Source organism: Ipomoea nil, unplaced genomic scaffold (assembly GCF_001879475.1).
Source record: "Ipomoea nil cultivar Tokyo-kokei standard unplaced genomic scaffold, Asagao_1.1 scaffold2565, whole genome shotgun sequence".
Taxonomy (NCBI): domain Eukaryota; kingdom Viridiplantae; phylum Streptophyta; class Magnoliopsida; order Solanales; family Convolvulaceae; genus Ipomoea; species Ipomoea nil.
Genome location: NW_017618993.1, coordinates 591,683 through 657,500, shown reverse-complemented (window position 1 = coordinate 657,500; position 65,818 = coordinate 591,683). Strand labels below are relative to the sequence as shown.

At 38.0% G+C, this 65,818-nt stretch overlaps 2 protein-coding genes across 2 annotated transcripts; one reads left to right on the top strand and one right to left on the bottom strand.

Annotated features, from left to right (window-relative positions):
• Positions 1-5,287: 5,287 nt before the first annotated feature.
• LOC109153906 (GDSL esterase/lipase At1g28600-like) lies at positions 5,288-7,523 on the bottom strand. Its single transcript, XM_019301799.1, has 5 exons — positions 7,219-7,523; positions 6,518-6,727; positions 6,299-6,444; positions 5,888-6,164; positions 5,288-5,565 (listed from the first exon to the last, which is right to left on the bottom strand). Exons 1-5 carry the CDS (start codon positions 7,514-7,516, stop codon positions 5,321-5,323), a joined length of 1,176 nt encoding a protein of 391 aa, XP_019157344.1. The 5' UTR covers positions 7,517-7,523; the 3' UTR covers positions 5,288-5,320.
• A 16,083-nt stretch (positions 7,524-23,606) lies between these two features.
• LOC109153930 (trigger factor-like) lies at positions 23,607-25,111 on the top strand. The gene is made up of 2 exons (XM_019301822.1): positions 23,607-24,633; positions 24,726-25,111. The coding sequence occupies exons 1-2, from the start codon at positions 23,607-23,609 to the stop codon at positions 25,109-25,111; spliced, it is 1,413 nt and encodes a 470-aa protein (XP_019157367.1).
• The last annotated feature ends 40,707 nt before the right edge of the window (positions 25,112-65,818 follow it).

Genomic DNA, 65,818 nt, shown 5'->3' with positions numbered 1-65,818 from the left:
TGAAGAATACTAGTTCTAAGAAGAATTGTTATTGAAGATCTTCTAGTTCTAGTTTGATTAGGAATAGCATTATTATTCACAAATCTGTTAGAAGTAGCTACTATAAATAGGGGTTGTCCTTTATCACAGAGATCAGGCATTCAACATTAATCTTGTTAGGTATGAGAGTCTTTGAGAATATGATACTAAATTCCCCTAGAAAGTAGTACATGTGTTTATGTTTCAATAGTTTGGTAGGAAAGATCATTCTATTGTGTAATTTCTAGTTCCAAACAGTGTACTTTAAATATTGAGCTTTTAGTGGATTTAGGCGAATTCTCAAATTGAGAAGTGCCTCACAGATTAGGGTTGTTTGCCCGAACTGCGTTACAGATTGTTTGTGTTACAATTCAACTTCAGTTTCGGCATCACTGTGTACTACGCTTTACAAATTTCAATTGGTATCGGAGCCAAATTGCTTAAGTTACTAGCAGGATCCTAATGGAGTTTCCAAGAGAAGGACTATCAAACACAGAAGGGATACAGTGCTATGAGTGCAAAGGGTTTGGACACATCCAGTCAGAATGTCCAACATACTTTAAAAGGAAGAACAAAACATATGTGACAACACTAAGCGATGACTCAGACAGTGAAGAAGATACCAACACTAATTTCGTAGCATTCACCACAAATCATGATAATTAAAATGGAAACGAAAATGATATACAAGAACTGCTAGAGTCATATACACAGCTGCATGCTAAATGGGAACAAATCATCAAAGTAAATCTTGAACTCATACATGAAAATCAGTTTCTAAAAGATGAAAAAGAGAGTAATGAAAAACGCCTTAAAGATACTCAAAATGAATTAATGGAGTCGAAAGGTAGAGAGGCCAAACTGTTACAAGAGATCAAGGCACTAACTGAGAGGCCTAGATATCCAAATCTAATGAAAGTCATTCTTCTGAAATTCCTGAAGTGTTGCAACATCACTTCCAACACCGAAGGAGGATCAGATGCTATTACTGTCATAGACTGGGGCACATAAAAGCATATTGCTTCAAAAGACAAAATGATCTGTATTACAGACAAATCAACAGAGATTGGTCAGTACAAAGCAAGAAAATCTGGGTAAGAAAAGATCAGAATGTTGCCTACACCTCAAAAACTAGCAAAGAACAAAACGTATGCTATTTTGACAGCGGGTGTTTAAGACATATGACTGGAAATCCAGAAAATCTGGAAAACATTCAGTATAAGAATGAAGGACATATTACCTTTGGAGATGGAGGAAAAGGCCAGATCATTGCAAGCGGCATCTTGAATGTCCATGGGCTGCCTAGGTTGCCAAAAGTCGTCCTAGTACAAAGTCTAAAAACAAATCTAATTAGCATAAGTCGGCTTTGTTAAGATGAACTCAAAGTAGAATTCTCTAAAGACAATTGCACTGTGTTTAATCAGAATCGGGATGCACTCAGGTGCGAATAAGTGCCCAGGAAGGAATATGCGAACGAATCAGCGCGCGACACGTGTCCAGATCTAATAGCTTAAAAAAACGCAGTGGCATTTTTGTAAATAATTGAATATCGAAGTGCAAGTCAAATCACTTACAAGTGCACCTACTTTCACCTATAAGTGCATGTAATTTTATCTTGTTAGCATTCACTTCTCGCAAACATTCATGCACTTGGGTGTGTTTATAACTATAGGTGTAACTATTTATAACTATAGGTGCAACTACTTATAACTATAGGTGCACCTACTTTCACCTATAAGTGCATGTAATTTTTTCTTGTAAACATTCATTGATCTGAGTTTAGTGGGTAGTAATGCCCCTGAAAACCACCCGCAAACATTCATGCACCTAGGTGCAACTACTTATAACTATGTGTGCAACTACTTAGAACTATAGGTGCAACTACTTAGAACTATAGGTGCACTTAGTATTAATGCTCAGGGTAAATTTTTACTTGCACCTATAATACATTTTACATGCACTTGTAATACATTTTACTTGCACTTCGATGTTCAATTATTTACGAAAATGCCACCGCTCTTTTTTTAAAAATCAGTGTTACTCATCCATTAGATCTGGACACGTGGACGGATAGAATCCATTCCTATTTCGCTCCTGAGCGAAGCATTCGCACCTAAGTGCAATTATATATATATATATATATATATATATATATATATATATATATATATATATATATATATATATATATACATATACATGTATATATATATATATGTATATATATATATATGTATATATACATATATGTATATATACATACATATATATATATATATATATATATATATATATATATATATATATATATATATATATAGTGGCGCGATATGGTTAGATTAGCTGCCCAGGAGAGAAATAAGAATGCATGCCAATCATTCACGTGTCTAGATCGACGAATCAGATGTAATTTTAAAAAAACGTCACGGTGTTATTTTTGTAAATAACTCGAACTTTGATGCATGTAAATGTGTTATATGATTAAGTAGTCGGTGCATCTTTGCAAGTAAAAAATGCAAGTAAAATCACTTACAAGTGCACCTACTTTCACCTACAAGTGCATGTAATTTTGCCTTGTTAATATTTATTGATCTGAGTTTGTGTTATTTGACATCGCTTTTGTTCTTGTGGGGGGTTCAACGGGTAGTTAGTACCCGTGAAAACCACCCGCAAACATCCATGCACCTAGGTGCAACTACATATAAGTATTGGTGCCCCTAGTTATAATGTCAGATGCACTTAGTATTGATGCTCAGTGCAAATTTTACTTGCACCTATAATACATTTTACATGTACTTGTAATATATTTTACTTGCACTTAGGTGCACTATATGAAACTGCTACTTGCACTTGTAATACATTTTACTTGCACTTCGATGTTCAATTATTTACGAAAATGTCACTGTTTTATTTATTTATTTATTTTTTTAAATCAGTATTTCTCATCCATTAGATCTGGACACGTGGACGGATGACAGGCATTCTCATTTCTTTCCTGGACAAGCCATTCGCACCTGAACGCTCTCCTATATATATATATATATATATATATATATATATATATATATATATATATATATATACACACATAGACTTGAGTTCAAATGAGGACAAGTATATTATAGAGGACTGTGAGGACAAATGTAGTGTGTGCCATTAGCCTGCATGTCGTGTGCATAACCGGATGTAGTTTTGTGTCACAGTTTGTATGTCGCGTGCATAGATTTGTTAATTAATAGAGCCTGAGTTCGAAACCTGATGTTTACATGTATTCTTGTGTGCCTGTTATTATTTTGTTGTGTGCCCATTATTTGTCCTCACAGTCCTCTATATATTGTTGTCCTCATTTGAACTCAAACCTATACACACACACACAGATATATATATATATATATATATATATATATATATATATATATATATATATATATATATATATATATATATATATATATATATATATATATATATATATATATATATATATATAGGGACGCGATCTGGTGAGAATAGCCGTCCAGGAGAAAAATAAGAATGCATGCAGCCATCCACGTGTCTTGATCAACGAATCAGATGTAATTTTAAAAAAAAATGACGTGGTGGCATTTTTCTAAATAACTTAGTGCAAGTAAATGTGTTATAAGTGCAAGTAGCTGGTGCATCTTTGCAAGAAAAAAGTACAAGTAAAATCACTTACAAGTGCAAGTAATTTCACCTATTTTCACTTACAAGTGCAAGTAATTTTACCTTGTTAACATTCGTGCACCTAGGTTCAACTTTTTATAACTACAGATGCACCAAGTTATAACGTCAGGTGCACTTAGTATTGATGCTCAGTGTAAGTTTTACTTGCAAATATAGATGTCCGTTTTTTATTACGTGTTTTTATACATTATGTTATGAAAGTTGTACTATACAATATTTTGGACAAACATACATCTATCGTTATAACTTCCTTTATCTTTTTCACTATTGTTACCATGTACATGCATCCACTATATATTTTCTTATAATAATAATAATAATAATAATAATAATAATAATAATAATAATAATAATAATATACACGTTATATATTGGAGTTATACATTAGTTATTTCCTAAAATATAAATATCTAATTTGTAAAAATGTTTTATATTATTATTATTATTATTATTATTATTATTATTATTATTATTTACAATAATTTAGATATCTAATGTATAAATAAATCTAAAATTTTAATATAAAGTACTAATATTTGGTACCTATTTTTGCGCATCGCGCATAGAAAATAGTAGTATTAAAATTCTCTAGACTCATGATCATATTAGTCCACCCATCCTCATGAGTTCGTGTGGACAAATCTTATCATTAAATTGTAAAGATCAAATGCTTAAAATAGAAGTTTTTTTTTTTTTTTTTTTTTTTTTTTTTTTTTTTTTTTTTTTTTTTTTTTAAAGAGACTTTTTCTTGATTTTGTGTGCTATTTTGGCTGAATTATCAAGGGTTAGGGATATTTTAGGGATGCTAATTATTGAACACTATTTCCTAATTTTATGGGTTTTAAATTAATTCCAGTGCATTTTTCATTATTTTTGTCCTTTAGTCTAGAAGAGTAGGAGCGGTGGCCTCTTCTTCAATTCTCCGCTTTTCTCCCTTCCACTTTGTCTTGTCATCATCGCCTCTGTGCAACTGTAGCCCGGATCGTTACGAGGTTGTAGTGCATTAGCTGTTTACTGTGGTGTAAGTGGGGTTGTATGTGTGCAATAATTCGTAACTAAACGTGCAATTCGTTTAACTCTACGTGTATCTAAGTGTTGTCGTGTACAATTGTACAAACACGTTTTCCCAGTGTGCACCAGGGTGTGGTGTAATACATGTTTGCTTGCATTTCTCCCTTCAATTTGGTCGTGTGCATCTTTGTTGTCTAGTATCTTAAACTATGCAAAGAAACATAAACAATTGTGCAACAACATTTAAAAATTGAATTCGTAAGAACTATATGTAAGTGGGCAACTGTGCACTTCACTTCTTTCCAATGTGTAACTACTCGTGCCCTGAACAAAGGAAACGAAGGTCTGTAACCATTAAAAAGAAACATCTACGTAACCATAAAAACCAATCTCTAAAATCATGACAAATATTTTAAAATTAAATTAATAACATTTTAAATGCACAAAAAAATTATCAAACAAACCCTGCAGAAATCAATACCAAACAAAATTCTTTTTCCCACGACAAACATATCATAAAAAATAAAAAAATAAATAAAAAAACCTTACAATATCAATCATTAAAAATATATATATCTATCGATTTCTAAAGACTATTTACTGTTGCAGAATCACATGAGGCAGTAATATTAGGGTTAGTATATAACCCATTTAGCAATCCCTTTGCAATCCATCTATTGGCTGCTTCTGTAAAGTGTGGACCGTCCCAATCAATATAAGAGGAAGGATCTGCACACACATTTGAAGAGGGATAACCGCAATCTATACTGTTGTCCACATTGTATGGACCTTCACTCCCACAACAAGCATCAAGTGTTCTTCCATGAAACCCTATTAATGAAATTAAAGATAATTTATTTCTTCATGGATTTTAAGCAATGAGAAAAATGTTATAACATCCTTTTTCTTAATTAATCAAAATCCTAATAACTTAATTTTTTATTTTATGTCTTTCTACACTTATCAGCTAATTTAACAATTAATTTTACCAAATATTTTAATTTCAATTAGTTAGTTTAGTTTATTCTTGCTAGCTTTTAAGCTTGCGTGTCAAACAAAGCCTTAAGGTAGAAGGATTAGGGGTTTAGTATAATGCAAATAAAATATATTCCATAGTTTAAGGAGTGAAGGGTTATTAGAAAGTGATACTAACCATATGTTGCAGGAAAACGAAAAAGTTGTAATGCGGCATTGTAATAATCAGCATAAGTAATAAAAACATTAGGGTGACGATCACGAATACGGTTCAACTCATTTTGAAGCAATTTGTTATGATTTTGTGCAAATTCATTGAGCCAACTGAGACAACCAGTTGTTGGGTCATAAGCGTTCTCGTTTGAACCATAGAAAAGTGTTAATGTAACTGATAAACACCCGTCTGGCATCATCCCAGGTACCATGATGTTTGCAGCACCTAGCTCAATTAGTTCCTGCATGTATCACCATTCGTACACTCTATAAATAACTCCTTTAATTTTAGGAAACAACAAACATGCATTTTTCTTAAAGTGGAACCTTAGCCTTAGCCAAAACATATTTTAATTCCTAGTATTAAAATGCTGACCTCAATGGCTGATGCAATTGCATTAACAATTCGAGGCTGGAGGAGTTGTGCTTCTTTAATATCTTTCTTTGACATGGCAGAAGAGTAGTCATCACCTCCAAAAGGTCCGAATACAATCAACGACCTACCAAATATTTCTTCACAATCTGCAAGAAATATTAGTCATTAAATTTATTGTGTTATAGTTAATTAATAGAGTTATAATATAAGATTAATTACTTGAGGTTTTGCAGATAGATGGGAGAAAGTCTTTGAACCGATCGAGTTGAGCCTTCATGGAGATATCTTTACGAGTAAGAGTTCCTTGTTCATCACGGAAAGTATCGTCCAGCGCCGGAGCTCCGACAACGGCAAAGTTCACACTTCCTCCGAGTTTTACATTTTCGCCGCCGGTATACGGTGGTACAAGTGGAAGCCCATAATGCTCAGCTGCAAGTGGGAAGATAAAAGATCATCAAATCTAAGGTATACATACTAACATAAATGTAGGGCTGAAGTCGGTAAAAGGTCAAGTCCAACAATTGATTGGTTAGGAGAATTGTTGGCCAGCTTACCTTTAGATATGATGGCAGTTTATAAGGAAATAAAGTTAAGTCTTTGCAATTAACGATAAATTTTTGGGTAAGATTGATCCTAACAAGTGATATTAGAGTCAAGTCATCGAGCCAGTGCTGGATGGGGTAATTGTAGTACGAAGGCTGGTAAATGGTCAAGTTCAATAGTTGGTGGTTAGAGATTGTTGAGCAGAGGCGGGGTAAAGGACCAAGTCCAATACCCTGTCTATGGAAAGTGTGATGACGGTTTATAAAGAAATAATTATAGCCTCTTGGCCTAGGAGTAAGCAGTTGATCCAAACAATAAATAAACTTAACTAAAAAACAATAATGTCAACTAAGCATTGTGAAAATTAACAAACAAACCAATAAAATCTATGATTAGACGGCCATCGGAGCAGCGGCCGGTAGGACGGTGGAAGAATGTTTTTCCGTAGGGTGGAATGCCACATTTGAGAAACTCATCGTCACATTGCACAACTCCCTTCAAGCATGAAGCCATATAGTTTCCCGTGTCCGTTAGGGAATCCCCAAACCCAAATATAGAAGTGTAGCAGCCCACAACGGGCGGCGACGAAGACAACGCCACCGCCACCGCCACCACTACCGCCACTAGAAGAGCATTGGTCGAACTGGTTTTTGTAAGAAGATATATACAGGCCATTTTAGAAGCTAGACTAAGGAGGTTTGGAGTAGAATTGAAGAAAGTGCTTCGATTCACGTGTTTGGAATATATTAATAGTTCCTATATATAGTTTTTGTGCCATAACTTGAAGCGATTGGATTGTATCATATTATATACAAGTTGGAAGGTTGAAATGAGATAATTAAATATACTTCTTGATTATATGATAGAGATTGATATGCATACACTTGCAATTGAAATATTTCAAATTATTAATTGATTGGGTTGATTTTAGAAAATTATTTGATAAATTAACTAATAACTTATTATATGCAAGATGATTTTCTCAACAAGCTGATTAAAAAAAATATTTTGAGCTACTTTTTGAATTTTAACATTTGCGAACAATAAGTTGTTGTAAAAAAACTATCATATTAATTATTTAACTAAGTCAAACAACTAATAGTGATAAAATAAATCAAAATGTGCTAATAATCTAACTATGTTATCAAATCGGATCATAAGGTACTTCCCAATAATTTATTAATAAAGCCTCATGTGAGAAGCATGAATTTTAAACAAATCAATATCAATTTTATAATCGATCCTAAATCACTCAAAACAATATAATATCAATTTCTATCATTCCACACAAATTCTTTTCCCACATCGAACATATCATATACTATAATTAAAAGAAAACTTTTACTGTTGTCGACATTGTATGGACCTTCACTCCCACAACAAGCGTCAAGTTCTTCCATGAAAGCCTATTAACGAAATTAAAGAACATTTATTGCTTCATGGATTTTAAGTAATGAGAAAAATGAATTTAAATAAGTACATACTACGTCGAGTTTTAGCCAAAATCAACATCGTAAATATATACTAAATAAGAAAAGAGAGATACCACGTTGGTTATTAGATAAACTTATGTAGCATCTTATTTTAATAATAATAATAATAATATATAACGTCGGTTTTTAGACAAACTGGCATCCTATACATTTTATTTTTAAAAAGATTACATACCACGTCGGGTTTTTTTTAATTAAAAACCAACGTGATAAAATTTAATTTATTAATTTCTACCCAAAAAGTCAAAACAAATATGCAGATCACAACAGCATCCTAAACCTGCGCAATTTTATATTCATAATAATTAATATCACAATTAATTAAGCTAATAAATCTCATAACTCGTACTAATAATAAAATTAAAATTATCAACATCAATTATTTCATGTACTAATTAATTAATTATTCTATTAACTCATTCATTAATAAGATACTTGCACCATGCACCATGTGTCTTTAACTAAATCAATCTCTTATTGGTTGTAGCTCAATGTACCAAATCTTTCCAACCTCTACAAATTTGAAAAGAAATAAATAATCAATAAGCTAGTATGATGAGAACTGTATGAATTGTATTGAATGAACTTTATTACAACTATACAAACATGTGGAATATATATACAAGAGAAATCATAGGAAGACTAGAATAAGGAGTCATACTATGACTCAAATACAAGAATCCTAATACTTTCCCTCAAGCGCAAGATACACTTGTAACTTGTAGCTTGTCTCTGAGAAAAGAAAATCTAGGACCAGTCAAGGTTTTGGTGAATATATCTGCAAGTTGATCTTTTGTTGAGATGAAATTTACTTGAATTTCTCCAATAGCAACTTTATCTCGCACAAATTAATAATCTATCTCTACATGTTTGGTGCGGGCATGGAAGATGTGATTGACACACATATATGTAGCTCCAAGATTAATATCACACCATAATTTGAGAACCGAGATCCCTGTAACACGGATTTCACGCAGAAGAGACATGATCCAAATCACTTCAGCACAAACATCTGCTTGAGCTTTATATTCAGCCTCAGTAGAAGATCTAACAACTGTTCGATCTTTGTTTCTTGCAGACCCATGATACTAGATTAGACCCAAGAAAAACAGCAAAGCCACTTGTGGATTTTCTATCCTTCGGACAGCCAGCCTAGTCAGAATCAGAGAAGGCATGAATTTCCCTTGAGGATGACTTCCTGACTCGTAGGCCGAAATTAACAATTCCTTTAACATACCGTAATACTCTCTTGTTCCCAGTGGGTGGCTGTAGGTGTATGCATGTGTTGACATAACTGATTGACTGTAAAGGATAGATCAGGACAAGTGATGGTTAAATACTGTAATGCACCCGCTAATTAAACTCCTGTATTGTGTAGGATCATCATGTGGATTTACGTCAACGGGGATGGATTTTGACGTGGGAATTGGGGTAGACAAGGACTTGCGCTCTGTCATTCCAACACGTTTTAGAATATCCTACATGTATCTCTGTTGGCAAAGTAAAATCCCATCATTGTATTTAATTGCCTCAATTCCAAGAAAAAAAAAACCTGGTTCACCAAGATCCCTGATTTTAAAGGCAGTAGAGGGTTTTGAATCTAATTGAAGAACTAGATTCGTATCGCTTCCCATCATAAGAATGTCATCCACATAAACAAGTAGATATACACAATTAATAAGATCCCTGTGAGTAATAAAAAAGAGACACATTTGTTTTGGATGCTTGAAACACAATAGATAGTAAAAAGGTGTGCAAACGATTAAACCAAGCCCGGGGAGCCTGTTTTAATCCATAAAGAGACCTTTTTTGCAGACATACATGATTTGGATAGGAAGCATCAATATATCCAGGCGGTTGCTTCATATACACAGTTTCAGAGAGATTACTGTTCAAGAAAGCATTATGAACATCCAATTGCTTAATAGTCCACCCAGAAGATAAAGCAATAGAAAGAAGCAACCTGACAGTGGTTGGTTTAACCACTGGGGTAAAAGTATCAAAGAAGTCCTGACCTGACACTTGATTAAACCATTTTGCTGCAAGTCTTGCCTTATGCCTTTTAATGTAACCATAAGTTTTTCGTTTGGTACGAAAAACCCATTTACACCCAATGATGTTCATGTCTGACTGAGATGACACAAGTTGCCAAGTCTGATTTTGTAGTAGGGCATTAAATTCCTGATCCATAGCCTCTCGCCATTCTGAATGTTTAACAGCCTGCGTGTAACAAGTGGGATCCGAAGGACAAACCTGAACCGTTAAAATAGATGGTGGAGCCCGAAACCGACTCTGAGTGTGCATCTCATGGGTCTGAACTGTGGATTTGATTGTTTTCCCACGAGGGACGCCCACGTGGGCGTTTGACAGGCTGGATGGCCTCAACAAGCAGCTCTCAGTCCAGTGAGGCAGATGGTCCGGCGGCAGCAATGGGCGGTGGTGGAGAAGAGTCTGAATCACTGCCGGCGGTGCTGGGTGGTACGGCAATAGGACCAATCAGCGACGAAATTGCAGTGGGATGAAGAACTGACTCAGCCCACGAACAGAATTTCTCAAGTGGAGATGGCTGCACAGTATTTTTAGTACCAAAAGGATAAACTGTTTCATCAAACCTTACATGCCTGCACATATAAATTTTGTTAGTCTGTAAGTCCATGTATCTATACCCCCGAAACGACTCAGGATAACCTAGGAAAACACATGGGGTGGACCGGAACGAGATTTTATGACGATTATATTGTATGAGTTATGGGTAACACAAACACCCAAAGACACGAAGAAAAGAATAGGAGGGATTGGAATTATGCACTTTAAAGTGTGGACTGAGATTATTTAATGCAACAGAAGGCATTTTGTTAATTAAATAAACTACAGTTTCAAATGCAAAATCCCAGAATTTATATGGGACAGAGGCACGGGCTAAAAGAGTCAGACCTGTTTTAACAATGTGTTTGTGTTTTCGTTCGACACGACCATTTTGTTCATGAGTGTAGGCACATGATTGTCTATGGAGGATACCTAACTGAGTAACGGAATGATGCAATTTTTTTGTATTCAGCTCCAAGATCTGATTGAACGACTTTAATTTTTGTGTTAAAAAATCGTTCAACCATAGTACGAAGTTTATCAAAGATGGCCTACAGATCATATTTTAATTTCATGGGAAAATACCAAGTGTAACGAGTATAATCATCCACAAAAATAACAAAATAATTATAGCCGTCAATTGACAAAAGCGGAGCTAGACCCCAAATATCTGTGTATATCAAATCAAGGACACTAGAACTAGATGTCTCAACACGTGCCAATGAGAATCGAGAGGATTTACCCATTTGACATGCATTACACAAACTAGAATTACATCGAATAGAATTATTTGACCCACTAACCGGACACGACTGAAGAATACGAAGTAAAACACGATGATGTGGATGTCCTAAATGATCATGCCACACTGACGGAGATGTGCGAGCTGTAAGAAAAACTGAGGGAGATGGCGTTGCAATTGGGAGCTTGTAGAGGCCCCCATGACTATTGCCTCTAAGTAGAATTTCCTTGGTGTTGATATCACAATTGCAACACAAGTATTAAACCCAAATAATAATATATTAAAGAATCTAAGAGCTCAGGCACATAGGTTCATAAACACTTTACCCAAGAATCTCTAAGGAATTTAGCCAAGCATGGCTAAATTATACATAGAAAATATGTTTAAGAATTACAAATCATCAAAAGAGTACAAGAATGAACCAGACGATTCTCTCGAATCTCCCTAGTCTTCTTCTTTCTTCCCAAGATAACTTGTGGCTCTTGATTTCTCCCTGTCTTGTCTCCAAAGATTCCTGAATGAATTTTAGGGTTGGAGAAGGGGAGATTTTATAGTATGTGCAGATCTAGAACCAATCCTGGTCTGAATATGGAAATTCCGCGCGAAAACGAGCTGAAACGCATCTGGGCCGCGCCTCTTGCTCGACACGTCGAGCCATGTCTTCAATTCTTTGGAGGCGTACTGGAATAGTTCGACACGTTGAATATGCTGTGTATGCATTTTTCGATCCGTTTTGATTCCAAATTTGTCGTCGAACTTCCTTTGCTCATAACTTTGACCTACAATGGTCCAAGAACACAAACAAACACCGTAAAACATTCAAAACAAGTGTGAACCATAACTAAATAGTAAAATGAAGGATTATGCAATTAAATCACCAAAATCATGACCCTAAGCCTAACAATTATAGATAAACCAATGAGTTAATACCCAAAATCGTCCTCGACTATAGTGGTTGTTAGGAACCTTGTATTAGGATTTTGACGATACCAATGTAACGTAGAAAAGTAGACCCCTAACTATTAGCTTTTTTATTTGCTGTTCTCGTCCTAGACGAGAGTTGCCATAACTCCTTTGTAATTCGTGTTAAGCTAGACAAACACACGAAAATGAGTTATGATTAGTTGATAGGGTCTCCAAGACGAAAGAAGACACAAGGCATGATGAACAACAACGAAAGATAAAGCAGGAGTTGTCAACTATCACGAAATGATAGTTTTGTTAAAGACGAATCTTACCAAGCATTGCTTCTCTTCAACAACGAGAAGAATGTTCTACCTGTCTGATTTGACAACATCCTAGGACAATAAGGATCTCATCTTATGGGACACACTAATCAAGAAGCATTAAATAAAGATGTACCATCTCCTGGAGCTAAAGGACAAAACCCTAATGCTTTCCATACCTTCAACGGCTACATGGTACAACCTCATTAATGGAGCATTTAATGCATGAAGCTCCCCGGTCCTTGTCCACTGGTTAAAAGGTTCGAAAATTTCATCTCCCTCCAACGGATGAATTTTCATCACCTATATAAACCCACCTTCATCAACTAAGAAGGTGCTGGTTCATTCTCACTCGACTTATTTACTTGCAAAAGCTCTTGAACGCTCTTAAAATTTCAAAAAGCTTTTGTGAACCAGTATTGAGGTGTTAAGTTACTTGAAGAAGGTCTTTGATCATTTTCTTACACCTCAAAAGAAGTCTTGCAAGTTGTTTGAAGCAATCATCTCTCAGCCAAGACTTCATCGTTGGAGAAATCAAGAAATCATTTTCTACCAACCTCAACTCAGAAGAAGAAGTTGATAGAGGCGGAGTAAACTTGAGAAGTTGAAAAACCTACGAAGGCTGTCCGGCTTAGTGATCAAGGAAATCTTTGTGTAATTGTACTAAGAAGTGATAGTGCAATCCTTCCATAAGTTGTGGAAGAAGAGTGGAGTAGGCAACGTTGGCCGAACCACTATAAAATCTTGTGTCCCTTCTATCTCTTTACTTACGCTTTTTACTTCTGCATTCATATCATCCTGTATCACCCTTACCGAAAGCTTTCCTAATTTCACAAACTCGTGCAAAGTATTTAAAACGAATCTAACTTTTCCGCTGCGCCAAAACATCGAAAGGTGACGTTTAGGGCATTTCACGAAAAGAGTCTATTCACCCCCCCCCCCCCCTAGACTCTCGTTACATTCTATCGGGACCAACAAGTGGTATCAGAGCCAATACCTTGTTCGGTAAAGGCTTTGCATTTACTGCCTGGTAGATCTCCTATCAAAAATCTCTTGAAAATCTTGCATATTTTCTTTGCACGTTTTTTTTTTTAAAAATGGAAAAGGAACATGCACATCGCTCTAAGCAACTTGCCTTTAGTCTTGCTAAATTTGATGACTGGAAGTTAAGAATACAGGCTCTCCTATGCTCTATTCATGATGAAATGTGGGACGTCATAACAACCGGACCAATCACGGTCATGATGGCGAATACACAAGCAGCCGCACAGGGAGCAGGAGCTGCATAGATGATACCAAAGCCGAAAGACCAGTATACCACAGACGAAAGAACAAGGGCGAATCTGGATAATGTAGCAAGAAATATTCTCTACAACTCTCTGGATGATTCCTTGTTTCCAGAGTCCGAAAGTGCCAAAATGCCATGGAAGTGTGGAAAGTCCTAATGAGTTTGGGAGAAAGAGATGAGCAAGAAAAGGACAACAAACTGACAATGGCCATGAAGAAATTTGAAGATTTCAAAATGCTGCCAAATGAAACAATCATGGAGATGGAACTCAGATTCACCAGACTTATGGGCGACCTTTCAGATCTCGGGAAAGAGCTAACTGAAAAGGAAATGAATCTGAAGATTCTTCGTGGATTACCAAAATCATGGGAAATGAAGGTTATTGCGATGAGGGATAGTCGAGACATGAAAACAACAAGCACGGCCAAGATTTTTAGTGATCTCAAAGCATATGAGTTTGAACATGAACCGAAAGATGCCGAAGAATCAGAAACGAGAAACATTGCTCTCGTGGCAAATCAATCAGCATCAACATCCAACAGGTCGAAATCTAACTCTTGTGATTTTTTATCTGATGAACAATATGCACTATTTGTCAGGAAAATGAAGAGGTTCATGAGAAAGAACAACTTTCAAGACCCACAACGATCGGGCCACCGAAAGAAGCCGGAGAATTCCTCTCAAACCTCAAAATCCGAAAACATGGACTCGCAACTATTGTGCTATAACTGCCGAAAGCCAGGACACTTCAAGGCAAACTGTCCTCATCCTATTGTGAGCAAGCATCAAGATAACAACACTACCACAAGTCCCTCAAAAGAAACTGGAGAAAGATATAAGAGGAGCAACAAGCCCGAATCATCAAACTCCAAAAATGAAGGAAGAAGGAAGGCAATGGTAGTGAACGAAACTTCTGACACAGTTGCAACCGAAAGTAGCTCCTCAAGTTCAAGCTCAGAAGACGAAAACACTAATGAGGAGAAAGGACTGCTGTGCCTATTTAGTCAAGAATCAGACGAACTGTGCCTCATGGCAGGCGAAGATGAGGTAAACTCTCATTCATCTTCTTGTTATTCAGCTGAGTCAAGTTCTGTGGGAAGTCAAACCTCCAATGAATCCATTACCGAAATGATGAGGAGGTTCAAGGTGATAAATAACACTTACTCCAAACTTAAAGAGGAGAACTCTCGGCTCATGCTTAGCTATAATGAACTAAAGCAAGTTCGTATTGAGAACAATATGCTAGTCATTGCTAAGGAGCAACTTGAGAAAAATGTTCTCGCTCTAAAGGAGCAATGCACAACAAAAGAGAAGAGAGAGCAAGAACTGCTTGAAGTCTTGGATAAATTCAATAATTCATCCAATCTAATGGATAGAATGATGAATGAATCCAGACTGTCCGGGGAAAGAACCGGAATTGGTATTAACCCCAGCTCATCTTCACAAGTTGAATTGAATAAATCCAAGAATGCATATTCACACGAAAGCTTCGAGGCTGCATTTGTTCAAGGACCCACCCAGGTGTCTGAGCCTATGATGGTAATTAACAATGTCGAAACACCACAAACAACAAGCCAACCGAAAGGAACGACTGTACAACGTGTTGTGGAATCTGGAAAAGAGAAAACTGTTAAAGGCAACCCTAGACAAATTTATGTCAGAAGGAATGGACCAAATGGAAATAGACAAGATCTAAACCATAAAAGAGGTCAGCCTAACAGGAATACTCGATCCAAGAAAAAGACGAATGTTAACCAGAGGCAATACCGTCCGAAAGTCACACGAAAGAATCCCATTCCAGGAAAGTCAAAGAACGGACAGATCAGACAACCCGAAAGATCCTTCAAAAGATCTGGGTATGGCAATGGAGGACTGGGCCATCAGAAGAAGATTGGTTTGATTACCCAGAGCCTCTTCCTAGAGCAGTATTTGAAAAGGTTCATCTGCGTAAACAAACTAATCATCTCAAGCATTATGAGAATCCTCCTCAGGAATATCTTCGCAAAAGATATAATGCTAAAGTCTTTGCCGGCATTCATTATAATTATCGTACATCTAATGGATATAAAGGACCAAGGATGAGTCGTGGATACTCTAGGTTGATGTGGGTTCCAAAATTAACTGCTAACCCTCAAGGACCCGAAACTAAATGGGTACCTAAAAGCACATAATCTTTGACGCAGGAAAAATAGGTCATATGGTATGTTGATAGTGGATGCTCAAGACATATGACTGGTGATAAAACAATGTTGAGCAACTTTATAGAAGTAGATGGACCCAAAGTTATCTTTGGAGGAGAAAACAGTGGCAAGACTCGTGGAAAAGGGGACATCATCAAAAAGGGAATAACAATACAAGATGTCTCTTATGTTGAAGGACTGAAGTTCAATCTCTTAAGCACAAGTCAATTCTGTGACAAAGGATACCATGTAAATTTCTCCAAAGACGAATGCAAAATCGTGAACACGAAGGATGGCAAGACAGCCTTGACGGGTCAACGAAAGAAGAATATGTATGTAATATCCTTAAATTCTTCTAATGCTAATGTTTGTCTTGTGGCTAAAAGCAATGCAGATCTCAATCAAGAATGGCATAACAAACTAAGCCATCTGAACTTGAAGACGATAAACAAGCTTGCCAAAAGAAATCTCGTGAGAGGGCTACCCGAAGTATCTTACTCAAAAGATAAAATATGTGAGGCATGTCAAAAAGGGAAGCAATTCAAGTCATCTTTCAAGTCAAAAGATGTAGATGCTAATTCTCGCTCTCTAAGTCTTTTACATATGGATCTCTTTGGACCAGTAGATCCAGCAAGTTTAAGTGGAAGAAAGTATACTCTTGTTATAGTATACGACTACACAAGATATACATGGGTGCTTTTCTTGAAGAAGAAAAATGAAACAGAAACAGCTCTTCCAAATCTTTTGAGACAACTTCAAACAGAAAAGGAGACCAAAATAATTCGTATAAGATCTGATCAGGGCACGGAATTTTTCAATAAGGTCATAAAGGAATTCTGTGCGCAAAATGGTATCTTCCATCAACTTTCGGCAGCACGAACTCCTCAACAAAACGGAGTGGCCGAAAGGAGAAACAGAACCTTGAAAGAAGCTGCACGAACGATGATCTCGCACTCAGGTTTACCAAAGAGATTTTGGGCCGAAGCCATAAACACGGCATGCTATACACAAAATAGATCCTTGATCAACAAATCTCACAACAAGACACCGTATGAGCTATGGAAAGGTAAAACTCCTAGTATCGGTTATTTTCATGTCTTTGGTTGCTGGTGCTTCATACACAACAATGGAAAGAATCATCTAAGAGCTTTTGACGAAAGAGCTGATGAAGGACTATTCATGGGATATTCCTCAGTAAGCAAAGCATTCAGAGTTCTAAACAAACGAACAATGGTAATTGAAGAATCCATTCATGTCAACTTTGATGAACAATCTGAGAAGAATCCATCTGGATGTAAACCATCAATCAATTCAAGTCAAAGCCCTCAGCAACCTATTGATGAAGACATCTCAGTTCGTCTTACACGAAATATTAGCTAAAGAATTCAGAACCCGAACCTGCGTCTCAAGAGAAGGTTGCATCTCAACAGATTGATCCTACAAATACCACAATATCTGAACCAATGATATACATTGATCTACCATATATTCCTGAAATGGATGCTCAAAATCAACAAGATGCATTTGAACCAAACCTTCGATGCTTAAAAGATCATCCATCAAATCAGGTTATTGGTAATGTCCAAGAAGGTGTGAGAACAAGAGCCTCTTTGCAAGAAAGTATGATGGCATGCTTCTTGTCACAAATGGAACCAAAAACCATAGAAGAAGCTCTAAGTGACCCTGACTGGGTAATAGCCATGCAAGAAGAGCTTCATCAGTTTGAACGAAATGAGGTTTGGGAACTCGTACCTAGACCATCTCATCAGAACGTCATTGGAACTAAATGGGTATTTAGAAACAAGATGATTGAAGATGGGCTCATTGTTAGGAACAAAGCTCGTCTTGTTACTAAGGGGTATTGCCAAGAAGAGGGAATTGATTTTGATGAAACCTTCGCCCCTGTAGCTAGACTGGAGGCTATACGCATATTCCTAGCTTTTGCAGCCTATAAGAATTTCAAAGTTTATCAAATGGATGTCAAGAGTGCTTTCTTAAATCGACTTCTTGAAGAAGAAGTGCATGTTGAACAACCACCTGGTTTTGCAATTGATAATGAGCTTGAAAAAGTCTATCATCTCAAAAAGGCTCTTTATGGCTTAAAGCAAGCCCCACGAGCCTGGTATGACACTCTTTCATACTCTCTTATCAACTGTGGCTTCACGAAAGGAGTGGTTGATAAAACACTCTTTCGTATAAAAGATAATGATCATATTCTACTAGTCCAAATCTACGCTGATGACATTATTTTCGAGAGCACGAATCCAAATTTGTGTGAAAAGTTCTCCAATCTTATGAAGGGTAAATTTGAGATGAGTATGATGGGAGAACTAAACTATTTTCTGGGATTGCAAGTCAAACAATGCCCAGATGGAATATTCATTAATCAAGCCAAATATACCAAGGATCTAATCCGGAAATTTGGCATTGATGGAAAAAGTTCGGTCAAAATTCCTATGAGCACATCCCTTAGAATGGATGTTGATAATGAAGGAAAAGATGTTGATCAGAAAAACTTTCGAGGCATTATTGGTTTTCTTTTATACCTAACAGCAAGCAGACCTGACATTTCGTTTGCTGTTGGTGTATGTGCTCGATTTCAAGCCAAGTCGAAAGAAAGTCACCTAAGTGCAACTAAGAAGATATTAAGATATCTTAAGGGAACACAAAGTGTTGGTCTCTGGTATCCGAAAGAAGGATCATTTGATCTTATTGGATACTCAGATGCAGACTTCGCAGGATGTCGTATTGATCGAAAGAGTACCTCAGGAACCTGCCAGTTCCTAGGAGGAAGAATTATGTCTTGGTTTGGCAAGAAGCAACACTCTATTGCTACAAGTACGGCTGAAGCCGAATACATAGCAGCCGGAAGCTGTTGTGCTCAAATCCTATGGATGAGACATCAATTGAGGGATTATGGCATAAATGCACGAGAAGTGAGCATTAAATGTGACAACACGAGTGCAATTGCCATTACACATAATCCTGTCTTACATTCTCGGACTAAGCACATTGACATCAAATATCACTTCATTCGTGATCATGTCGAGAAGAAAGACATATCTCTTGAATATGTTAATACTGATGATCAATTTGCGGATATACTCACAAAACCCTTGAGTGAAGCAAGATTATCCTCTCTAAGGCATGAACTCGGAATGATTGAAATGACATAAAGCCAAGAGAATCAAATCTGCAAAGATTCTTGCTCTCGATATTCAAAAAGATTTGATCCATCTTCACACGCAAGGATTTTTATAAATGAGGTACACGACATGCTTAAAATTTCATATCTAACAAAATTTCTAGTGTTTGTCTTTTCTTGTGCAGATATGAGTACAGGAAGCGAAAGAACAATCACTGAGGCACAAGGAGGGAAAAGCGAAATTCTCAATAAACCACTTGTAACCAAGCAAGAGATTAATCAATTTCTTGAACATTCTCAACACATACAAAGTCTTCTCCGCGACACAACCGAAAATGAGTCAAGAGAATCATTCGACTCTGTTGGCAACCCTATAGGGTATGTCAAGGAAGACAGTGTGTTGGAACAAAGTGGAAGTTTTAACTCCTCACTCTCAAGCACTCCAACTAAGATGGAATCTCCTCTCAAGTCCACCGCAAGCAGCAAGAAAAAGAAGGCCTAAATAACCTTGTTAGGCCACGGTGATAAGTTGTGATGTTATCATGATTGTGATCTTTTAATATATGACTCTATCTTTCGTTATCTTTTTAATATGGTGTCAGTATCTAAAAGATTTTATTAAGATTCTCACGACAACTTTTTGCCTATAAATTGTTTTCCTATTTCATGAAGCTTTACTCATTCTCAAACCCTTAGAAAAGGAAAGAGATTGCAGGAATGGACAAAGGGAAAGGAAAGATCGATGAAGCTGAGAAAAGAGCTAATCGTCTAAAACATCATCTGCGAGAAGCCAGCAAGCTACCAAATGCCACCATCATTAGGCTGGAAGAAGATGGGGAAAGGGTCATCGTGACTTACTCCATGACTAACACAGCAACACGAAAGGATAAGGAAACTCTTGACAATTTGGTCAATGAGTCCAGGGCTAAGAAAGCATACTGCATGGAACAAGCCACACGGCTTGCTAAAGAGAGAATTATGATGATGAAAAGCTCTAACAAGCACCCACCATCTTTTCCTACTTCTCACTGGCATCCTTTTCCTGAAGTTCCCCAACCTAGTGATCACTCTTATGAAGATTTCACTATGGTTCACTCTCGGTCTTCCACTCTTTCACCCGAACCCACTCTCTCACTTGAGGAGCTGGATGAATATGCAAAGAAGACAAATCTGTCTGATGTGACCGAAGAGATGACTCGTCTGGAACTTCACGTGCCTTATCGCTTTCTCTAATTTGTTGTGTGTTGTATTCTCGTGTCTTGGAACTTTCTTTCTCTCTGCCTTATGATCTAATAAAAATGTTATCCTTTCGTACTAAGAATGAATGCAATTCATGACTATGTTTAACTTTGTCTGTTTCTTGTCTAAGGTCACAGGAAAACTCATCACTCAAACTTAATCTGGTCAAAAGGGGCCATAAGTTATTATGAGTTATCTGACTATTAAGTTCATTGAAGTTGGAACAATGCTTAATAAAGAATCGCTTTAAATAGTCAAAGTCTTGCCTGGAATTGATAACTCCTTGAATATATTTATGAGCATTAATTACTACGTTGAAAAATATGTGTAACAGACACATGAACTTTATGGATCTCTTGCTATAAAAGGAGGTGAATTCTTCACATCATCTCCATCTCTTTTCCTCACCATGGCTCCAAAGAAACCTTTCACTAGAGGTGACTCTCACAAACTAAGAGAGGGTGCTAGACGTCTCTGGGAGGAACAGGGTGACCTTTATCCTGGTAACAGTCCACAAGCACCAGTGGAAATTCTCTCTGATTCCGACTCATCTCTTCAATATGATGAGATGGCTGGTTTTATTGTTGAAAGTGAAGAAAGGATTTCAAAAGATCCTACTCAAGTCATCCATGAGGATCCTAGCAAGTTCCGTGATCGAGACTATATGGAGTTTCTGAAACAAGAGCGTGAGAAAGAGGCATATGACAAGGAGGAAGAACTTGAGTCCTCATCTAGATCCAACAACCCACGTACCGAAAAATGGTACAAGCAGATGTGGGGAAATCTGAAAAAGGCGAAAGATGAGTCGTCTGGGGTCAAGAAGAATGAGAGAAAGAAGAATTGATCCCTTGGACTCTGTATCTTATCTTATGTATCATCTTCTCTCGGCTTTATGAATAATAAAACTTTGTTGGCTCTGTTTTTCGTTAAAGTTATTAAACGAGACTTTACTTGTCTCAGTTGTCCTATGCTTAAAATCTCGAATCAAGGACAGCCTTCTTGGAAATGAATATATTCCTAAGGCGTGCCTTGGTCAAGTCATTCGGACACATCTTTTGAGAGATCCAAATCTCTATTTAATGGACCTTCTCACGTAACAATGAAATCACTCTACACATTCTTCAAGCTCAAGGAAAAAGGGAAGGAAATAGCCCTCACATCCGAGAGCTTATCTGTGCCTGAAAAAATGTCTCACCCTGATCTCGGACACTTAGTTGAGAAAGGTTCAGCCTCTGGGAAGGAACCAGACATCTCAGAGTTCTACTCTCTTGTTCAACTCACACCACTTCTGAAGCACGAAGAAAGGTATCGTGCATTGTATGCTTTTGCTAAAGCCAAAGTCTTGGCTGAACTGGATGACATGGAGAGACGAGGTCTCTCTAGAGAAACATTGGGAGCAGATCACGAGACACTCATCGCTGAAGTGTTTGCTCATGAGATCCGAAAGAAGGAGTACTTTGAGTATGCACGAAAGAAGAAGGGTAACAATGAGTAAAAGGCAATCTTGCCTTCTAATGCACGAGAGATCGTAATCGTTTATGTCACGTTTTGTTCTGTGTAATAATTCTCTCGGGAAGAGCATCTTTGTGATTGTAAAAAGGATTTGTTTGACTTTATTTGTCTCACAAATCTTATGTTATGAAAATCTTATCTATCTTCGGGTTTGGAATCGTGCCTAAAATGATTCATTTTTCAGCTTTTAATCCCAACCGCTTAGATGGATCTTAATGGGATCATGTGGCCGAGAAAAATGGTCCACTATCCCACTCTGTCTGACACAGGATGTGACGTGCATTTAATGCACCCATAAGCACTCAAGTGTTTTTCTCTCTCCTCATTAAATGGTGGAATGATCGTTTTTGATCTGCACACGATCTTATCACTCCCCCACGATGATCAGTTACCTTATTGGAGAAGAGGAACCGGTAGTACTTTTGAAATTCAAATAATCCATCTCTAAATGGGTTACCCATAACCGGTTACCCGGAGTCCTATAAAACCCTACTTAAACCTTTCTCTCATTTTACCTTACCCTTTTCACACAGTCTCTACCCTCATCCTCCATACTTCTCTATCTCTCAAATCCTTAACAATGGCGGAACATTCGCAAGCTTCACCCACTGATAAAGAACCAGAAACACCATCCATCTTGGAGATCCCAAGCTTTCCAACTGAAAACTTGAGGTTCATCGAATCCAGAGTACCGTTTATCGTAGGAGGTAGCATGTGGGATGCGCATGGCTTTCTTGAATACATATTGGACAGAAGATTTGGCGAAAACATCATTCGACTCCTCACAGAAACAGGGTTGTATAATTTCATCACACATCTTTACACTATTTGGCACCCTATTGACGTAACTCAGTTCTATATGAATGCTTCCATATCTTCTGATTATCTGACCAGTACTTCCAGAGTCAATAATCATCACGTGGTCCTTACCTCGAAAGACATTCGATCTACATACGGGTTTCCACAGAGAGATGAAACCTACAAGTTTGATATTATCTATTATCATATCGATCCAGAGGAGTTCTATGATTCTATCAAGAACAATCAAGCCCCCTCCAAGGCAGAAATCACATGGCCATTAAAGAAGAAGTGGTTCCGGCTAGATTATGAGTTCACTATTGACATTTTCAACAAAATTGTTGATCACAAGACCTCGGGCACTGATGACGTGACGAAGGAGAAATTAAAAATGCTGCATGCATTTCTGAATGAACTCAAGGTTGACTGGTCCAAGATCATCTTCAATAATCTCGTCCACACCATCACCTATCACAGGAAGAGTCCAGGAGATATTGCAAAGAAGTTAGGGTATGGTTTTGTAATAAGTCATCTTCTTGTCACCAAATGAGTCTTAATGTGCCCAGGAATCCAGCCAGGACCGAAAGCGTGCCATATGAAGCAGAAACCATTAGGGTATGACAAGCATAAGGCATTGGAGTTAGGGATTCCTATTGAGCAGGTTAAAACCAAAAGGAAGTCGAGAACTCCTAGGGTTTCAGAGGATGATCAACCCAAGTCGAAAAGACAAAAGCGAGAAAAACACTCCTCTCGGAGTAAGGCAAAGAAGGAAGAAGCCACTCCACCTGTTCCAATTCCTCCTAAATCTCCTCAAGAGAAGAAAGATCCTACTCCACCGCCAGAAACAATCGTTGTAAAGAATTCATTCGAAGAAGACAATCTGGTTCTCTCTAGAATCATCAAAAAGGGTCACTTTCGGTCTCCTGTCAAGCCTAAACCTTCCCCGAAGGAACTCTCTACACCGAAAGTAGCAGACACGAGAGAAGCACCTCCACAGGGGGAAGAAGTTCTAAACGAAGCTCTTTCTGAGGGGGAAGCTCAACCGAAAGCTGTTCTTTCTGAAACTCTCTATGCTGATCAAGATCCAAAAACATATCTCGCTTCGTCTCAAGTCCTACATCCACAAGAACCTACTTTGGCAGAGCAACTTCTTCGTGAGTTGACACAAGAACCTGCTGATGTAGAAATGGAGGCCAGTCGCTTAAGTCTTCCACAAGAACCTGGTTCGCCAGAAAAGACGAGAGGAGCAACTGCTGAATTGGTTGATGAGATATCTCTGCCACAAGAACCTACCAATGCAGAGCAGGTTAATCTGACACAAGAACCTGCGTTGGTAGAAGAGACAGCTGTTGTACCGGTCGTAACTCCCGTTATCCCGAATCTCTCTGTTCCAGCTACCAAAGCACCAACACCAGATCAGATTCTCCGAGCATCCATTGAAAGCGATTATCAACGAGTTCTGCAGTGGCAAAAGTGGCGCACTGCTCCTCTAAGAACTTTTCTTGAAACCTTTGAAGCTATGCAAGACGAGGAAGACTTTGCACTAAAATGGGTTGGCACGGAAGATGTTTACAAAGCTCTGCGTCTTGAAGAAATCAATCGAGTATTCTCCTACAAGATGACAAATCGCACTCTCGGGAGAGACAAAGCTCCAATCTGCATTGAACTTAACAAGCCACCATTGGATCCAACCGTGGAAGAAGAAATGAAGCAACTTCGAAAGAAGACGAAAGTGATGAGAATGAAGAAGAAGATGATGATGATGTTGACGATGCCGATGACGAGCATGATGACAACGATGATGATGATGATGACAATGATGATCAGCTGGGTAATGCAGATGTTCAGGAAGCCGATCCCGAAGACAGTGATCCAATTTTGATCGGTCCTGATTATGATACTTTTCCACAAAGATCTCCCTTAAGGAAACTACCTTCTGACAGTGATGACCCGAAAGAAGCTTCAAATGAACATCCCGAAGATTTGTCTCGTGCCATAGTTCCACATGTCCAACTCATGGACGAGACTTCGATCAACAAAAGAGAAAGAAATTGTGCGTGAGGGAAAACTGGAAGCCTCACCAATTCTTCTCAGCTCGGCAAGTGGTGGCAAAAGGGAAGCACCACATCAAGATGAACAAATGGACACAACACCAAAAAACGTTGAAGAAGAGTCTACTGCAGAGTCCCCACGGACTATCATGAACATCATGAGAGAAACTGTTCATTCAGCCGAAACCATTCATTTGCAATATCTTGCTTTACGGCAAAAAGACACGAAAGTTTTGGAGGATTTATGCAAAAAGGTAGATCTTTTGATGGCTGCCCAATCTCAACCTCAACCTCCACCTCAGGAACAACCTCAACCGTCTCAACAAGCTCAATCTGATCACAAATTTCTTGAGCGAATAGCTAAGCGACTTCATGAACTGGACACCACCATGAACAAAGTTGCATGGCAACAACACGAGCTCAAACACTCTCATTTTGGCCTTAAAGAGCGCGTCGACCTAGCATGTACCAAGATTGATACTTATCAAGACAATGCATACCAACTGGGAGAATATGCTCTTCAAATTCTCGGGTATGCCCAGGATATCTTGGTTGCAATCAATAAGGTTTCCTCTGTTCCTCCTACCACCTGTGCTGATGATGCCAAAAAGGGGGAAAAGAGAAATGACGACAAGGATAAGGATGATGATCATCCAAGAGATCCGAGAGATATCACGAAAGATCAGTCTCCACAAGCAAGACACTCGCCTTCTCGGACACCAAGAGACTCTGGCCGAAGGAACACAAATCCATCCCATCCTCCTTCAAGGTCTCGTGGTCACCATTCCTCGAAGCCAAGATACCATGGTCGATACCAATCCAAATCAATTAAGCCTCGCCAATCTTTTGGTTCTGAAGCCAAGTACATCTTCACGGGTTTGTCCACGAGAGAACAGACGAAACTAAGGCAGAAACTTATGAAGGACAACAAAGTAACTATGGATGGCATAGGAAACTTTGTGGACTTTGTTCCATACGAAGAAGGCAATGGTAAACGTTTTGAGGGTTGTAATGTTTCTACCTGGCTTAAAACAAGGGATAACCATACAAGGTAAGATCACATTAACACCCAAAACGAAAGGATCAAAAGAGAAAACAGAGAGCTGTGGAAGAAACATGATGAAGAAATTAAAAGAAGAGAGGATGAGGCAATGGAAAGAGAAAGGATCAGGAATCTCATTGAAGATCTTTCTAGTGTAACCAAAGACTCTCCACAGAATGTTATTCACAATGCAGCTTTCAAAGTGCACAAAGAGTCAGAAAAGAGCTATCAAGAAGGGATGAATTCGTTTGAGCTAATTTCATGGTGGAAGGCTGGAATAGTTGAAGGAAGAAACATTCGTGAAGCCTATAACAATTACACAAGCCTGAACATCAAAGGAGAACATGAAGAGCTTGTCAGGACAAATCCAATTAAGGTCTTCAGGAAAAAGATCAATGAGGGAATAGATCTTAAAAGGATGCTCAAGCAACAAAAAGAAAAGGACGACAAAGAACTCAAGGAAGCTGCTCAACAGAAGTCAAAGCTCTTAGAAATGTAAGATATCTTTTATTCTGTTGTTTTCATCATAAAATTTTTGTAATCTTCACTATCTTATATATGAAACTCTCATTGTTACACATCTCATGTCACTTGTCTGAGTCATTTGTCTTTGTCTTAATGGTTAAATGCTTTTACCCTAGAAAGGACTTGTACACTCTCAAGTAAGACTGCTTTTATAATAGAAAAATTCTTTATGGAATCTTTTTCAGTCTTACAAGAAGGGTATAGGTTTTGGCATCATCAAAAAGGGGGAAATTGTTAGGAACCTTGTATTAGGATTTTGATGATACCAATGTAACGTAGAAAAGTAGACCCCTAACTATTAGCTTTTTTATTCGCTGCTCTCATCCTAGACGAGAGTTGCCATAACTCCTTTGTAATTCGTGTTAAGCTAGACAAACACACGAAAATGAGTTATGATTAGTTGATAGGGTCTCCAAGACGGAAGAAGACACAAGGCATGATGAACAACAACGAAATATAAAGCAGGAGTTGTCAACTATCAAGAAATGACAGTTTTGTTAAAGACGAATCTTACCAAGCATTGCTTCTCTTCAACAACAAGAAGAATGTTCTACCTGTCTGATTTGACAACATCCTAGGACAATAAGGACCTCAACTTATGGGACACACTTACCAAGGAGCATTAAATAAAGATGTACCATCTCCTGGAGCTAAAGGACAAAACCCTAATGCTTTCCATACCTTCAACGGCTACATGGTACAACCTCATTAATGGAGCATTTAATGCATGAAGCTCCCCGGTCCTTGTCCACTGGTTAAAAGGTTCGAAAATTTCATCTCCCTCCAACGGATGAATTTTCATCACCTATATAAACCCACCTTCATCAACTAAGAAGGTGCTGGTTCATTCTCACTCGACTTATTTACTTGCAAAAGCTCTTGAACGCTCTTAAAATTTCAAAAAGCTTTTGTGAACCAGTATTGAGGTGTTAAGTTACTTGAAGAAGGTCTTTGATCATTTTCTTACACCTCAAAAGAAGTCTTGCAAGTTGTTTGAAGCAATCATCTCTCAGCCAAGACTTCATCGTTGGAGAAATCAAGAAATCATTTTCTACCAACCTCAACTCAGAAGAAGAAGTTGATAGAGGCGGAGTAAACTTGAGAAGTTGAAAAACCTACGAAGGCTGTCCGGCTTAGTGATCGAGGAAGTCTTTGTGTAATTGTACTAAGAAGTGATAGTGCAATCCTTCCATAAGTTGTTGAAGAAGAGTGGAGTACGAAACGTTGGCCAAACCACTATAAAATCTTGTGTCCCTTCTATCTCTTTACTTACGCTTTTTACTTCTGCATTCATATCATCCTGTATCACCCTTACCGAAAGCTTTCCTAATTTCACAAACTCGTGCAAAGTATTTAAAACGAATCTAACTTTTCCGCTGCGCCAAAACACCGAAAGGTGACGTTTAGGGCATTTCACGAAAAGAGTCTATTCACCCCTCCCCCCCCCCCCCCTCTAGACTCTCGTTACATTCTATCGGGACCAACAGTGGTTTTTCTCAATTTTGTCCTAAATGACTTTAGTGACCTAATATTGTCCCAGACTTTTGTGTTTCGCTCAATTTAGTCCTCCATTTGTTATTCCGTTAAATTGGTGTTAAATAAAGGGACAATTTAGTAATGTCAATATTGATCTCTCTTTACTTTCAACTTGTGAAGTGCGAAATTCCTCTTTCTTGTACGAATTACACCCAGAATTACTCCCGGACCTGCAAATCAAATTTTATATTTGCAATTTTAGGAGTAATTCTGGGAGTAATTCGTAAAAAAAAAAAGGGATTTCGCAGTTCACATGTCTATGAGTAAAGAGATGCCAATATTAAAATTACTGAATTGTCTATTTATTTAACACCAAATGGACAGAATAACAAATGAGGGACTAAATTGAGCAAAAATACAAAAGTCTGGGACTAAATTGAGCCAAACACAAAATTTTGGGACGATATTAGGTCACCAAAGTCGTTTGGGACGAAATTGAGAAAAACCACTATAGTCGAGGACGATTTTGAGTATTAACTCATAAATCAATACTAAAAATGTGTACAATTAGGCTCACATCAACTCCCCCACACTTAAGCCTTTGTTTGTTCTCGAGCAAAACCAAGGAATAAATCACAAATCAAAACATACAAATTACTCCTACTCTCTCTTGCACAACCTTTCAAACCACCAACCAACTCAGAGCAAAACAACAAGCTTCAAGAATCAAATTAGCTTGGCACATAAGACCCATTCTCAAGCCAATAACCAAGCACCAAGAATTTAAAGTACGTGAGGATCAAGTGTGCACAAGTACTCAGTTGAGATTATGCAAAACACGGCTCATGAATGAGATCGCATAGGCTTTCCCTTCATACTCCCCTAGATCAAATAGGACATTATTTAGCTTGTAATGGGGCTACGGGTGATGGCTAACAAAGAAGTGGTATGAAAAAATTAACAAAAAGAGAGAATGTCACAATTATCAATACTTTCAAAATTGGAAGAGATGAAATAAATCACAATTTCAATGAGCAAATTTCTTTTAAGAACTCAGCAACTCTTTGGAAAGTGGGGTCCAAACTCAAAAACTTTCAATCTTTCTTTCATTCTTTTCTTCTTTTTTTTTTTTCTTTCTTTTCTTTGATTCTTTTGTTTGGATCTCTTTTGAATACAACAAGACAATTTTAATCCAATCATTCATGACTCCCATACTTGAACATTTGTAATATCAGCTGATTTTTGGCACAACTCCATAAAACTCTTCTTACTGAAATAATAAAGATAAAAGTTTCATTCTCCCAAAGGGTGGAAGGGGAATATTTGGCCAAGGGCTAAGGGTTTAATAATAGGGGTAAATCAAAGAAAAAAAATCACGATGAGGGATAAGTGTAAGTATTTTCCCTAATATAATATATTATAATATATTGTATTATTGGGGGGTTGTGGTGCAAGTGGAAGATTAAGTCAGTTAGTGGCTTAATCTGTTAGGCAACTCGGGATATTCAGTTAAGCTTTAACTGAATATCTGCCTACGTTGATGGGATGTAGGCATCTAAGCAAAATAGTCCTCCCACAGCTCCCGTGTTCAGCATACACGCACCATCGAGTATTCGGGAGAGAAGTGGTAGACAAAACACTTTCTACAGTTTTACCATTCCAGAGGCAATTTCCACAACTATGGCTAGGGATGTTCAAAGGTCCTAAAGCTTCCACTGTAACGAGTCAGGTTACTCGTTTATTTCAGTTTATGTTAGCTTTATTATTATCTAACATTTGGTATCAAAGCCTTAATAATCCCTGTCTGGTTATTTGTACTGCTGAAAAATTATTAATTCTTCGTAGTATGCATTCTTGGTTTTTTGGCATTAAGCACAATTTAATTCTTTTTTTGGGAATTATTTGTTCTGTTTTGCTGAGTACGGGAAGTCAGAGACGGTGACTGCAACCAATAGGGCGACGACAAAAAGGATGTGGTTGTTCCGTTTTTCTTTTTTCTCGTTGCCGTGTGGTTTCTGGACGATGGAGATGCCATTGAGCCAAGCTTAAACGACAGCGGCGGTGGCATCGCGATTCGGAGAGGACGGCGGCGACTAGACTGGGCATCGCACCGTGGTGGTCCGGCGAAGGCAGGCATGGATTTCGGTTCGTTGATGCTGTCTCCCATCCTTAAGGGAGCGCTGACTCCGGCGACATCGCTGCCCCTCCCCTCCTTCAGGCGGTGCTGGACGACGCGGCTTGGGGTCGCTATGAATACGACGGAGGTGGCACGCTTCCTTCTTCAGTCCGTGCCGCATTAGGCCATGACGGCGGTCGTTTGCGCTGCGCAGAGAACATACGGCGACAGAGAAATACGCGGAACAGAGAGATGGTTGCGTCCTGTTTGTCGTCGAGAACCTATTACCGCTGCTTCATCTCCGCTTCGCTGGTTTTTTTTCGGCGATTCGTTGGAAGAAGACGCAAGACTGGTACATATCTTAAATTGAAGATGATGGATGCGTGTCTGCGTCTTCTGGTACGTTTCTTTTTATTTTTTACAATGCAATTATCTATCATATTTACCATATATATTAATATTTGTCTTATATTTAATAATTTATGTTTATATGTATTAATTTTGGTAAATGGTGATTATTTGGTCTAATATTACCATATTAATATTACCTTAATTAATATAGTAAATTATTTTGGCAAATGGTAAATATTAGTAATTGCTTGTTTTTAGAATATTAATGCCATTTAGTTTTCTCTTAATTTTGGCATTATATTCACAATTAAATTATCATTCAATTTTGAGCAAATATTAAGTATTGACTTTGCTACCTGAATTTTAATTTAATATGTTGGTCCCGATAGAATGTAAAGAGAGTCTAGAGGGGGAGGGGGAGGGGGGGGGGTGAATGGACTCTTTTCGTGAAAAGCCCTAAACGACACCTTTCGGTGTTATGGCGCAGCGGATAAGATAGATTAGTTTTAAATACTTTGCACGAGATTGTGTGATTAGAAAAACTTTCGGTAACGGTGATGGAAGGGATGATATGAATGCAGAAAAGAAAAGCGTAAGTAAAGAGATAGAAAGGACACGAGATTTTATAGTGGTTCGGCTAACGTTGCCTACTCCACTCTTCTTCCACAACTGATGGAAGGATTGCACTATCACTCTTAGTACAATTACACAAAGACTTCCTTAATCACTAAGCCGGACAGCCTTCGTAGGTTTTTCAACTCCTCGAGTTTACTCCGCCTCTATCAACTTCTTCTCCTGAGTTGAGGTTGGTAGAAAGTGATTTCTTGAATTCTCCAACGATGAAGTCTTGGCTCTGAGATATGATTGCTTCAAACAAAAGGCAAGACTTCCTTTGAGGTGTGAAAAGATCAATAATCTTCTTCAAGTAACTTAGCATGTAACACCCCAGATTTTCAAGACATTTAAAACTTATAATAAAGGTAGAATCTTATTAAATCCCAAGATATAAATACAAGTGTTCGGGGTGCTATGCCACACCTGGGCTAGAGAACCCAAGTGCACAGGCTAACTAACTAATATCCTCAAAGCGTAAATACGTAAACGTGGCACGCAGGCCAAAAGGGAAACTATCTACTTCTAAGTTCTAGCGCACTCCAGTGACTTAATCTTCTGTGCCTGAAAGCCAAAATATATCTGTTCAGCGAGAGATGCTGGTAACCCACTCCAACGCGTTGAAATACAATACATATAGCAATATATATATATATAGGTATACAAAAACCATTTTGAGCATGAGAATATATCCTACGAACTCTAGCTTTAAAACCGGGAATGACTCGACAGATAAGGTCAGACACAGGCAACAGTTACAACGAGCATATGTAGTTCACCACAAATAAGGCAGATAAGGCAGAGCATAAACAATGATCATAACCCAACATGAACAATCCCCAATATAAATCCCATAGTCACATCCCAAGGCCTTCACAGTCACAATTCGTCCATATCACAACATATAACGCACATTGTTGGCGCCACAGGACCACTCGCATGCCCATACATGCAGGTCAGCGCATATAGCTCTGACACGGCCCCACAGCACCATGCCCCGTATCGCAACACGGGGAGGTCGATCGCAACCGACCGATGAACCGCAGCTCATCATAATGTTTGATCGCAACCAAACAGTGGACCGCAGCCCAAGAGAGTGTGTCATCTGACTGTAGCCAGGAATTCCCATCTGACTACAGCCAGCCTCTGAACCGCAGCTCAGGAAAGATGTCACCTGATTGCAGCCAGGAATTCCCATCTGACTACAACCAGCTTCTGGACCGCAGCCCAGGATACCGTCATCCGACTGCAGCCAGGAATTCCCATCTGACTGTAGCCGACTTCTGAACCGCAGCTCAGGATAACCAATCCGATCGCAACCGAATTGGGGCAACACGCACACATAACACATAGCAAGCACATACAACCCACATTACACGTTAGGAAGGGGAATAGAACGTATAACGAAACCTAAGCGTGATCCATCACATACTAAGAATAGTCCTAAGGGGTTCATGCTTCTTCCACCTAGGTCAACGGGATACCAATTCAACTAGCATGCAATATAATAGACTCATAAACCTACGAACGGTACCCGAAATATCAAACTAGACATAGGCACGACAAACGGGGTCCGTTGGGACACCACAGGGATCGGGGAAACATCAAACAGGGAAGCTGGGGTCCCGAGGGGGGAAGATTCCAGCGGGTAGCCGGTGGGTGGGGGTCCACCCGCCGGCTGCCCGCCGGCCATCACTGTTCCGGGCAGCGGGTGCCCGGCGGGCAGCTGCCCGCCCGCCGGCTGCCCGCTGCCGGAACTGCCCGGAGTTGCCACGGGTAGGTGGCGGGTCCCCTACCCCCACCTACCCCCACTGACTCTTTTCATCACTTTTCGCCCCGGGAACCGTTGTGGAACCCGAAACCATGCTTAGACACTTTACAACGCAATTAACGACAACACGTAGACAATTAACGGATCAAATACGAGAAACGAACGGCACCTAACCTATCATGCTTTTCTAAACATAATCAACACCCAAACATGCGATTTCCCCACCCGATAATCCAAGAATAATATCATACGATACAACCTAGGGTTCTAATCACTTTTATATCAACAAGAATACGATTCGTCTTCTAATTGCAAGATTCGGTAGGAACAACACATAATCATCAAGGATACCAATTAATCATCAAGAACATCATAATCATCAAGAATAACACATAATCGTCAAAACCCCAATTAATCACCAAGAATATCATAATTATCAAGAAACTCCCAATATCAAGATTATCAAGATTCCTCATGGAATCATTATATCGACATCAATAATAATCATCATCAATCGCCATTTACAACAATATGGGGGAAACCCTAAGGGGAAATCATAGCTATGAAAATAGGTTTTGTTGAGACATGGGTTACCTCTTAGCCTTAATTAATTCCTTGGCTATGAAGGGTCTTTCTTTAAGCTTTCTTGCTTTCTTGATTTCTTCTAAGGGGATTCTTGGAGCACTTTGGGGTGGTGGAACGTTTATTGTGGTGGGGGGTTCTAGGTGCCTCTTAAGTCCCCTATTTATATATTTAGGAGTCCTGGTTAGGAGCTAATATTATAGGCTTGCTAATTCTATTCCTTTTGGAACTAAGGATTGGGTTTAGGGATAAGGGTCCATGGTACATAGTGGACCATATTAATTAATTAAAGGGAATCCTAATCGAATTAAATCATATTTAATTATTATTAACGGGATTAATTTAATAATTAATCCGGGATTGAAGGCCGTAACACGGGGTGTTACATAGCACCTCAATACTGGTTCACAAAAGCTTTTAATAAATTGTGAGCGTTTTAAGAGCTTTTGCAAGTGAGTAAGTCGAGTGAGAATGAACCAGCACCTTCTTAGTTGATGAAGGTGGGTTTATATAGATGGTGAAAATTCATCCGTTGGAGGGAGATGAGATTTTCGAACCTTTTAACCATTGGACAAGGACCGGGGAGCTTCATGCATTAAATGCTCCATTAATGAGGTTGTACCATGTAGCCGTTGAAGGTATGGAAAGCATTAGGTTTTGTCCTTTATCTTCAGAAGATGGTACATCTTCATTTAATGCTCCTTGAAAAGTGTGTCCCATAAGATGAAGTCCTTATTTTCCTAGGATGTTGTCAAATCAGACAGGTAGAACATTCTTCTCGTTGTCGAAGAGTAGTAATGCTTGGTAAGATTCATCTTTTAACAAAACTATCCTTTCGTGATAGTTGACAACTCCTGCTTAACTCTCGTTGTAAATCTTCATGTCTCGTGTCTTCTTTCGTCTTGGATACCCTAACATCTAGTCATAACTCATTTTCGTGTGTTTGTCTAGCTTAACACGAATCACAGAGGAGTTATGGCAACTCTCGTCTAGGACGAAAGCAGCGATTGAAAAAGCTAAAAGTTAGGGGTCTACTTTTCTACAATACATTGGTATCATCAAAATCCTAATACAAGGTTCCTAACAATTTTCCCCTTTTTGATGATGCCAAAACCTATACTCTTCTTATAAGGCTGATAAAAGTTCCATAAGGATTTTTCTATTATAAATACAGCCATACTTGAGAGTTTACAAGTCTTTTTCTAGATTGAAGCGTTAATAAGAATGACAAGGACAAATAACTCAGACAAGTGACACGAGATGTGTGACAATGAGAGTTTCATATATAAAGATGTTATCATTACAAAAACTTTATGAGGAAAAACAGAACAAAAGTTAACTTACATTTCTAAGAGCTTTGATTTCTGTTGTTCAGCTTCCTTGGAGTTTTGGTCATCCGTCTCCTTTTGTTGCTTTAACATCCTGTTGAAGTCTATTTTCTCATTGATTTTTGCTCTGAAGATTTTAATAGGATTGGACCTGACAAGCTCTTCATGTTCTCCTTTGATATTCAGGCCAGTGAAATTGTTATAGGCTTCCCGAATGTTGCTTCCTTCAACAGTTCCAGACTTCCACCACGAGATTAGTTCAAACGAATTCATGCCTTCTTGGTAGCTCTTTCTGACTCTTTATGCACTTTAAAAGCTGCATTGTGAATAACATTTTGTGGAGAGTCTTTGGTTACACTAGAAAGATCTTCAATGAGGTTTCTGATCCTTTCTCTTTCCCTTGCTTCATCTTCTCTTCTTTTGATTTCTTCCTCATGCTTCTTCCACAGTTCTTTGTTTTCTCTTTTGATCCTCTCGTTTTGAGTGCTCATGTGATTTTGTCTTGTATAATTGTCCTTTGTTTTCAACCAAGTAGGATTATTGCAACCCTCAAAACGTTTGCCACTGCCTTCTTCATATGGAACAAAGTCCACAAAGTTTCCTATGCCATCCATAGTTACTTTGTTGTCTCTCATAAGTCTCTGCTTAGTTTCGTCAGTTCTCTCTCTGGCAGACCTGTGAAGATATACTTGGCTTCAGAACCAAAGGATTCTCGAGGCTTAATTAGTTTGGAGGATTGGTATCGACCATGATATCTTTGCTTTGAGGAATGGTAGCCATGAGACCTGGAAGGTGGATGAGATGGATTCGTGTTCCTTCGGCCAGAGTCTCTTGGTGTCCGAGAGGGAGAGTGCCTTGCATCTGGAGTTTGATCTTTCGTGTTGTCTCTCGGCTGATCATCATCCTTATCTCTGTCGTCATTTCTCTTTTCCCCCTTTTTGGCATCATCAGCACAAGAAGTAGGAGGAACAGAGGAAACTTTATTTATCACATTCAAGATATCCTGGGCATATCCGAGAATTTGAAGAGCATATTCTCCCAGTTGGTACGAGTTGTCTTGATATGTGTCAATCTTTGTACAAGCCAAATCAATACGTTCTTTGAGACCAAAATGAGAATGTTTGATCTCGTGTTGTTGCCGTGCAACTTTGTTCAGGGCAGATTCAAGATCGTGGAGCTTCTTTGCGATTCTCTCAAGGATCTTGTGATCTGTTTGGCTTTGTTGCTGCGGTTGAGTTTGTTCTTGAGGTGGAGGCTGAGGTAGAGATTGTGCAGCTATCAAAGAATCAACCTTCTTGCACAAGTCATCCAAAACTTTCGTGTCGTTTTCCCGTAGAGCCAGATATTGCATGTGGATGATTTCGGCTGAATGGACAGTTTCCCTCATAAGGTTCATGATGGTCCATGGGGACTCTGCAGCAGATTCTTCTTCAATGTTTGTTGGCGTTGTGTCCATATGTTCATCGTGAAGTGGTGCGTCCCTTTTTGCACCACTTGTTGAGCTAAGATGAATTGGTGAGGCTTCCAGTTTGCCCTCACGCACTTTTACTTTCTCTTGCATGATTGGAGTCTCGTCCATGGGTTGGATATGTGGAACGATGGAACGAGATAGATCTTCTGGATAGTGAGTTGAAACTTCTTCTGAGTCACCACTGTCAGAGGGTAGCTTCCTTAAGGGAGATCTTTGAGGATAGGTGTCATAATTAGGACCGATCAAGATTGTATGACTGTCTTCGGGGTCGACTTCTTGAGCACCTTCATTACCCAACTGATTATTATTATCATCATCGTCATCATCATCATCATCATCATTCTCATCATCAGCATCATCAACATCATCATCATTACTATCTTCATCTTCATCTTCATCGTCACTACTCTCGTCTTCTTCAATCTCTCGTCCAAGCTCATCCTTCATGCCACTGACATTGCAATTCAGATCATTTTGGTGTTCCTTCTCTAATGAGGTCTTGATCTTTGATAGCAACATGGCATATCGAAGTTGCTTCATTTCTTCTTCAAAAACTGGATCCAAGGGTGGCTTGTTAAGTTCGATGCAGATTGGAGCTTTATCCTTCCCGAGAGTGCGATTTGTCATCTTGTAAGAGAAGACTCGATTGATTTCTTCAATTCGAAGAGCTTTGGAAACATCATCAGTGCCAATCCAATCAAGTGCAAAGATTTCTTCATCCTGCATTGCTTCAAATGTTTCAAGAAACGTCCTTAGAGGAGCAGTGCGCCACTGTTGCCACTGCAGGACTCGTTTGTAATCCCTTTCAATGGATTCTCTAAGTAACTGATCTGGTGAAGGTTGAGGAACTTTTACTTCTGGAGCTGGAGCTGATGGTTTCGGGATGTCCGTAGGTTGTACCTGCACAACTGTTGTCTCGTCTACCAACACAGGTTCTTGTGTCAGAATTACCTGCTCTGTATTGGTAGGTTCTTGTGGCAGACAAGGCAGAGCGATCAAAGCATCAGTCGCCTCTATCGTCTTTTCTGGTGACCCAGGTTCTTGTGGAAGACTTAAGCGACTGGCCTCCATATCTACATTAACAGGTTCTTGTGTCAACTCACGAAGGAGTTGATTTGCCAAAGTAGGTTCTTGTGGATGGTGGTCTTGAAGAGAACCGAAAACAGTTTCGGGTTCTTGAGCATCAGAAATTCTTTCTTGAAGAGTGACTTTCGGGTGAACTTCCCCCACTGAGAGAGAGCTTCTTTCGTGACTTCTTCCCCCTGTGGAGATGCTTCTCTCGTGTTGACTTCTTTCGGTGTAAGACTTTTCGTCTGGGAAGATTTTGTTTTGACAGGAGATCGAAAGTGACTCCGTTTGCCGAGTCTTGTGAGAATTAGATTGTCTTCGTCTTCAGATGAATCTTTGACAATGATTGTTTCTGGTAGAGGAGAATGTGAGGTAGGATCTTTCGCCTCTTGCGGAGATTTCGGAGGAACTGGAACAGATGTAGTAGCTTCTGTCTTCTTTGCCTTACTCCGAGAGGAGTGTTTTTCTCGCTTTTGTCGTTTCGGCTTGGGTTGATCGTCCTCCGAAACCTTAGGGGTTCTTGACTTCCTCTTGGTTTTCACTTTCTCAATAGGAATACCCAACTCTAATGCCTTCTGTTTGTCGTACCCTAATGGTTTCTGTTTCATGTGACATGCATTCTGGCCAGGCCGAATTCCTGGGCGCAAAATAACTCCTTTTGTTGCAAGAAGATGGCTTATCACAAAGCCGTACCCTAACTTCTTTGCAATGTCTCCTGGACTCTTTCGATGAAAAGTGATGGTGTGAGCAATATTGTTGAATATGATCTTTGACCAATCGACTTTAAATCCATTCAAGAAAGAATGCAGCATTTTCAACTTCTCCTTCGTCACATCATCAGTCCTCGAGGTCTTGTGATCGACAAGTTTATTGAAGATATCAACAGTGAATTCATAATCTAGTCTGAACCATTTCTTCTTTAAAGGCCAAGTGATTTCTGCCTTAGAGGGGGCGTGGTTGTTCTTGATAGATTCATAGAAGTCCTCTGGGTCGAGATGATAATAAATGATATCAGACTTGTAAGACTCATCTCTCTGTGGAAACCCGTATGTTGATCGAACGTCCTCGGAGGTAAAGACCACATGATGATTATTGACTCTGGAAGTAATGGTCAGATAGTCAGAGGATATTGAGGCATTCATATAGAACTGAGTTACATCAACTGGGTGCCATATAGTATAGAGATGTGTGATGAAGCCATATAATCCTGTTTCTGTGAGGAGATGTATGATGTTTTCTCCAAATCTTCTGTCCAGGATATACTCAAGGAACCCATGCGCGTCCCACATACTGCCGTCGACGATGAATGGTACTCTGGATTCAATGAACCTTAGATCTTCTGTTGGAAAGCTTGGGATTTCCAGAGTGGAAGGTGTTTCTGGTTCTTTATCAGTTGGTGGTGTTTGTGGATATTCAGCCATTGTTGAGGATTTGAGAGAGACAGAGGATTATGAGGAATTAGAGAGAGAGATGTGTAAAAGATGATGCTAGAAGAGAAGAAGGTTTATGTAGGGTTTTAGCAAGCACTGGGTAACCGGTTATGGATGGCCCATTTACCAATGGCTCACTTGAATTTCAAAAGAACTACCGGTTCCTCTTCCCCAATAAGGTAACTGATCAACATGGGAGAGTGATAAGATCGTGTGCAGATCAAAAACGATCATTCCATCATTAAATGAAGAGAGAGAAAAGCACTTGAGTGCTTATGGGTGCATTAAATGCACGTCTCAATCTGTGTCAGACAGAGTGGGATAGTGGACCATTTTTCTCGGCCACATGATCCTCATTATGATTTCTCGGCCACATAATCCTCATTATGATTTCTCGGCCACATAATCCTCATTATTACACTTAACATACATAAAAACGATTACAATCTCTCGTGTATTAGCAGGCAGACCAGCTTTTACTCAATGTTGTTCTTCTTCTTTCGTGCATGCTCAAGGTACTCCCTCTTTCGGATCTCATGAGCAAAAACTTCAGCAATGAGAGTTTCATGATCAGCTCCCAGAGTTTCTCTAGAAAGACCTCGTCTTTCCATGTCATCTAGTTCAGCCAGAACTTTGGCTTTAGCATAAGCATACAGTGCACGATACTTCTCTTCATGTTTCAGAAGGGGCGTGAGTTGAACAAGAGAATAGAACTCTGAGATTTCTGGTTCCTTCCCATGGTGAACCTTTCTCAATTGATTTTCCAAGATCACGTTGAGACAATTTTTCGGCCTCAGATAAGCTCTCGGATGTGAGGGCTATTTCTTTCCCTTTATCCATGAGTTTTAAGAAACGAGATAAGTGAGTCCATAGAGGATTGAGAGGGTCCATTAAATAGAGAATAGAGCCTCTCAAAAGATGTGCCCGAATGACTTGACCAAGGCACGCCTTAGGGAAAATGTTCTTTTCCAAAAGAGTTGTCCTTGATTCAAGATTTTAGACAGATGATAAATAAGACACATAAAGTCTCGTTTAAAAGGAAACCAGAGCCAACAAGATTTCATTATTCATAGGATCGAGAGAAGAAAGTACATAAGATAAGATACAACAGATAAAGGATCAATTTTTCTTCCTCTCGTTTTTCTTGACTCCAGACGACTCAGATTTTCCCTTCTTCAGATTTCCCAACATCTGCTTGTACCACTTCCCGGTTCGTGGATAGTTGGAACCAGATGAGGATTCAGGTTCTTCCTCCTTATCATATCTCTCCTCTAAATCATCTTGAGCCAGAAAAGCCATGTAATCTCGATCAACCCACTTGCTGGGATCATCTGGGATGGCCTGAGCAGGGTCTTTTGAGGGTTTGTTCTCACTTTCAGATTTTTCAACAATAAAACCAGCCATCTCATCATATTGAAGAGATGAGTCTGAGTCAGAGAGGAGGTCCACAGGGGCTTGTGGACTGTTACCAGGGTAAAGATCACCCTGTTCTTCCCTGATACGCCTTGCAACCTCTCTTATCTTGTGAGAGTCACCTCTAGTGAAAGGTTTCTTTGGAGCCATGGTGAAGAAAGGAAGGATGAATATAGAGTGAAGAATTCACTTCCTTTTATAGCAAGAGATCCATATAGCTCAAGTGTCTGTTACACATTAATTTCAACGTCACAATTAATGCTCATAAATGTATTCAAGGAGTTATCAATTCCAAGCAAGACTTTGACTGTTAACTTGTTTCTTTATGACACTCCAACTTCAATGAACTTAAAAGTCATAAAACGCATGATAATTTATGGTCCCTTTTTTACCAGATTACATATGAGCGAAGATATTTCCTGTTACTTTGGACAAGAAACAAACAAAGTTAAGCATAGTCAAGAGGTACATTCATTCTAAGTACGAAAAGATAGCATCTTTATTAGATCACAAAGGATAGAGAGGAGGATTCCAGGTCACGAGAGTACAACATACAACAACTTAGAGAAAACGATAAGGCACGTGAAGTTCCAGACGAGTCATCTCTTCGGTCACATCAGACAGATTTTCCTTCTTTGCATATTCATCCAACTCCTCAAGAGAGAGAGTGGGTTCGGGTGACTGAGTTGAGGACCGAGAGTGAACCATAGTGAAATCTTCATAAGATTGATCACTGGGTTGAGGAACTTCATATGGTGTTTGCTTATTAGAGCTTTTCATCATCAGAATTCTCTCTTTAGCAAACCATGTGGCTTGTTCCATGCAGTATGCCTTCTTAAACCTGGATTCATTGACCAATTTGTCAAGAGTTTCCTTCTCTTTTGATGCTGTGTTGGGCATGGAGTATGTTACGATGACCCTTTCACCATCTTCTTCCAGCCTAAGGATGGTGGCATTTGGTAACTTGCTTGCTTCTCGCAAGTGATGCTTTAAGCGTGTAGCTCTTTTCTCAGCTTCATCGATCTTTCCTTTCCCTTTGTCCATTCCTGTAAACCTTTTTCCTTTTCTAAGGACTTGTGAATGAGTAATTCTCATGAAATAGGAAAGTAATTTATAGGCAAAAGATATCGTGCGAATCTTAACAAAATCTTTTAGATACTGACAAAATAACGAAAGATAGAGTCATAAATTAGAAGATCATGAACGTAAAAACATCACAACTTGTCACCGTGGCCTAACAAAGTTATTCAGGCCTTCTTTTTCTTGCTGCTTGCGGTGGACTTGAGATGGGATGCTATCTTGGTAGGAGTTCTTGAGAGTGAGTAGTCAAAACTATCACTGAATTCCAGCACACTGTCTTCCTTAACATACCCTATAGGTTGCCAACTGAGTGGAAAGATTCTCTTGATTCATTGTCGGTTGTGTCACGGAGAAGGTTTCGTATGTGTTGAGCGTGTTCAAGAAACTGATTAAGCTCTTGCTCAGTCACTAGTGGTTCACTTAGAATTTCACTCTTTCCCTCTTGTGCCTCCGTAATGGTTCTTTCGCTTCCCGTACTCATACCTGCACATGCAAAAACAAACACTAGAGTTTTTGTTAGATATGAAATTTTTATCCTCGTAGTGTACCTCATTTATAAAGATCCTTGCGTGTGAGGATGGATCAAATCTTTTGATTTCCGAAAGCAAGAATCTTTGCAGATTTGATTCTCTTGGCTTTATGTCATTTCAATCATTCCGAGTTCATGCCTTAGAGAGGAGAATCTTGCTTCACTCAAGGGTTTCGTGAGTATGTCTGCAAGTTGATCATCAGTATTAACATACTCAAGAGATATGTCCTTCTTTTCGACATGATCACGAATGAAGTGATACTTAATGTCAATATGCTTAGTCCGAGAGTGTAACACAGGATTATGCGTAATGGCGATTGCACTCATGTTATCGAATTTTATGCTCACTTCTCGTGCATTTATGCCATAATCTCTCAACTGATGTCTCATCCACAAAATTTGAGCACAACAGCTTCCGGCTGCTATGTATTCGGCTTCAGCCGTACTTGTAGCAATAGAGTGTTGTTTCTTGCTAAACCAAGACACAATTCGTCATCCTAGGAACTGGCAGGTTCCTGAGGTACTTTTTCGATCAATTCGACACCCTGCGAAATCAGCATCTGAATATCCAACTAGATCAAATGATCCTTCTTTCGGATACCAGAGACCGACACTTTGCGTTCCCTTAAGATATCTTAAAATCTTTTTAGTTGCACTTAGGTGACTTTCTTTCGGCTTGGCTTGAAATCGTGCACATACACCAACAGCAAACGAAATGTCAGGTCTGCTTGCTGTTAGGTATAAAAGAGAACCAATAATGCCTCAAAAGTTTGTCTCATCAACATCCTTTCCTTCATTATCAACATCCATCCTGAGGGATGTGCTCATTGGAATTTTGATCGAACTTTTTCCATCAATGCCAAATTTTCGGATTAAATCCTTGGTATATTTGGCTTGATTTATGAATATTCCATCTGGGCATTGTTTAACTTGTAGACCCAGAAAGTAGTTTAGTTCACCCATCATACTCATCTCAAATTTGCCTTTCATAAGGTTGGAAAACTTTTCACACAAAATTGGATTCGTGCTACCAAAGATAATGTCATCAACATAGATTTGAACTAGTAGAATATGATCATTATCTTTTATGCGAAAGAGTGTTTTATCAACCACTCCTTTCGTGAAACTGCAGTTTATGAGAAAGTGTGAGAGACTATCATACCAGACTCGTGGAGCTTGCTTTAAGCCATAAAGAGACTTTTTGAGATGATAGACCTTTTCAAGCTCATTATTGATTGCAAAACCAGGTGGTTGTTCAACATAGACTTCTTCTTCAAGAAGTCCATTTAAGAAAGCACTCTTGACATCTATTTGATAGACTTTGAAGTTCTTATTGGCTGCAAAAGCTAGAAAAATGCGAATAGCTTCCAATCTAGCTACAGGAGCGAAGGTTTCATCAAAATCAATGCCTTCTTCTTGGCAATACCCCTTAGCAACAAGACAAGCTTTGTTCCTAACAATGAGCCCATCTTCACTCATTTTGTTTCTAAACACCCATTTAGTTCCAATGACATTCTGATGAGATGGTCTTGGAACAAGTTCCCATACTTTATTTCGTTCAAATTGATGGAGCTCTTCTTGCATAGCTATTACCCAGTCAGGGTCTTTTAGGGCTTCTTCTATGGTTTTTGGTTCCATTTGTGATAGGAAGCATGCCATCATACTTTCGTGCAAGGAGGCTCTTGTTCTCACACCTTCTTGGACATTTCCAATGACCTGATCTGATGGATGATCTTTTAACCATTGAAGATCAGGTTCAAAAGCATCTTGTTGATTTTGAGCATCCATTTCAGGAATATGTGGTAGATCAATGTATATCATTGGTTCAGATGTTGTGGTGCTTGTAGGATCATTCTGTTGAAATACCACTTTTTCTTGGGACACAGATTCGGGTTCTGAAACCTTTAACCGATATTTCGTGTAGGACGAAAGTATGTCTTCTTCGTCTGAGATATCTTCGTCTACAGGTTGCTGAGGATTTTGACTTGACTTGATTGAAGTTTTACACCCAGAAGGGTTCTTCTCAGATTGTTCATCAAATTTGACATGAATGGATTCCTCAATTACCATTGTTCGCTTGTTTAGAACTCTGAATGCTTTGCTTACAGAGGAGTATCCCATGAATAGCCCTTCGTCAGCTCTTTCGTCAAAAGCTCTTAGATGATTCTTTCCGTTGTTATGTATGAAGCACCTGCAACCAAAGACATGAAAATAACCTATACTGGGAGTTTTACCTTTCCATAGCTCATACGGTGTCTTGTTGTGAGACTTGTTGATCAATGATCTATTTTGCGTATAGCATGCCGTGTTTATGGCTTCTGTCCAAAATCTCTTAGGTAGTCCTGAGTGAGAGATCATCGTTCGTGCAGCTTCTTTCAAGGTTCTGTTCCTTATTTCGGCTACTCCGTTTTGCTGAGGAGTTCGTGCTACCGAGAGTTGATGGAAAATTCCATTTTGCGCACAGAATTCCTTTATGACTTTGTTGACAAATTCCGTTCCTTGATCTGATCTTATTCGAATTATTTTGACCTCCTTTTCCGTTTGAAGTTGTCTCAAAAGATTTGGAAGAGCTGTTTCTGTTTCATTCTTCTTTTTTAAGAAAAGCACCCATGTATATCTTGTGTAGTCATCTACGATAACAAGAGTATACTTTCTTCCACTCAAACTAGCTGGATCTACTGGTCTGAAGAGATCCATATGTAGAAGGCTTAGAGAACGAGAATTTGCATCTGTATCTTTTGACTTAAACGATGACTTGAATTGCTTCCCTTTTTGACATGCCTCACATATTTTATCTTTCGTGTAAGATATTTCGGGTAGCCCTCTTACGAGATTTCTTTTGGCAAGCTTGTTTATCGTCTTCAAGTTCAGATGACTTAGTTTGTTGTGCCATTCTTGGTTGAGATCTGCATTACTTTTTGCTACAAGACAGACGTTAGCATTAGAAGAATTTAAAGATAATACATACATATTCTTCTTTCATTGACCCGTTAAAGCTGTCTTGCCATCCTTCGTGTTCACGATTTTGCATTCGTCTTTGAGGAATTCTACTTTGTATCCTTTGTCACAAAATTGACTCGTGCTTAGGAGATTGAATTTCAGTCCTTCAACGTAAGAGACATCTTGTATTGTTATTCCCTTCTTGATGATGTCCCCTTTTCCACGAGTTTTGCCACTATTTTCTCCTCCAAAGATAACTTTGGGTCCATCTACTTCCTCAAAGTTGCTCAACATTGATTTATCACAGTCATATGTCTTGAGCAACCACTATCAATATACCATATGACCTGTTTTTCCTGCTTCAAAGATTATGTGTTTTTAGGTACCCATTTAGTTTCGGGTCCTTGGGGGTTAGCAGTCAACTTTGGAACCCACATCAACCTAGAGTATCCACGACTCATCCTCGGTCCTTTATATCCATTATATGTACGATAATCATAATGTATGCTGGCAAAGACTTTAGCATTATATTTCTTACGTTGATCTTCCTGAGGAAGATTTTCATAATGCTTGAGATGATTGGTTTGTTTACGCAGATGAATCTTTTCAAGTACTGCTCTAGAGAGAGGTTCTGGGTAATCAAACCAATCTTCTTCTGATGGCCCAGTCCATCCATTGCCATACCCAGATCTTTTGAAGGATCTTTTGGGTTGTCTGATTCGTCCGTTCAGACGATATTGCCTCTGGTTAACATTCGTCCTTTTATTGGATTGAGTGTTTCGGTTAGGCTGACCCTTTTTATGGTGTAGATTTTGTCTATTGCCATTTGGTCCATTCATTTTGACATAGATTTGTCTAGGATTGCCATTACCAGATTTCTTCTTTCCAGATTCCACAATTTGTTGTACAGTCGTACCTTTCGGTTGGCTTGTTGATTGTGGTGTTTCGACATTGTTAACTACCATCATAGGCTCAGACACCTGGGTGGGTCCTTGAACAAATGCGGCCTTGAAGCTTTCGTGTGAATATGCATTCGTGGATTTGTTCAATTAGACTTGTGAAGAGGAGTTGGGGTTAAAACCAATTCCAGTTCTTTCCCCGGGCAGTCTGGATTCATTCATCATTCTATCCATTAGATTGGATGAATTATTGAATTTATCCAAGACTTCAAGCAGTTCTTGCTCTCTCTTCTCTTTTGCTGTGCATTGCTCCTTTAGAGCGAGAACATCTTTCTCAAGCTGCTCCTTAGCAATGACCAGCACATTGTTCTCAATACGAACTTGCTTTAGTTCATTGTAGCTAAGCATGAGCCGAGAGTTCTCCTCCTTGAGTTTGGAGTAAGTGCTATTTATCACATTGAACCTCCTCATCATTTCAGTGACAGATTCATTGGAGGTAAAACTTCCCACAGAACTTGACTCAGCTGAATAACAAAAAGATGAATGAGAGTTTACCTCGTCTTCATCTGCCATGAGGTACAGTTCGTCTGACTCTTGACTGAATAAGCACAACATTCCTTTCTCTTCATCAGTGTTTTCATCTTCTGAGCTGGAGCTTGAGGAACTACTTTCGGTTGCGACTGTGTCAGAAGTTTCGTTTACTACCAATGCCTTCCTTCTTCCTTCCTTTCTGAAGTTTGATGTTTCAGGCTTGTCGCTCCTTTTATATCTTTCTCCAGTCTCTTTTGAGGGACTTGTGGTAGCATTGTCATCTTGATGTTTGCTTACTATGGGATGAGGACAGTTCGCCTTGAAGTGTCTTGGCTTTCGGCAATTATAGCACAATAGCTGAGAGTCCATAGTTTCGGTTTTTGAGGTTTGAGGAGAGTTCTCGTGCTTCTTTCGGTGGCCCGATCGTTGTGGGTCTTGAAAGTTGTTCTTTCTCATGAACCTTTTCATTTTCCTGACAAATAATGCATATTGTTCATCAGACAAAAAATCACAAGAGTTAGATTTTGACCTGTTGGATGTTGATGCTGATTGATTTGCCACGAGAGCAATGTTTCTTGTTTCTGAATCTGCGGCATCTTTTGGTTCATGTTCGAACTCATAGGCTTTGAGATCACTGAAAATTTTGGCCGTGCTTGTTGTTTTCATATCTCGACTATCCCTCATTGCGATAACCTTCATTTCCCATGATTTTGGTAGTCCACGAAGGATCTTCAGATTCATTTCCTTCTCAGTGAGTTCTTTTCCAAGGTCTAATAAATCGCCCGTCAGTCTGGTGAATCTGAATTCCATATCCATGATTGATTCATTTGGCATCATTTTGAAATCTTCAAATTTCTTCATAGCCATTGTCAGCTTGTTGTCCTTTTCTTGCTCGTCTCCTTCTCCCAAACTCATTAGGATTCCACACTTCCATGGCATTCTTGCATTTTCGGACCCTAGGAAACAAGGAGTCTGTAACACCCCGTGTTACGGCCTTCAATCCCAGATTAATTATTTAATTAATCCCGTTAATAATAATTAAATATGATTTAATTCGGTTAGGTTTCCCTTTAATTAATTAATGTGGTCCACCATGAACCGTGGACCCTTGCCTAAATGAGAATCTTAGGCCTATTAGGAATAAAGGAAGTAGGCCTTTTACTATTCAGATTATGATTAGGATTCTCTTTAATTAGTTAATATGGTCCACTATGGACCATGGACCCTTATCCCTAAACCCAATCCTTAGTCCCAAAAGGAATAGAATTAGCAAGCCCATAATATTAGTTCCTAACTAGGACTCCTAAATATATAAATAGGGGACTTAAGAGGCACCTAGAACCCCCCACCACAATAAAACGTCTCACCACCCAAAGAGCTCCAAGAATTCCCTTAGAAGAAATCAAGAAAGCAAGAAAGCTTAAAGAAAGACCCTTCATAGCCAAGGAATTAATTAAGGCTAAGAGGTAACCCATGTCTCAACAAAACCTATTTTCATAGTTATGATTTCCCCCGTAGGTTTTCCCCATATTATTGTGTATTGATGATTTGTGATGTTATTATTGATGATTGATGGGATAATTCCATGGGTGATCTTGACATCGGGTGATTCTTGATAACCATGGTGTTCTTAACGATTATGTGGAGTTCTTAATGATTATATGGTGTTATTGATAATTGTATGGCGTTCTTGATGCTTATGTGTTATTTGTACCGAATCTTGTATTTAGAAGGCGAACCGTATTCTTGTTGATATAAAAGTAATTAGAACCCTAGGTTAATGTTCTTGTTGGCGTTCTTGATGCTTATGTGATATTCTTACCGAATCTTGTAATTAGAAGACGAATCGTATTCTTGTTGGATTAAAAATAATAAGAACCCTAGGTTATATCGTGGAATTCGTATGGTATTACTCTTGGTATATTGGGTGGGATTTCGCATGATTGGGTGTTTATTAGGTCTAGAAAAGCATGATAGGTTATGTGCCGTTTGATTCTTGATTTTGGATCCGTTAAATTGTCTACGTGTGTTATCAATTGCGTTTGAAAGTGTCTAAGCATGGTCTCGGGTTCCACGAAGGTTCCCGGGGCGTTTTTGGTGTTAATGAGTCAGTGGGGGGTAGGTGGGGGTAGGGGACCCGCCACCTACCCGCGGTCAAAAAGGGGCAGTTCCGGCAGCGGGCAGCTGCCCGCCGGCGACCCGCTGCCCGGAACAGTGTTTACCGGCGGGCAGCCGGCGGGTGGCCCCCCACCCACCGGCTACCCGCTGGAAATTCCCACACTTGGGACCCCGACTTCCCCGTTTGATGTTTCCCCAACCCCCGTGGTGTCCCAACGGACTCCGTCTATCGTGCCTATGTCTAGTTTGATGTTTCGGGTACCGTTCGTAGGTTGTATGAGTCTTATATATTGCATGCTAGTTGAATTGGTATCCCGCTGCCCTAGGTGAAAGGAGTATGAACCCCTTAGGACTATTCTTAGTATGTGAAGGATCACGCATAGGTTTTGTTATACGTTTTCTCCCCCTTCCCAATGTGTTAATGTGGGTTGCATGTGCTTGCTATGTGTTATGTGTGCATGTTACCCCGATTTGGTTGAGATCAATCGGGCTATACGGGCAGTCGGGTGGGCTGAGAACCATACCGGCTGTTAACCAGGCTGGTAGAGACTGGTCAGGTATATAAATATTATATAGGACTAAGTTCCACTATACGGGCAGTCGGATGGGCTGAGAACCATACCGGCTGTTAACCAGGCTGGTAAAGACCGGTCAGGTATATAAATATTATATAGGACAAAGGTCCACTATATGGGCAGTTGAATGGGTTGAGAACCATCCCAACTGTTAACCAGGCTGGTAAAGACCGGTCAGGTATATAAATATTATATAGAACTGCGGTTTATTAGTCGGTTGCGATCGACTCCTCCGTAATGTGAGACGGGGTAGGGTGCTGCGGGGCCGTGTCAGAGCTATATGCGCTGACCCTCATGTATGGGCATGCGATTGGTCCTGTGGCGCCAACAAAGTGTGCTATGTGATGAGAAATGGATGAGTTGTGTTTATGAGTATATTGGGGGATGTGACTATGGGATTTATGCTGGGATTGTTTATGTGGGGTTGTGATTATTAATTGTGCTCAGCTTTATCTGTCTTGCCTGTTGTGTACGCTTGTTATAACTGTTGCTTGTGTCTAGCCTTATCTGTCAAGTCATTCCCGGTTTTAAAAGCTAGAGTCTCGTAGGATATATCTTCATGCTTCAAAATGGTTTTCGTATATCTATATATATCTCTATATGTAATGTATTTCAACGCGTTGGAGTGGGTTACCAGCATCTCTCGCTGAACAGATATATTTGGCTTTCAGGCACAGACGAGTAGATCACTGGAGCGCGCTAGAAGCTTGGACGTAGCTTAGATAGTTTTTCCCCTTCGGCCTGTGTGCCATGATTTAGTATTGATACTATTTGAGGATATTAGTTAGTTAGCCTGTGCACCTGAGTTCTCTAGCTCAGGTGTGGCATAGCACCCCATACTCTTGTGTTATGTTTTGGGATTTAATGAGATTTCACCTTTATTTTATAAGTTTTAAATATCTCGAAAATCTGGGGTGTTACAGAGTCATCCAGAGAGTTGTAGAGAATATTTCTTGCCACATTATCCAGATTTGCTCTTGTTCTTTCCTCCGTGGAATACTGGTCTTTTGGCTTTGGTATCATCTGTGGAGCTCCTGCTCCCTGTGCGGCTGCTTGAGCATTCGCCATCATGACTGTGATTGGTCCGGTTGTTATGACGTCCCACATTTCATCATGAATAGAGCATAGTAGAGCCTGCATTCTCAACTTCCAGTCATCAAATTTAGCAAGACTAAATGCAAGTTGCTTGGAGCGATGAGCATATTCCTTTTCCATTTTTGAGTAAAAGGCGTGTAAAGAAAATATGCAAGATTTTCAAGAGATTTTCGAAAAGGGATCTACCAGGCAGTAAATGCAAAGCCTTTACCGATCAAGGTATTGGCTCTGATACCACTTGTTGGTCCCGATAGAATGTAAGGAGAGTCTAGAGGGGGGGGGGGGTGAATAGACTCTTTTCGTGAAAAGCCCTAAACGACACCTTTCGGTGTTATGGCGCAGCGGATAAGATAGATTAGTTTTAAATACTTTGCACGAGATTGTGTGATTAGAAAAACTTTCAGTAACAGTGATAGAAGGGATGATATGAATGCAGAAAAGAAAAGCGTAAGTAAAGAGATAGAAAGGACACGAGATTTTATAGTGGTTCGGCTAACGTTGCCTACTCCACTCTTCTTCCACAACTGATGGAAGGATTGCACTATCACTCTTAGTACAATTACACAAAGACTTCCTTGATCACTAAGCCGGACAGCCTTCGTAGGTTTTTCAACTCCCCGAGTTTACTCCGCCTCTATCAATTTCTTCTCCTGAGTTGAGGTTGGTAGAAATGGATTTCTTAAATTCTCCAACAATGAAGTCTTGGCTCTGAGATATGATTGCTTCAAACCAAAGGCAAGACTTCCTTTGAGGTGTGAAAAGATCAATAATCTTCTTCAAGTAACTTAGCACCTCAATACTGGTTCACAAAAGCTTTTAATAAATTGTGAGCGTTTTAAGAGCTTTTGTAAGTGAGTAAGTCGAGTGAGAATGAACCAGCACCTTCTTAGTTGATGAAGATGAGTTTATATAGATGGTGAAAATTCATCCGTTGGAGGGAGATGAGATTTTCGAACCTTTTAACCATTGGACAAGGACCGGGGAGCTTCATGCATTAAATGCTCCATTAATGAGGTTGTACCACGTAGCCGTTGAAGGTATGGAAAGCATTAGGTTTTGTCCTTTATCTTCAGAAGATGGTACATCTTCATTTAATGCTCCTTGAAAAGTGTGTCTCATAAGATGAAGTCCTTATTGTCCTAGGATGTTGTCAAATCAGACAGGTAGAACATTCTTCTCGTTGTCGAAGAGTAGTAATGCTTGGTAAGATTCGTCTTTTAACAAAACTGTCCTTTCGTGATAGTTGACAACTCCTGCTTAACTCTCGTTGTAAATCTTCATGTCTCGTGTCTTCTTTCGTCTTGGATATCCTAACATCTAGTCATAACTCATTTTCGTGTGTTTGTCTAGCTTAACACGAATCACAGAGGAGTTATGGCAACTCTCGTCTAGGACGAAAGCAGCGATTGAAAAAGCTAAAAGTTATGGGTCTACTTTTCTACAATACATTGGTATCATCAAAATCCTAATACAAGGTTCCTAACATAATATTAAGGTGAATACTAATATATTTTAGTTGCCTTATATTAATTTATATATTAATTTTGGTAAATGGTGATTATTTAGACTAATATTACCATATTAATATTACCTTAATTAATATTCTAAATTGCTTAGGCAAATGGTAAATATTAGTAATTGCTTGTTTTGAAATAATAATGTCATTTAGTTTTCTCTCAATTTTGGCATTATATTCACAATTAAATTATTATTCAATTTTGAGCAAATATTAAGCATTAAATTTGCTACTTGAATCTTAATTTAATATTGATGTGCATATTAAATTGCTTGAATTATTGCAATTTATTTAGTATTTATGAGTTAATAATATATTAATTTGCAAAAATCCAATCATGCTTTGTATATTTTTTTTTTAAAATTTATTTTATTATAATTGTACATTTAGAAAAGCCTATATTAAGGTTGGATATAGCATATTATTAACTCATAGATTTAATATTAAATATCATTCATTTTTGAATCCTTAGGCTAATTTTGGACATTATAGGACAGCTTGTTGGTTTCTCAATTAATTTTGAGCATACTTTAGTCCTATTTTTCACATGGGACTTTAAAACATATTTTGAACAAGCTATTTAGGACCTATCTTGGTCAGTATGGACCCTGGCATCGTGCTATTATTTGATTGATATTTTTAATAATAATTGTAGCACTTTTATTTAATTATAATGTGTTTAGTTTATTAAGTTTTAATTATTACTAACTATAGTACTTTGTTAACGGTATGTATAGTTGGTAATAATCTAATGTTTGGATCTATTTCAACACAACCATTTATTATTCATGTTATAACTAACTTGGGACATTAAGGTTTATGGGCCTGACTTAAGCAATTTGTGCTATAATTATTACCATTGCGTGATTTTGAGTCATTAAGGGTTTAAGGATTACAATTACCATTTGAAGTCATTAAGAATTATAATTATTGTTTTGGCCATTAAGAATTATAATTATTATTTAAGTTAATTATGTTTTTAATCTATTAATAGTTTTCAGGGCCTTAACAATAATATTCTGTTTTCTTAATGCATGTTAAGCAATGTACATAGTTATGTTGCCTTTACATTATTGGTAATTTGGCTATACCTTAATTTTAGTGTTCGACTCATTATAGTCTTGATTAATTATTATGTGGTAAATTGAGATTAGTATTTAGCATCCCTTAATTACTTTTTTACATTTATTGTAATTATTATTAATTTACATTATTAATTAATGTTATTAAGTTTAGGGGCTAATCTCATTTATTATTTTTCATAATAATTATTCATTCATGGTAATCTACTATATTTAGTACATTGGTAAGATTACTCATGTCACTTCATTTTTCATTATTATTAATAATGGTAATTAAGTGTTACCAATAAACTGTTACGTACCATTGGACGATTCAACTAAACTCTCCGTGAAGATGGGAGATTTTGGAGGCTTTCTTCGCTATCGCTGTTAGTGCTATCGATAAATGCAGTTTGCATCATTAAGGTACGCAAATCGTTAATTATAGTTTATTATTATTGGTAACTACTGTTATAGCTATTAACCGTTTTGAAATAGTCACATTTTATCCTTGAGAATATGGAAATATTAAGTTTACTATGTTTGTCATTATTAAATGTTAATGGTGATTATAATGCTCCTTATTACTATCAACATTTTAATTAATGATAACATCATTTTTATGGTATTAAGTCATGAATTGTTTCCAAATTGATTTATGTGGCATTTATTTTCGGACTTAAGTTTTATTAAATTTTGAAGTGATATCCGAAAATGTTTTAAAGGTTAACAAGTTTTAACTATTGTTTTTTCATATTTAGTCTCCAAATTAACATAATACTATTATTATGGCTATTTATTGCTTTTTTTTGTTTATTTGCAATTTTATGCCATTAATAATACTATTAATTAAGTTTTGGAGTGTGCTTTTGAATCAATTCAGATTTTGGAAAAAAACATGTTTTCTTGGCAATCTATCACATAATTTATTTGAATTATGATTTTAGATGTTATTGCCCACATTTAGTTAAGTATGAATAATTGAATACAGATTTGGTGTTTTTCATACTATTTAGATTGTTTTATGCTTTTAATCACATTAAGTGCATAATATTAAGTTTAATTATGCAATTAGAATTTGTGAGATTTTTTATTTATGAATAAAACATATACTATGGCCTGATATTTGTGAATTTAGCTTGTTTCTCACAAAGTTGATTTTATGCAATTAAAACTTTTGGGCTTATAGTTTTTTTTTTTAACCTTTCAAGTATATATCTATTACATTATTATTCAAATTTTGGATTTCCTTTGGTTAGAACTTTGAGGTTATTGCTCATATTTAAAATTGTTTTGGTTTATGAAATTTATTTAGAATATATGAGTTTAATGTTTGATTTTATGCATACTTGTCCACCGCATAATATTCTATTTTTTTAAGTTATGCAATTTTATTATGCCTTTAGAAATGCATACTTTATGATGGAATTATATTAGTTCCTTATTAAATTGGACCTATATATGCATAAAATTTGTTGCGGTAGTGCCTGAATTTAAGCATGTTTAGTCCATCAATTTAGTTCATCAATTTAAAGCCTTATCCATAGGTGAATCTACAATTTTATAGATCTCCCAAACGATTTTACTTCAAACATGAGAATGCATGACTTAGGGAAGTTTCTTGGGGAGGAATACTAGTTCTATGGCCCTGGCTTAAAAGCCTTGTTGCTACTAGTCCCCTTGCGACGCTACTCTGTTTAAGGAGTTGGTATTTAACCGAGCGTCTCGACCAACTTTCCTGGGAGTATACCTAATAATTGTCTTTCATGTGTTGGTTTAATTTGTTTGTTAGGCTTTAAATTCCCCTTTTGCCAAGTGATAACAATTTTAGATTAATTAAAGAGTAGCCACAGCATCTTTAATTTACTAAAAATTGTCTAAAAGTTCAAATCACATAAAGATTGCAATGATAAATGCCTAGTGATCCTATAATTTTAATTAGTTGGGGAGTAGCCACAGCATCCTTAATCAGTTAAAATTATATATTGAGTTGTTAGGGTCACATAAAGTTTTAGACATATCAATTGTGATTAATTGTATGTAATATGATGGAATTTAGCCCACATGCAATTTCGTTATATTTGTATGATTAATTAGGATGAAATATTGAACTATGATCATAATTTAGCCCACAGGCAATTATGTATCAGAATGTAGTTTAGTAGTTTTATCAGTGTTGATACGAATAAAGAATTTTATAATTTTCACCTTTATCATGAAGCTTAATTTTATGATGTAAACTTTAGGTCATATATCTTAATTTGCCCACAGGGATTAAGATAAGGAACATGATCTCTTAAGTTTTTTTTCTCATAATGGTTGTAATGAATCTAATTGAACTAAAACTTCAGCCTACAGGCTAGTTTTATGTCGTTGGATTCTTCAACTCATTTGATAATTGTATGGTTGTAATGAATCTAATTGAATTAAAACTTTAGCCCACGGACAAGTTTTTATGTCACTTGATTCTTCAACTCATTCGATAATTGTTTCATCATAAAATTTCAGTTGGATCTTATTGAGTAAAACTTTAGCCCACAAGCAAGTTTTATGTCACTAGATTCTTCTGGCCATTTAGTAATTGAGATTAAAATATTATCATTACGATTTCTTAATTGAATTTAATAGAATTAAAACTTTAGCCCACATGCAAGTTTTATGTCAATAAATTCATCAACCCATTAGATAATAACTTTATCTCAATTTCTTAGAATTTATAAATTTAGTTCAATTATAATTCTAAGTTTCGTGGTTTGCATTGGCAAAACATGTATTTAGTCACTTCCCAAAATTTAGATACACCTTTTACTAATTATTTTTCACGAAGCTTACTTGGTTATTTGGACTAACTATAGTAAGTTGCGTGGTATGATATACCTCTTATGGATTCCAATAATAAAATATATCTTCTGAGCCGAATTCCAACTTGGTTTTGGAAGACGTATTTTATTATTTTAGTATGTCCAACTATGGTGTTGCATCATGTCCTCATTATCATTCATTTAGTTGGACTATAATTGGAACCAAATATTGATTATTTAGTATGCCCAACTAATGGTGGGGAATTATATCTTCATTATTTAGTTGGTCAAATCAATTATGAGTGTTATATCATTAATTTGGCTAAAGAATATCTTATTCAGTGGGAGTGATCATTTAGAAAAGATCATTAAAATACTCCACTAAAGCTGATGGATTTAATTGTTTTCATACATTCCAAATTGGATTGTACGTCTAGCAATAAGTCCAAAAGTTTCCACAAGTATTAATTTAGTTTTTTGTTCTTATAATTCATAAGTTCATTTTATCGAACGTTTGATTGTGCAACATATATATGAAAATGTTGTAACAATATTAATGAATTTATTAGAACGAAATCATTTAACTTGTGGTGCACTACCAATTAATAAATTCTTTAGCAATTAATAGAGTCTTTAGGTTCTTCAAAATTGATCCTGTGCCTTTTTGATTTGTAAGGCTCAAAACAATTTTGCAAGACCTATAAGTGAGACTCGTTATGTTCAATTAATTTCGAGGTGAACCTTGAGACTATTTGAGAAGTTGGTGTATGTTTAAGATTCCAAATTATTGACTTAGACCTTATGGTTTATGTCATTGGAATGTTTCTGTGACTTGACTATCTTTTGGCTATCTTAATGAGTGAGAGTGACAGACGTGTCAACTCCAAGCTCTTAGCCGTTAGAGGTAGTGTTTATGTTAACTTATAAACAAGTCATAAAATATAGTTAGCATTATGCTAACATTGAGATATCTCTACTTAATGCATGCTTCTAAGATTTTGGAGATCATATAGTGAATTTGGATGGTTTCTTCCTTCAGTTGTGCACATAATATATTTTGAGAAACATCCATTAAGGGACTAAGAATAAACGTAGGGTTTGTTCATAAAGAACCTAAGTTAGGGAATTTAAAATGCATGTGATCATAGAAGATATTACTCACTTGATTAGTAGATGACGTATTACTATGGTTCATGCATTTTGTTCTTTAATGAAGGTTGTGCCCGTACTTGCACCAAGTGGGAGAATGTAAGTATTTTCTCTAATATAATATATTATAATATATTGTATTATTGGGTGGTTGTGGTGCAAGTGGAAGATTAAGTCAGTTAGTGACTTATATGTTAGGCAACTCAGGATATTCAGTTAAACTTTAACTGAATATCTGCCTACGTTGATGGGATGTAGGCATCTAAGCAAAATAGTCCTCCCACAGCTCCCGTGTTCAGCATACACGCACCATCGAGTATTCGGGAGAGAAGTGGTAGACAAAACACTTTCTACAGTTTTACCATTCCAGAGTGATGTAGCAAAAATAAGATGTGAGCTCGGGTGTGTTATATCGCCCTCAGGAGATTGGGGGATATGGCACGCAATATGCAATCACAAGAAACTAGACACTAGCATAAGGAAATCAACAAGAAGCTAAGCAAATCATAACGAGATTGAGGCTACGGTAACTAAACAAAGTAACACAAACACATATTAACAAGATGTAAACATGAAATAAAGAAATGGGACTCAAGCTAGGGAGCATTATCTTCTAGATGCTTTAACAACCTAAGGGATTAGGGAGAACAAGTAACCAAGGAATCAAGCGGGAATGCACGTAGGTATCCTAGTCTACGAACCATTCTCGTGATTAATAAACAAGGATTAGGACAAGGAAATGTCCCACTTTCGTGGTGAATCAATTCTAAGTCCATCAAGCACACAAAGCATCTAAAGCCCCCAATTTCCCCTATTTTCGTAGGAAAAAATCGGGTCTATGCAAGGGGTGGCTTGGATTCATCACCCAACTCTCGTTGAGGCAAGGAATCCTCCAAAAACAAGCTAATAAATGTGTACATCAAACATTAACAAGATATAAATACAAAACCTTCACAAACACATGAACCCTAGGTTGGAGTTCTTCCCCTTTTTTTTTTTTTTTTGCAATAATCACAAATCAAGCATCGAGATAGATAATACAACCCTAACTCAAGTTAATAAACTAACTACTCATGATTAAATAGCATAAAGAACACAAAAGCATAAGTAACAAACATAAATCTTGCAAAAAAAGAGATAAAAGGAAGGAAAACTTCTCTATTGAAAATGGATGGTAGAATCTTGAAATGTTGGAATCCAAGCTTCAAATCCAAGATTACAAGCTTCAAAAGTGTTAAGAAACATAAATCTAAGCCTAATCTAACCTAAAAATATGAAGGCAAGTAAATGAGAGTGTCTGGGGTTCTAACAAGAGTCAAAACCGAGTTGAAATGACACAAAAACGCGCCTAAATAGAGCAGAGCACAGTGGGACGCCCTCAGGGATGGGCGTACGCCAGGCAGTACCATTTTGGGTGCATTTCCAGTGAACACTGGAATGGTCGTACTGGCATGCGTACGGGCGTACGGCAGGGCGTATGCCACCTGCTTCTTTTTTCAAATCTTGGATGGGCTGATGGATGGGCGTACGGGAGGCAGTACGGTACTCTTGAAATTCCTAAATGCATTCCAAACTCTTTGATTGATCTCTTGGTCCAAGAATTGTTAGGATCTTTCCAAAAATCATTGAATTTCTCACTTGTTGTGAATGATTGCACCTTGAAATAAAACCAACATAACTTAGTCACAATTCACACAAGTTTTTAAGCAATTTAAAAATAAAATGGGTTCAAGAAGGGGTAAAAATATAGACAAAAATGCACTTATCACAGAGGCAATTTCCACAACTATGGCTAGGGATGTTCAAAGGTCCTAAAGCTTCCGCTGTAACGAGTCAGGTTACTCGTTTATTTCAGTTTATGTTAGCTTTATTATTATCTAACAATAAGTGCTTAGTGGCGCACTTATTTAAACAAACGAAAGGCACAATTGGGACACAAAGGATAAAAATATATATGGCCTAAATCACTTCAAAACATGAAAAACTTATACTTCACTTAGGGAGTAATGATGCAAGTTCTAGCAAAACACCATGACTGGAATCGCACATAAGCCTTCACTAGCAATGCATAACACACAAGATCAATAATTAATCCAATTATTAAGTGGTTAACAAAGCTATTGGCAAGGGAATAGATCAATTGTGTGTTATACTTCAAATCATCAATCACAAATTGAGATGCAACAAGCACCACTATAACAAATCACTAACCAACAAGAGAGAGTAATTACAATTGCATGCTAAGACAAGTAACTTATTAACCAAAAATGGCATATGAGTCATCCAAACAAAAAAAAAAAATTTTAAATTATCCCCAAATTAATGGCTCCTCCGCGGCGGGCAGCTAGGTGGTCTAGGCGGCCGCCTAGACTGCCTAGCCGGCTGAACCGCCCATTTTTTTTTCCTTTTTTTGTTTTTTTGTTTTTTCTTTTATGATTGTTCAAAAGTGTAGAAACTTTGACAAGGCATAACTTTTGAATCGGTTATCCGTTTTGGACAATTCTTGTTTTGAAATCGCGTATTTTTTTCGAGATCTGTCCACCGAAATAATTCTTTTTGAAATCGCCGTAGGCGGTTTGCCCCTCCAATTTCTCAAAAAATGCTTCTTTTGCTCTTAATTTTAATTTTTTATGTATTTAATTAGATAGTTTCAACAATATTTTGAACAATTATACAACCACTTATGTAAATAGTTCGTAAGAAAAAACTAGAGGAACCTTATGTTTTATTAGTGAATTTTTACAATTTTTAGTTAATTTTTTTAATTAAAAATTAAATAAAATAAATAAATAAATAAAAAATCTGGCGCTTAGGGGGCGCCTAGTGTATTTTGCAACATTGACGAGAATAGAGCTTGTACACTAGCCACACATTTACACACTTAATGTCCAATACGAGAGTATTTTGGGTGTTAAGGGGAATCTTTGCCTTGTGCTCTTGTTTGGGCATCCTTGGGTTGAATTGCCACGAGAGTGGAGTTCAAGGTGAGGTTGCAAGTCCAAATAACTACGAGAGTGGTATTTGGATACTTTTGTGCATCTCAATTACTCTATGCCTTGATTTAAACCCCTAATCCTTAGCACAATATTTGGCATCTTAGCTTGAATCAACCAAGTCCCGATCCTTTGTTTTGCAAGTCTATTTTGTTATTTGTTAAATCATATCAAACCAAATCATTAACGATAGGCCTAGCTTCTATAACGATAGTTTTACCTTGTGTTTAACTACACTTTGCATCAATTCCTAACATTACAAGAGTTATCTAAGTTGAATGATATCTAAACTCTATACTGTGATTTGATACTTTATGGATGTGTGAAAATTGTCCTCATCAAAAACCTTATCTGAATAATGAGTTAGCTTAGATTGTGTGGTTGTTGATAGTGTATAAAATGTCTTGAGTTCGAAATTGACAGCATTGATTTTCTATATTTTATTTTTTTGGCCATTTTAAATATTAATAGTGAGATTATAATTGTGATTGAGTTAATTACACTTTTGGCCCTATGACTATTGGATCTTGTTCATTTCAATTCACGACTTTCAAAACTAATAATTGAGTACCCTAACTATTCAATTTTTATTAAGGACTAAGGTTCAAATTAGCCATTGAATGTAACTTAAAAATTCAATTAGACTACTGAACGAAAAAAAACATGCAATTAGACCACTGAACACTCCAAATGTATCCAATTTCACTTGATAGCAGGTTACCTTCAATTTTAGCAGGTTACCTGCTTACGTTGCAGCTGAGTTGGCATTTTAAATAATTTTTAATAAATTTTAGAAAAAAAAAAATTAAAAATGACGGGGTGGCCAGTCGTTTTATTTTTTATTTATTTTTATTTTTTTTCAATTTTTTTAAATTTATTATTAAAATTATTTAAAAATTATTTAAAATGTCAATTCAGCTGCCACGTAAGCATGTAACCTGCTAAAATTGATGGTACCCTGCTATCCGGTGAAATTGCATACATTTGGAGTGTTCAGTGACCTAATTGCACGTTTTTGAAGTGTTCAGTGGTCTAATTGCAAAAATTTTTTTCCATTCATAAGCCTAATTGTATTTTCAAGTTACGTTCAGTGGCCAATTTGAATCTTATTCCTTTTATCAATTATGATCTACCAGCCAAATTGTGGACGAAAAATGACCGAAATAATAAAATAATGAGGAAATTTTGATCTTTTGCTTCTAATCTATTCTTCTTCTATGTTTTTATCTTCTACGCAGGCCGAAAACCCTCCATTCCGCCGGAAAATCAAACATCCTAAAATTATAGAGATGAATATTAATCACTAATATGAAGCTGTGGTTTGCGGTATATTTTGCATTGCCCCACCCATATACGTTCGGCTGGTTTGTATTTATTTATTGAAAAAGAATATAAAAAATAAATGCTTCCTATGAGAAATTATTTCCCCCTATATTGGTGTACATGATTTACATTCAAGGTTACGAAATACTGTTTTGTAAGAACGTTATATACATTGCTTCTCTTTAGTGAGAATTCTTGGCTCACCCTATCAATACTGAGAACTTGAATTACGTACATGTTCTGTTGGATTATGCAAAATACAGATGATGAACTTTGGTGATTGAACACATTGCAAAGAAGAAGAAGAAGATGAACTCTCATTTGTTTGTCTCAGTTTCTTATTACAGCAGCAAGAAGCGTTATATATGAAAGCCTCCAAGAAAACGGTTATAACAGAATAAAAAGATGAAAAGACAAGACTGTCCTTGGGGCTTAATTTGACAAGAACAAGCCTGATCCCTTGACTGTCCATTATTTAATGGAGTAGGTAGCCTGTTAATTAGATAAGAGGCATGCAAGATACACTGACTCCAGAACTCCATTGGTAGCCCAGATTGGAATCTCAGGGCCCTTGCCACATTCAATAGATGTTGGTGTTTTCTTTCAGCTATTCCATTCTGCTGTGGAGTGTTCACACAAGACTTTTGATGGACAATGCCTTTCTCATCAAAGAAAGCATTCATAAGAAACTCACTTCCATTGTCTGTTCTCACAATCTTTATCTTTGTTGAGAATTGTGTATCAACATACTGATAGAAAGCTTGAAATAAAGATCTAACTTCAGACTTGTTTCTCATGAGGTGAGTCCAGGTGAATCTGCTGTGATCATCCACTATTGTTAAGAAATAGTGTTCCCCTTTTTGGGATGCAACTGCAAATGGTCCTCATACATCCATGTGGATTAGATCAAAACAATTTTCAGTTCTAGATGTGCTCAAAGGAAAAGGAGACCTCTTATGTTTAGCAAAATGACAACTATCACAAGCAGTGCCATGACTTTTATTAGACTGAGCATGTTTTATTCCATACAAGTATTGGATCTTGTCCATAGGATAATGTCCTAATCTATTATGCCATAATTGCAATGTCACAGCACTGCACTGTCTATCATCAATTCTATCAGACTGACCATCCTTCTTCTTAGCAGGTGGATGCTTGACCAAGTACAGTCCACCCTTTTCTTCAGCAAAACCATGCACTATTCCACAGGGATCCTGAATATTGCATGATACATCATTCATAATAAGTTTGCAGCTGTTCTGCCTAACCAATCTACTAGCAGAAATGATATTGAAAGAAAATGTTGGGATATGAAGAACATTTTTCAATAGCAGATTTGGATAAAGTTTGATTTCCCCCACATTAGCAACCTCCACTGTTTGTCCATTAGGTAGTTTGATAGAGATATCCTGAACCTTATGACAATTCTCAAGATATTCTAAGGAGCAAGTAATGTGGTCTGTGGCTCCTGAGTCTAGAATCCAAACTATTGAGCAATTCAAAATGGAATTAACAAGATAGTTAGAAATAGACCTGCCTTCCTTAGGTTCTTCTGGTTTGTCTCTGAAGTCTGTTCTGATTCCAGATTTTCCAACTGTGAGAGCAGCACTAGTGGATGCTTGACTTCCCTGGTTTTGATTCTGCAATAATGACAACAACCTCTGGAATTGATCAGCAGATAGGCCTATGTCTCCAACCTGGTTTACTGAGCCATTTTGAGTCTGTTGATTGTCATTATTCTGCCTGCTTTTGGATTTGTAACCAGCTACCCATCCAGGGGGGTAGCCATGCTTCTTATAGCATTTCTCAACAGTATGACCAAGCATATTACAGTATGTGCATTTTGGAACATTCTTCCCTGTGTTGTTGAATTTTTTCTTACCATATGAGGTTGAGGTAGCCACCAGTGATTGTTCATCAGCATTCTGATACTGAGTTGCATTGGAATAAGCAACTTCATTGTTCTTATGACTTCCAGATCCATTTAGCTTTCTTTCCAGCTTCAAGGCCATGTTCAAACCTTCTCAATGTTTGGTATGGGATCCATCACCAATACCCCTGACTTTATAGTTTCAAACTCTTCATTCAATCCTTCTAGGAATCTTATCACCTGATCTTCCCCTCTATCCTTTTGTATCTTACTCATAAGTTTGCAAGAACACTTAGGCACACATTCACACATGTACATAGGTCTCATTGCATTTAATTGTTCCCATAGAACATTGCACTTAGTAAAATACTCATTGATAGACAAAGTACCTTGAACATTCTTGTAGATTGCATTCTGAACTTCTGCTATTCTATTTGGATCAGCCTGTGAATATCTTTTCCTCAGAGCTGTCCAAATCTCCTCAGCTACTTCAAAGTATAACACGCTTTCTGCTATGGTTGGGCTGAGCGACTTCAGGATCTAGGAGCACACAATATCGTTGCATCTTTTCCAGATCGCATATCTCATATCACTTTCCCCTGGGCACACAATGCTTCCATCTACGAAACCAAACTTATTCTTCACCCCTAGGGCAAGAACTTCTGCAAGTTTTGTATTCTAGCTTCTGAAAAAGAGGTACAATGGCATTTAATGCACCTTGATTTATGTGCTCCTTGTCCTTAGGATAACTTGTTCCTAGGATGATTCATCAGCTGAGACATAGACAACATTCTCCTTGAATTATGAGAAGATGGATTGTCTTGGCAGTCTGATTATAGACTTAACGTCTTTTCACGAGAGATTGCTTTCATCCTATAAGAGGGCATCTCTCCATTTGTTGAAAATCCGAGAGGTAGACTCTCTTGCTGATGTAGCTTCTGCTTCAATCATTTGATCTTCTTTCGTCCAAGAAGACTAACTAAAAGATCATAACTCGGTTTCGTGTGTTTGACTATCTTAACACGAATTACATGGTGAGTTATAGCACCTTTTTGTCTAGAACGAAGGTAGCAAAAGAATTGACAAAAAGTTAGGGGCCTACAATCTAAGTTACATTGGTATCATCAAAATCTTAATAGATATGTTCCTAACAATTTTCCCATTTTTGATGATGTCAAAACCTATACTCTCCTATAAAGCTGACAATTATCCCATAAAGGATTGTTCATTTCAAAACAGTCATCTAGAAGAGTTCACATTCAATTTTCTAAGAAATTAAGAAAGATACAAGTAATTTGAAACAAGTAACTTAGATAGAAACACGAATGTTTGAGCAAATGATGTTAAAATAAACCTCACAAAGCTCTTCTTTTGCCTTAAACCATCCTTATTCACCTTTTTGGACCAACCGCCATCTAAACCACAAACCAAAGGAACTTGCACATGCATGAGCTGGGCAAGTAAAATTCATTTTCGCTCAAGTGTTAGAGTGCAATTGAGCATAAAACACAACTTTTAGTTCAAAAACTCAAATAAACACATTGAATTGAGCATAAAAAAGGATCAAGAATGGGGTGAAATGCAGTTGAGTCATCATGTTCCAACTAATGTATAACTCTTTATGGTATTATAAAAGTTTTAAATTGGGCACTATCACATTCACGTTGGTCAGTCTGTTAGTTTGGTAACCACAAAATTTTAAATTCAATTCCCAGTGGAACGATTTATTGACATTCTTGGTTTGAGCCGCAGTCTATTGACATTTTTGGTTTGAGCCGGTTACCTATGTGTTGAGTTTGTCTCATATAGGGATGAGTTTGTCTCATACTAAGAATAAGAGTGAAACGGGTAGACCCTTTGTATAGGGATTAGATGCCTATAAGTATATTGGTTATATCCCTAAGGAGTTGTGTCACCACTATCACCATCACTATGAATAAGAGAATTGTTTCACTCCCGTGGATGTAGGCACTTTGCCGAACCACGTAAATCTTGGCTTCTTTACCCTTCTCTGCCATTGTTATTTTTCCTTGTTCTTATTAATCTCAACAAATTGGTATCAGAGCACTGTTGAGATGACCAGTTCAAGTACAAAATTCGAGGTATCAAAGTTTGATGGTATAGAGAATTTTGGGCTATGGCAGTCTAGGGTAATGAATTTGTTGGCATACTAGGGCCTTCTGAAAACCATGAAGACGGAAAAACCAACTAATCTGGAAGAGGCTGATTGGGAGGAGTTGAAGAAGCAGGAAGCTATGAACATGGTTCATGCGGATGACTCTTATTATAGTGAAAGTGATGTTCTAGCGGTAACTAACAAGTTTGAACATTGTTTGGACTTGTTGGGCGTTTCTAGATGCTAGATGAGAAAGTGGTGAGGGGCGCTGTAGTGTTGGGCAGCGCGGATACCAAGAGGGGACATGGACCTGGTATGGGCCAGGCTTGGCATTAGTCACGGCTGGTATGGGTTGGGCTTGTCATGAAACATGGACCTGGTATGGGCCAGGCTTGGCATGAGTCACGGCTGGTACGGGTTGGGCTTGTCATAAAACATGGACCTGGTATGGGCCGGGCTTGGCATGAGTCACGGCTGGTATGGGCGGACGCTTCGGGATGAAGCGATTCGTGAACATGCACTAGGAATGTTTGATGCTGCGTTGTGCATGTTGCTAGCCAGTGGTAATTGCTGGTTAGTGGAGCATTGGGCAAGGCACACGGGTTTAGTGTGACTTTGCAGGGGCGCTGTTGTGTTAGGGGCAGCGTGGATACCAGGAGGGGATATGGACCTGGTATGGGCTAGATGCAGGAGGTCAGCTAAACGGGACAGTAAGCATGAGTCGCAGCTGGTATAACAGGTCGACGGCTGAGGGGCGAATGGCTTGGGACAAAGCGGTTCGTGTACATGCTGGAAAACGTTTGATGCTGCGTGGTGTATATGGCCGGCTAGTTGGGATAAACATGATTGTTCCTATCCATGTGTATATGTGAGATAAATATTTTTCTCCTAAGGGGCATAATTGTGAAGGTGGAGATGGTGAGAAAAGTCTTTTCT

Coding starts and splice junctions, on each gene's coding strand:
- LOC109153906 (XM_019301799.1), bottom strand. CDS start 7,516: ATGGCCTGTATATATCTTCTTACAAAAACCAGTTCGACCAATGCTCTT. Junction 6,728..7,218: donor TCTAATCATAGATTTTATTG/GTTTGTTTGTTA, acceptor TCCCACTTGCAG/CTGAGCATTATGGGCTTCCA. Junction 5,566..5,887: donor TCGTTTTCCTGCAACATATG/GTTAGTATCACT, acceptor TTTCATTAATAG/GGTTTCATGGAAGAACACTT.
- LOC109153930 (XM_019301822.1), top strand. CDS start 23,607: ATGTGCCCAGGAATCCAGCCAGGACCGAAAGCGTGCCATATGAAGCAG. Junction 24,634..24,725: donor AGATGTTTACAAAGCTCTGC/GTCTTGAAGAAA, acceptor GAACTTAACAAG/CCACCATTGGATCCAACCGT.